Source organism: Trichosurus vulpecula, chromosome 1 (genome assembly GCF_011100635.1).
Source record: "Trichosurus vulpecula isolate mTriVul1 chromosome 1, mTriVul1.pri, whole genome shotgun sequence".
Classification (NCBI taxonomy): Eukaryota; Metazoa; Chordata; class Mammalia; order Diprotodontia; family Phalangeridae; genus Trichosurus; species Trichosurus vulpecula.
Window position 1 is genome coordinate 205,367,395 of NC_050573.1, and position 72,089 is coordinate 205,439,483.

General features: G+C 39.2%; 1 protein-coding gene across 1 annotated transcript; it reads left to right on the plus strand.

Annotated features, from left to right (window-relative positions):
* Positions 1-663: 663 nt before the first annotated feature.
* Positions 664-46,598, plus strand: LOC118844443 (cytochrome b5). Its single transcript, XM_036752335.1, has 5 exons — positions 664-916; positions 34,684-34,812; positions 35,156-35,185; positions 42,667-42,701; positions 45,074-46,598. The coding sequence occupies exons 1-5, from the start codon at positions 788-790 to the stop codon at positions 45,153-45,155; spliced, it is 405 nt and encodes a 134-aa protein (XP_036608230.1). The 5' UTR covers positions 664-787; the 3' UTR covers positions 45,156-46,598.
* Positions 46,599-72,089: the final 25,491 nt, after the last annotated feature.

Below are 72,089 nucleotides of genomic sequence, written 5' to 3' on the forward strand. Positions count from 1 at the left end.
CTTTTGAAGGGGGGCAGGGTAAGCTTCTTTGTATATGGTGGGACGTAGAGGGAGGTCGGGGCGCGGAGCTGGAGGCCAGAACCTGGCCACGGAACAGGCTGGAAGGTGGGGTGAGGGCGGCAGGTTGTATCTTTAAACATATTTGTACCGATAGGTTTTGCTTTAAAAAATATTTTATTGCTATCTTTTTAGAAATAGATTTTACTGATTTTACAAATTCGGCGTCGCTTACATTTCACCCCCGCCCCATGAGTTGTCTATGGGAAGCTCGGGGCTTTCTTTCTTGGGCCTGCCCTCCGCCTCCTTCTCCACCTTCCGGACTCGCCCAATCCGCGTCTCTTCCAGGTCAAGGGTGGCTGAGGACCACTCCAGGTGTAACTCCTACGGACCTTTGACCCTCCCCGCCCGCCCCGCCCGCTACACATCAACCGCTTGCCACCTTCTACACCGCCCCAAGATAAGGCCTGGGCCTGGCCTCTCTATCTCCGATCTCCGCGTTTCCAAGAAGAGCGTCGCTCTCAGCCAATTACCGACCGGCGGGCGGGGCGGCTAAATGCTCATGTGGAGGGGTGGGCGTGCCTCAGTGTCGGCAGGAGACGTGAGTGACAGGCTCTGTGGCCAACTGGAGCCCTGCGTCCTCCTCCGCCGCCACCACCCCACTTTTCGGGGGCCCGCCCCTTCCAGACCGACCTGGGGAGTTGGGAGAATGTCCAGGGTTAGAATTGCCTGAGCCGCTGGCCGCGCCGTTGCTCTCCGGAAACGCTGCAGGATCTCTCCGTGGGCCGAGATGGCAGAGCAGTCGGACGAGAAGGTGAAGTACTACACGCTGGAGGAGATCCAGAAGCACAACCACAGCAAGAGCACCTGGCTCATCCTGCACTACAAAGTCTACGATCTGACCAAATTCCTGGACGAGGTGAGCTGCCCAGGGGGCTCGGAGCCGGACCCGAGCGGTGGGGCCCGCCCGAGGTAGCATCCCTGGTTCGTTTTGCCTGGGGCCGGGAACCCCGACCTGGGGAGAGGCCGGCGGGGGGGGGGGGGGAGGCTCCCTCTCTCGTGACTCTTGCCCTGGCTTCCCATTGTCTGTGAGAGGAAATCGGAGGCGGTGGGAGGCCCTCGGGGATTGCAGAAGAGGTGGTTCTCGGTTCCCGTGAGATTTCCACGCCTGCGATCGCTGATGAAAAGTTTTGAAAGATCGTTTAGGTCCTGGCAAAGATTAGGAGCCACCGGGGGGTGGGGGGCTGTCCACCGCCCCAGGAACTTGCCAAACCTGTCACTGTGCGGGCCGGGTTTTGCACCTTTTCCACTCGAGTTTAATTTGAAAGCGGAAACTCCTCTGGTTTCGCCTTCGTAGGAAAGAGTACGGCAAATGACGGGATACTTAAAAGGGCCCGGTGCCCCTGGCGAGGCGGGCATCAACTCGTCCCGAGAGTTTGCCCTCAGCCGTGCCCGGGACACAGGCTTGTTAGCATCTCCCCGGGGGTGGGGTGGCAGGGTCGTTCTCCAGAGTTTGGAAGGGAGAGAGGCTGGTGAAAAGAGCTTCCCACTTACTCATTGTGAAGATGGCAATGCCTCTTTAAAGTAAGGTAGCGAATTATAATTTTACCTTTTTAACCTAAAGGAAAATTTCTTTTTATGTATAGAAGATAGACTGGAACCTCTAAAAAGACAGCGTTCCTGTCTTAATTTTTGTCTTCTCTACCCAATGTAGTATCTCACATTTAGCATGCTATAAATGAACCAGTTAACGATTAAACTTTGAGGCCTTTTCTGGAAAACAGTAGTAATAATTAGTGTTTATACAGGGCCTTACAGTTTGCAAGGCACTTTACATACGTTGTGCCGTCCATATAACAGCTTTCTTAATCAGGCCTTGTTATTTCCATTTTACAGATGAGGAGATGAGCTGAAAAGGGTTAAAGGGTTTGGTAAGGTCTCAGGCATCCCAGGCAGGATTTGAACTCAGGTCTTCCTGACTCCAAATTTAGCACAGTCCACCAGGCCACCTAGAAAATAACATCTCCTACCTATGGAAGTGTTAATTACTAATGGGAGTTTTTGTCTTGTAATAGAATTCACTTATATTGGCTTATAAATTTTAAATAGCCTATAAATTAAACAGCACTCTGAAACCTTTAATGAGCACGTGCTTGGCGATAGCTATTTATTTGGTTAAACTTACAAAAGTAAATAATCTAACTTTTTATTTTTCATTAATCAATTGGCTTTAATTTATATAAAGAATATTTTGTTTTGTACCCTCATGCTCTATAGTGAGTTTGACATTCAGTGGGGAACCTTTTTTTTTTTCCATAGCATATCTAATTCAGCAACCAATGTAATGATGAGATAAAATAATGTGTTCTGATTTAATTAAAAGTAGTTTACAAGAAGCAATTTAAGTTTAAGATTTCCTCTTCTACGGATATTGAAGAGGAACCATCAGTGTAGTCAAATACTTGGATTCCTTCAATAATATTAACATCTAGCATTTATATAGTGATTCAAGGTTTGAAAAGCATTTTACAAATATTTATTTATTTATTTTCCCTCAGAACAACTTAATGAGGGAGCTGCTGTTGTTGTCCACATTTTACAAATGAGAAAATGAGGAATAAAAAGGTTATAAGAGATTTGCCCAGAATCATACAACTGGGTAAGTGTCTGAGGGAGGATCAGAATTCAGGTCTTCCAGACTCCAGGTTCCACATCTTATCCACTGCCACTTCAAACCATCATAAGAGCAAAGGAATCGTTATTATTCTCAATTAGATTACTATCCGGCCCCAGATACCTATTTGCAATAGCCTATTTTTCTTCTTCTCTAATCATGTATAGTGTTTAGATTTGGATTTTATTTTTCTTCAAAGTTATTTTTCTCTTTTAATTTTGTTAAAAATTATTTCAGGGAATTATGGTTTTTTTTTAAATTTTAGACATGTATTATGTTATTTTTCTGCTGAAGTCCTATTCTTCATTTGTAATAATCATATGTAGCATTAAAGTTTTCAAAGTGCTTTACGTATGTTAATTCATTTGATCCTCACAAAATCCTTGTGGTATTGGTGTTGTCATCCCATTTTATAGATAAGGAAACTAGATTGAAGCAGTTAGAGGCTAAGTTAACTTGTCTAGGGTCACACAGCTAGTGAAAGTGTCTGACTCAGGATCCTCAGGTCATCTGACTCCACTGGACCATCTGGCTACCTCATAGTGACTAGAAGGATAGAGTTAAATTCAGGAGAACCTGGGTACAAATGTTGCCTTTAATATTCGTTATCTGGGTGACTAGGGGCAAGTCACTTAACCTCCCTAAGCTTTTCTGTGAAATGAGGGGCTTGAAGTAGATGGCCTGTGAGTTTCCTTCCAGCTCCAAGTCTATGACTCTAAGAATGTAAATTTTGTAAGGTTTTCACTTAAAAAATCAGTTTACTCAAACAAAGTGAGGTAAAAAGTGTTAATGGATAGCCAGAAAAGTCAGGCCCAAACAGCCAGTTTTCCTTTAATTATCTAAAGGTAATTCTAGGACCTCGGTTCTCTATATAACCTATGTGATTTGTAAAGTGATATTTACTTAAATTCTTCAAGGGTTTGTGATTTGATACATATAAGTTCTCCTGCCACCTATGTAGTTGCAACTCCTGTGTTCACCTGATGATGAGATTGTTTGTCATTGACCAGTATTCAGTCATTCCCCCTAGATCATACCTATCAGATCTTACACTCTGCTAGAATTGCCTTCAAGAGCCTGGGGTTATTTCACTCCACATTGAGATCCCAAATCAGATATTTAGAGCTGAAAGAGAGGTTAGTAACCATGGAGTCCAGTCCTCTAATTTTATACATGAGGAAGAAAGAAAGTGGTTTGACCAAGGTAACAGAGGGTTTGGAATATTTTCACTGACTGTTCCTGGCACCTGGAACTCTCCCTCATGTCCCCCTCCTGGCTTTTGACCTCTTTCAGGTCTCAGCTAAGTCCCTGACTTCTACAGAACCCTTTACCTTTTCTCCTTAACCTTAGTGCCTTCTCTCTTACTTGTTTGCAGTTTCCTTTAGAGCAGGGACTATTTTTTGCCTTTCTTTTGTATTCTGGTTGGTTAGTACAGTGCCTGGCACACACATAGTAGGCTCTTAATAAATTTTTGACGACATGAGTAAAGTCCTTTAGATTCGAAAGCCAGTGTTCTTTCTGTTGCACAATGAATAGATTAAAGGGATTATTTTAAATTCTGTGCCACTGAAATCTCTTGCTGCCATACCAAACTTACCCAATTTTTTTCTCTGAAAACTTTTTAGCATTTCTTTTCAGGGGAAATTACTCAGAGGGAGGTGACAAAGGGAAGAAAACAAAGACCTTCTTTAAATGTCATCACAATCTCTGCAATTCCTCTTTAAAAGGATAGAGAGACAAGGGAATTACACAAAAGTCCTCCGAGGTAGAGAACAAACTGTTTGTTCATTGGAAAGATTAGCTAAAAACAAGTTTTCTTTATTACTACTTTCTCTGCTTACCCCATTAATTTCAGTTCCTTCTATTTGAAAGTATATTGTAGAAAATTCTCAAGCAAATTGAAATACTTTTATTTCATTCTTAAAAGCCTCACTGATATTTGATCATTTAAAAGTAGTGCATGGTATTTCACAATTTATTTCCCCTGATAGAATGCACAATGTTGACTGCTTCCAGGATCTTAATCTGCTTTTGTGTGCTTGCTGTCATTTGTGTTGTTTATATTTTCTTCCTCCCTTGTTAATAATCACGTATTAATTGAACTGGAGCTCAGCCCAAGACAGGCAGCTATAGAAGACAAAGAATTTTCTACCATCGAGGACCTTAAAGTTATAATCCTAAGCTTTACACATACCACAAGAACCACCTGAGCATTAAACTGTGTGAGACTGACTCTAATAAAATAAAAGGCTAAAGAATTAGCTAGTTCTTTGTTGTAATTTTCATGTTTATCAGCATGTCATCCCCTTTCTCATGAAGTTAAACTTGCTTCCAGCAGCCACTATATCAAGTCAAGTCCAACTTTTCCTGTCTTGTCTCCACTTATTTTCTATTAATTTCCAACATGTACCCTTTATTCTAGTAAAGCTGTTCTTAATCACTGTTAACTTTTGAATATCCAACTTATTCTCATCCTGTGCCTTTTGTTTAAGAAAAAAATTAACACCATGCTCTGCAATTTAGGCCAAATGTGCCAGAAACAATTGTTATTAATTTATCATTATCCTAAATTCAAACTTTTTTGCTTGAGAGAGAAATGTTTAAACAGCAGAGTCCCCTCTTGCTCTCAGACATGTCTCTCTAGCACAAGTCAATTTGAAATAACATTTATAGGAATTTTGAACAAGGAAAAGGTCAGAATAGGATGATAGTCTCCACGTAAGAAAACAGTAGTCACTTAATCTCCTAAAACCAGTCAGTTCCTTTTTTTAACTGTTCAAGGCTTCTCCTAAAGTAATCAAAGAGATCCCCTCGTGATCAGTATTCTAATCACTTCAGAATGGAGAATGAGAGCGTGTCTCTTAAATGTGTCATAACTCTCATCCATTCAGGAAATGGAGAAGGCCATGATCTTAACTAGACAAGACTTTTTTCTTTTTTGTTCTAAGTTTGGATACTACCATTAATCCACTTTCAGCTAGGTGGCAGTGGATAGAGTACCAGGCCTGGAAACAGGAATATATGAGCTCAATCCAGCCTTAGACACTAGCTGAATGACCCTGGGCAAGTCATTTAACCCATGTTTGCCTCCCTTTCCTCATCTGTAAAATAAGGATAATGTACTTGCCTCTCAGGGTTGTTATGAGGAACAAATGAGAATAATTGTAAAGGACATAGCATATTGTTAAGTGCTTTATAAATGTTAGCTACATTTTCAGTTGGACTTTAAAAGAGGTTTTTAATTAGCTTCCACACTTTTCTATGCTTTTCTTGTAATGCACTCTCTTACACTGTCCTCTTATCCACATCTTACTCATTTTTCAGGGCCCACCACAAGTGCACACACAAGCTGTTAGAGTTGTGAAGATCATTGAAGGTCATTCAGTCTCGCATCCTCTTGGTACAGATGAGGAAATTGACACCTAAAGAAGCAAACTTAACCAGTTAGTCAAGAGCTAGGGCTGAAAGCCAAGACTTGAACTCTGAGCCCCGTGTATATTGTTCATAAAACTGCCAACTGCCCTAGTCTGTGCCATTGTACGTACCCAGCTTTGGTGTCTATCTCTGTACTGCTTCTGCTGGCCACTTTTGCTTTGAGATAAATAATTTTAAATATTTCCTTTTTGGAGTTCTCTAAGACTAAGCACTTGATCCTTTTGGAATACGGGTGTAGAACTTTTCCCTTGTCGTAGGCGGCAGCAGAGTTTATTGGACATCTCATGTCTGGAAACTGAGTAATGTTAAGTTTGCCCTTGTGTTGGTTGCCAGATAACTGCTGTTTCTTTGGATACTTACTTGCCTTTCTCTTTTTTATCTCTGTTACCATGTACTACTGTCTCTTTCCTTGACAGGTGTTAGCTCCTCATTGGACTCACTTCTCTCTAGCATTGTCTCTGATTTATCCTTTCTGCCACCACTAAAGTTATCTATTCTGTTGCTTTCATCCTGTTACCCAACTCTTTTAAAGCTTGGTGACTACCTGTTGTGTGTACTGTTTAATATTGCAAGATAGCTCCTTAACCTAGTCCTGCCTTTCAAAGCAGCGAGTTAGTCTTGCAAAGATTGACTCTGCTCCTCCAACCCCTACTAACTCACATGGTTTTTTTCTATCCTTTAAAAAGAAATTTTGTCTCCTTCAAGTTTGGAGAAGATTAATGAGAGAAGAGCTGACTGCTTTCTTTGCCCTGCCTGACTGGAACCCCTCTAGGTTTCTCCTCCATTTTTTACCTCAGTTAGGGAGAGAGCTACCCATCCCCAGAACACACTTATATTTGACTTGCATATGACCTGTTCATTTCACGGAGTTATGGAATATTAGAGCTGGAAGAGATCTTTTAGAATATCTGCACCAGTCCCTTTCATTTTGCAGAAGAGCCTTCTGAGATTCAGTGACTTGCCAGATATCACACTTCTAGTATATGGCAGAGCCAGGGCCTGATCCTAGGTCTTACTGTGCTATGTAGTTTTTGTTATTCCATCTTATACATGCCCGTTACTCTGTATGGCTGCTCATGCTAACATGTCCATTTTTAGGTACAAGCTTCAAATTGTTTAGAGCCACAAAAAAATTAGGTGTTCATTTTGTACTTTTGATTAATGATATATGTCCCTCCAGACCATATTGAAAGCGTGAGGTAGTTGGAAAAAAGCCACCTCCTCCCATTAAAGATGCTAACTGTTTATTGGGGGCTCTTTGAGGGACCTCTTCCTTAATGGAATAGTAAGCCAAGGAAAGTGGTCAGAGAGTGGACTAGCAGCCAGAGATCTCCTAGTGAACAAGAATTGGATTGGAAAACAGGAATTGGATGTGTAGCCTTCCATAGGAGTCAGGGGAATGATCAAATCTTGGGGAGTAGTGCATTTCCCCTTCTGTCTTTAAATGTAGGAGTTTTTGCATCAAGTAGATTCAATTGGGCAGCATTTGGAGTTTAATAACACCAAAATAAACATTTAGGAAGATAAAGTTTTGTGTTTTGTTGTGGTGGTTTTATTTTTTCCAAAGAAGAAAAGCAGAAATTTGAGTGAAGCACTGCCCATTCTTAATAACACTTTAAATAGCAGCAAGGTTTTGATTACTCATGGATACTTAATGAACAAGAAGATTATGAGCTTTATTGTCTAAATATTTCATGTTTGAACTCAGGACGTGAAATTGAACCTAGCTTTCTTTATTTTATGCTTGCGAAACTTAGTTTTTTCCTATATCTGATTACATTGTTATCTGAGCTAATACTTGCAGGATTTTGAAGGATAATTACTTGAAATGAAAGCTTGGGTTATTCAGGCCCTAAAAAAATTGATTAGGGTTTAGTTTTTCTCCTCTCTGTAAGTTTGCATAGCAGCATTTATACAATTCTGAGAAGCTTAATTAAAAAGTATTACATAATAATAATAATAGCTACTAATATTTATATAGTGCCTTTAGGTGCCAGGCATTGTGCGAATTGCTTTACAGATATCTCATTAGATTGTGAAAAAGATGGGTACGTTAGCTTTTTACTTTTGGTTCAAATGTTTCCCACCTGTGTGTGACATTGGGCAAATCACTTAACTTTCCTTGACTCACCTGTAAAATGAGGATGTTGGACTAGGTGGTCTCTAAGGACTCTTGCTGTGTAGATCTATGAGCTTCTTGAATTAGGAACAAGATTTTGCCTTTATAGGATGAAAGGCCTATTTTCTCATTTATTTGTAAAAACCAGAAATGCAATTTCTAAAAAAAAAATAATTCCTTTAGGGATAATAGAATGGAGGGTATTTGTTTCTATCCTCAGCTTGTTGGACATTGAACTTTGATCCAGGCTGAGAGCTATATCTGGTGACTTCTCTGGGTGTTGTAAGCAGTATTCTCTCCTCCTCCTCCCCTCTCCTATTGATCTCCCTTCTTTCCACTTTACCTCCTCTTCTTTCTCCTTCCTTCCTGTTCCTCCCTCCTTTGTTTCATAACCTGTCCCCTTCTTTCCCTCCCACCTTCCTTCTTCCTCCTCCATTTCGGTAACAGCTATTTTTACACTTGTGCTCTTGAAGCTTTGCTTTATTTTTTGTGGCTGTTCATATTGTATAGGAACAGAGATCAGACCCCAGTCAAGATTTGTACAGATCACTATATAACTTGCCCCAGGGACATCTGGGAAATTTGAAGCTTTTAGGTTTCAGTTAATATAACAAGCTATCCTTACTTTACATATTTCAAAATAGCTTTGGTCTGTTGTAACTCCTTAGAGTTGGAGCCTGGCTTCCATTTTCTTCTAAAACCACTTTGTCAGAAGTCACATGACTTCTTTTGGGAGTCTGGCATTTGGTTTTTTGGGCCTACCCAGTTGTTGAAATGGACCATCTCTGCTTTTGGGAGTCCCCAAGATCCTTTTAGGGTATTTGCAAGGACAAAACTATTTTCAGAATAATACTAAGAAGTTATTTGCCCGTTAAGATACTCTTCCCTTAAGAAATTAAAGATATCTATAGGCATATGAAAAAATTCTCTAAATCACTATTGATCAGAGAAATGCAAGTCAAAACAACTCTTAGGTACCACATCTCTCCTGTCAGATTGGCTAACATGACAAAACAGGAAAATGATAAATGCTGGAGGGATGTAGGAAAATTGGAATTCCATTGTTACATTGCTGGTGGAGTTGTGAACTGATCCAGCCATTCTGGAGAGCAATTTGGAACTATGCCCAAAGGGCTATAAAAATGTACATAGCCTTTGACCCAGCAATACCATTTCTAGGGCTGTATCCTAAAGAGATCACACAAGGGGAAAGGGAACCGTATGTACAAAAATATTTATAGCAGCTCTTTTTGTGTTAGCAAGGATTGGAAATCAAGGGGATGCCCATCAATTGGGGAATGGCTAAACAAGTTGTGGTGTATGAATGTAATGGAATATTATTGTGCTACAAGAAATGGGGAAGATAAGGAATTCATAATAACCTGGAAAGAACTACATGATGTAATGCTGAGTGAGAGGAGCAGAACCAGTAGAACATCTACACAACCACAGACATATTGATTCTGTGATGACTAACTTTGATAGACTTGGCTCTTCTCAGCAATACAAAGTTCAAAGACAGCCCCAATGGTCTCATGATGGAAAGAGCTGTCTATATCCAGATAAAGAACTATGGAGTATGAGTGCCGATTGAAGGAAACTATTTGCTCTCCCTTTTTTTTTTCTCCTTTTTGGGGGGTTTTGTTTCCTCTTTCTCATGATTCACTCCATTGATCATGGTTCTTCTTTACGACTTGACTGTCGTGTAAATATGTTTAATGCAAAGGTATATGTAGAACGTATATTGGATTCCGTGCCGTCTTGGGGGGGAGGTCTGAGGAGAGGAAGGGGAAGAAAACTTGAAACTCAAAAACCTATGGAACTGAGTGTTGTAAACTAAAAATAAAAAAATTTTTTTTTTAGAAAGGTACTCTTCCCTTTTCCAGCTACATATTTTTATGAGGGTGGATTTTCTTCATATGTTTCAACCAAAACAACATATTGCAATAAATTGAATGCAGAAGTAGACATGTGATCCAACTAGTAAGCCAAAAATTAAAAAGATTTGCAAAAATTTGTACAATACCTTTCTTCTCACTAATTTTGTTTTGTAAATAGTCATTTTTCATGTCATTTTTCTTAACATATTATAGGTTTACTGTTATTTTAAAATGAATTAATACATATTTAAAATTGTCATTTAAATTTCTAATATAGCAAATATTAATATTACATAAAATAAAAGCTCCTTGGATTCCTCAATTTTTAAGACTATAAAAGGGTCCTCATTTATTTTTAAATGAAAAGTGTTAAGTGTCAGAGACCTTGATACCAAAAATCTTGAGAGCTATAATAACCTAACAGGTTAGAGAAGAGGAAAGACTTGATAGCTTATCTTCAAATATCAGAAGGGCTGTATGGTAGAAAAAGCATTAGACTTAGGCCTCAGAGGGTTTAACAAGTTGCAATAGGGTAGAAATTGTAGAGAGGCAGATACACAGAAGGGAAAGACTTGTTAACAATTAGAACTATGTCAGTCCTCAATTTTTGTGGGGATAACATTTCTAGAAAATGATGGGAAAGTCAAAAAGCAAATGTTGATACGTCAAACCTATACAAAATAGGAGGTTTAGTTCCTTTGACCACCAAAAACTGTAATATTTTGCTAGAGATTGATGAAAATATACTACTCCACATACAATTCATCATAACAAAACCTTAATTCTGATAATATACATTTTTTCTAACATAGTAACCATGAAATAACACAAAAAGTGCAGTACATAATACTGGCTAACACGCAAAACATTTTTCCTTACCAGTAATTCCCTAGAATTCTGTGGCCTTTTGTGCTAACTTCTCAATAAAAAAATTAGTTCAGACAATATTCAATTTTCATAACTCATGAAATGTACAGTGCCATAAATACTATACAGCAAATAAAATTCTTAAAAAGAAAACATTTTTTAACCTGAATCTTACCTTTCACTGTGTCAGGTGAGGGAGTTGTATTTGTATAACTAATTGTTGATTCATTAATACTAAATTTGCAGCTGACAAGGGCTGTAGATATTCTTGCACAAAGTTTATGTAACACCTTTATTTTCTCACTAAGCTATATCACTGACTTTGGTTGCTTGGGCTTAGAGTCCAAAGGACTTGCATTAGGCTTTAAGGAACTCCTTACAACAGTAGGATGAACAAGACCAGTGAAGCTCCTAATAGGATACCAGTGGCTTCACAGATGTGCAGATAACTCTCCTCTCAATTTTTTCTCTAATGTGCATAGCCTCAAATGTGTGTAGTCGAAAGTGAAAATGAGGTTACTAATGAAATCATGGGAATACTTGAAGTCGTGAAAGAGGAGGGCAACCAGAATGATGAAGGGCCTTAAAGTCATGCAATATGAGGTTTAATTCAGGGAAATGGACATAAGACTTGATAGCTATCACTTATATATTCAAAGAGCTTTATGTGGAATGAATGACACCGAAAAAGCATTTAAGTGCCGTCTGTATGTCAAGCAACCGCAAATAGCAAAAGCAAATATAGCCCTTGAGCAGTTTATATTCTAATGGTGGAGAGAACATACAACGGAAAGTAATGTTCAGGGAGTAATACTTTTAACTCTAAAAGTTACTGTGATGATGAGTGGGGCCTTAGGAGAATAGATTGACACACCCTGACCAGGTACAATGGTAAAGTCGATTTGAATATGGTACATTGGTCGTGAACTAAGGAGACAATGAGGGAAAAAAATGGTATGGGTGGTCTCACCAAGACAGTCACCAGTCAGGAGAAGGGTGCATCAGGGTAGGAATAGAGATTATACTTTTTCCGCTTGTTCTCAGAGGACAAAATTAGGAGCTATGGGAGCTATGATTGTAGTTGCAAAGAGGCAAATTAAGGGAAAAAAACATTGTAACAATTGGAGTTATCCAATAGTAGAACAAACTGCTTCCTTAGGTACTGTATTCCGCTTTTGAACAAAGGTTGGATGGCAGCTTTTTTTTTTTTTTTTTTGTTAAGGTATGTTGTAGAGTGGGTTTTTGAACTATATGGCTTTGAGGTCCCTTTCAGCTCTCATATTCTTTAATTCTACACCATAATGTGGATGTTCCTTGTTGGCACAACTATTTCTACTCAATCTTGACATTCTCATTCCATTCTTAAACTTTAGTGATTACCTTTATGCAGATTACTTCTAAGTCTTCATCTCCTGTGCTGACTTTTCTCTCAGCACTGGATCTAAACCTCCAGCTGCTTACAGGCTATCTTCACTTGGATATCCATGTGGCATCTCAAACTCAACACATTTCTGAAACATGGCTTACTATCTTTTTTCTTAAAACTTGCTCCTCTTGACCTTATGCCTTGACTTTATAGTCACCTATGTTTGAAACCTCTATTTCATACTTCTCTTACTGTTGACAAATTCTGGTAATTCTCTCTCTGAAACATCTATCGTATCTATCCCTCTCTTCTCTATTTCTCCTGCTACTATCCTGGCGTTGCTACCATCTATCATTATAATCCATCTGGACAACAGGTGTAGCCTCTAAACAGGAATTCTTGACCCCGTGTTACCTTTCTTCCAGATTTACAAGCATTTATTAAGCCACAGCTGACTGTGCGCCAAGCACTATGCTAGATATTGGGGTATGGAGACAAAACTGAAACAAACAGCCTATCCTTCATTCCTATCTGTGCCACACTTAGTTTCCTCATGCATAAATCTGATCATGCCTTTCATCTGCTCACAACATCGTAATAGATCTTTGCCAAATAAAGTTCAAACTCCTTAGCTTGACTTTCCAGCATTAACTTATACTCTACATACCTTTCACATATCTCTCAATTGATTTGATCTTCACTTTACCCTTTGAAGTGGTTGCATTTATTATCCCCGTTTTATGGATAAGGAAACTGAGCCTGAGAGGAGTTAAGTGACTTGCCCAGGGTAACACAATTAATAAGTATCTGAGCAGGACTTGAACTCGTATCTTCTTGATTCCAAGTCCAACACTTTATTCACTATGGACAGGTAGGCTTTTCCAAATGATACTCTGTTTTCTCACATACACAATTGACTGCAAATGACAGATAAAACAAACTCACATTGCGATTATTGCTATAAAAATTTGAGTTGCTAGAGCAAAATGCTTCCTTAAAGACTCCTTTTCAAAAATGCTTGTCAGCATTATACAAGATTCTCTAAAAAATAGATCAGAGAACACAGAATAAAACTTCTTATTAATATCAAGTGAATGATAAACAATTGGGTGTCTACTGTGTGCCAAGAACTATGTTAGTGGCTGGGGATACAAAGACAAAAGTGAAATAGTTCCTGCCCTCATGGAGATATATTAAGCAAATACATTTGTCACAGTAATGGAGGTCAGCTAAAGCAAATCAAAGAACATAGCTCTTTAGATGGTGGAATTCTCTAGATGTTCTTCTTTGTGAATGACACACTTTGCATCAAGCTCCAGAACACTGCCTAACATTGTCATTGAGATTTCATAATCACTTAAAAGAGTTTGGCTTAACTATCTACATAGGAAAAACAACCTGGATGAAAAATGCCTACTCCCTGTACTAGGGAAAGGGATAAAGATTGGACCTGTGATTTCATTAGTATAAGAAACTCCCTCTACTAGTGTAGGTCATTATCTTCTCTTCAACTTTATAGTTGTTAATGGTTGCTTAGGACAGAGAGGATAGGTGACTTGCCAAGGGTCATACAGCCAATGTATGTGAGACTGAAGCTAGCTCTTTGTCCACAATTGCACCTTGGCTGTCATTGCTTAAACTGTATTAAGCAATTAGATGGATAACCCATACAGCTGATTTATTAAAATTTTCATCTTGGGTAGATACTACAAATAGACAATGAGCTAGACCCAAAATTTATCAGAAATAGTAGAGTGAGTAGGTTGCCTTTAGGAAACTCTACAATGTTTAAGTGACTCCAACTTCATTGTTGAAACAAAAGCCCTTTTCCACAATATTAATCTTCCAGTTGTATTGTATGACTGAAAGTTAGGAATGTCACAGTCTCTAGAGAATGAAAGCTGAAGGAAATAGAGAAATGCATGATGGATATGAATAGGCTGCAGCACATTAAGTAATGAAGAGTGCTATGAAAAATGTTATCAGAGTTATAGTACCAGAAAAGATGTAATACAGTGAGAGCAAAGAATAATGGATAGATAGTTTAAACGGTCCATTGCTACTTATACACCATCAAGAGGTCAAGAAAAAGACATCCATCACCTTTGATGGACATCCTAAAGAGTATTTATAGTAGGGAATCAACTGGAGTTACAGAGAATATGGGGGAACTGCAGTCTTCCAATTTATTGGAGGAAGTGGCTACATCAGTTTTATTGCAGATCTACCAAAATACTGAAGGGGCAAAATTTATCGACTCATAGACTTTAAAAGCTGAAAAGGACTACAGAAATCATCTAATTCAGCTTCTACTTTATGTAGAGAAGCGACCTGACTCAGCCCAAGATCACAGTGCGAAAGTAGTGGGAGTTGATCAGGTACTATGGGCTTCCTGAATTTACTACCACTTATGCCTCTATATCCTATTTGTTCAATGGGGATGAATCTCTGGAATCATGAAGTCAGTGGGAAAATATGATACAATATACATTTGTTGTGCTTTGTTATATTGTCAGTCAATATTTCTGTAAGCCAAACTAAGTCAAACACCTATCATTCAGTGGATAAATGAGTATTTATTGAGTGCCTATACTATATGCCCGTGCTAGGCTCTGGGAATACAAAGACTAATGAAAGATCTTTCAGGAAGTTTTTACTGTATTGGGAAAGACATTGTATACATACATAAACATACAGAGGATATGCAAAATAAATATAATATGAGTGCCAGTTAGTTGGGGAGGGCAGGCATCAGCAGGTGCAGAAATCAGGAAAGGCTTTATGTAGAATGTTTTACTTGACCTGAATGTTGAAGGAAGTAATTCTGTGAGATGAAGGAGATCTAGTGCTAAGTCTATACATTGGAAATGGAGTGAATTGGAAATGCACGAAGTGCAGAGAAGGCCAGTTTGACTTCACTGTAGAGTTTGGGAAGGAGAGTAATGTCTAATGAGGTTGAAATAGTAGGTTGGGGTCAAGTTGTGAAGGAGGGCTTTAAGAATCAAATAGAAGTTTAGATTTTTTTTTTCCCTCAAGGCAAATGAGATACCACTGTGGTTTATTGAGGAGGAAAGTGATGTGGTTTGACATACATGTAAGGAAAATCACTTTAGCAGCTGTATGGAGAATGGAGTAAGGCAGGGAAATCAAATTGGAGCCCATTGAATTAGTCTAGATGATTAGAACTCAAACTAAATTGGGGATTATGAGCGGAGAGAAGGGACTACATGCAAGAAATGTTGTGGATTTAGAAAAGACAAGATTTGTCAGTTGGTTGGGTATGTGGAGTGACTGGTTCAGGATAACACTACTTCTCAGCCATCCAAGTGACATACTGCCTGTATTATAGCCTTTGTCTCTGGTCAGTAAGCTCCCATTATGAGTATTCACTTTATCGCAGAACTACCACATCACTTTCTGGTTATCACTATACCATGCAGTGAAGCTCCATATTATTTCCTCTTCTCCCCACTCCCCCCTTCCAACTCTAGCTTTAAGAACAGTGATCACTGTCATTCATTTGCCCTGTGATTCCAGTCACCGTTTCTTTTGATTTTCCTGTCCAAAACAACCGTTTCTCTCCACATGTGCTTTCTCCTATTAGAATGAAAGCTTCTTGAGGGCAGGGACTGTGTTACTTGTCTTTATATCTTTAGTACTCTTAGCACCGTGCCTGGCACTAATAAGTACTTAATAAATAGTTTGTTTATTCATTCATAACACTGCTGTGATGAACCTGGGAGACAGAAAGATTCATGGTACCCTTCGTTGTAACAGGGAAGTTTGATAGAGGGGAGCTTTTTTTTGAGGAAAGATGCTGAGTTCAATGAATATTTGAGATATTTATAGGACATCTAGTTTCAGAATACCATAGGCAGTAATGTAAGATGGGATCTCAAGAAAGAGCCTAGATCTGGATATTTAGCTTTTGCAGTCATCTGCCTAGAAATAGTCATTAAAACCATAGGAGTCGATGAGGTTAGCAAGTGAGAGAACATGACAGAAAAGAGGACCCAAGTCAGATCCTTGGGGCATACTCCCATTTAGGGAATCTGATTTGACTGATGATGATCTGGAAAAGTAAACTGAGGAGGAGTGGTCAGACAGGCAGAAGGAGAACCAGGAGAGAATGATGTCTCCACAACCTAGGGAGGAGAGAATATCCAAGAGAGGGTGGTCAACAGTGTCAAATACGGCAGGGAGGACAGTCTATGAACAGGGATTTTATTAGGTTCTATCAAACAACTACTAAGACCTGGAAATACAAATAAAAGCAAAAAGAAAGACAGTTCCTGCCCTCAAGGAATTTGCATATTCTAATAGGGAAATCCTATTAAAGGAACCTGGGGGAAGGGAGGGAAGGGCGTGGTGGAGAGGTACTGAAGAGTGCAGCCTGGTGGGAATGAAGAGGTGGCTGTCCTGGATACCCTCCTTAAATCAAGATTCTGGGAGGAGCCTTCCTGTTGGAGGGAGGGTCTCCAGGGGCAGAGGGAACTTCTGAGGTGGGTGTTGCAGAGCTAAAGTGATGAAGAGGTTTCTGGGGCGTGGTGAAAGTCTCAGGTTGATTTTTTGCAGGGGGAAAATGCAGTGTAATTCTGCAGAATTCAGTTTGCCATTAGTTGATGCTTGATTTCTCTAAGGAAGGGAAAAAGCTGTTAAGAGTATAGTAATTTAAGAAATAGATTACTGTTTTCAAAGTAACAATCCCCAGAGTTTATAAATTAATTATGAAATAAATTACAAGACCTTTGCACCTTTAATGCTTCAAGCTTCATTTGCCATATTCCTTGACAGTGAACTTGTGGGTGAACTGAAACTTTAGAACAACATAGGGAAGCCAAGGTTAAAGGATAGAGGAAATGTCAACATAATATATCAAGAAAAGGGTTCAGAAAGAAAACCAGGGAGCTAGAAATAACAAGCATTAAATTCCTACTACATGCTATGCACTGTGCTACTCACTGCAAGTAAAAATGCAAAGAATAACGATCCTTATTCTTAAGAAGCTTCTGTTAATTGGCTAAAATCTCTACTAGTTTTAGAAAAGTTTGACACTTGAAAACAAAACCAGATTGGGACAGTTCTTGCTCCCAAAGAGCTTCCATTCTACCTTGGGGAGAGATTCTTTCAATAGCTTGCCATGTATTCTGAACTTTGTAGAAGCCAGGAGCTATGAAGCATTAGTGTTGAATGCATACCCTATTCATGGGACATATGAAAACTCCAGTAAAAGACTCTTCAGGTCAATCTCATGTTATGGGTCATCCAGAAAATATTGATGGCCAAAGTCTGAGCACCAAGGATATTGGGATGAAGGTGTTATTGTTGCACATTATGGATGCTGTGTGTCAGGTTTCAGGAGTTCCCCAAAAAAGTGTCCCAGTCTATACTGCATTACTCAAAGTATGCTAATGAAAAAATATTCTTTCACATGTTAATTAATGACTGTAGGGAAGGGGATTGGAGCTGCACTTGTGATTTTATTGGTGTAGGTGTCTCTGGGAGGAAACTCCCTTTAACAGCAGGTCTGTGACTTCTCTGCAGCTTATTAAACGACTTGTCCAGGGTCACACAGCCAGTATGCGTCAAACTGGGAAACTTCAACCTTGAACATCCTGTTCTTGAGGCTGTCTCTTTATCCAGTATCCTATGCTGCCTCTTGTTAATTAGTAACTTGGATAAGATATTGGGATGAAGTGAATCTTTAATATCCTTCATTAATACAGTACTATGCCAAGGGACAGAAGTAGAAAGTTTGGATGTTAACCTTGTTCAATACAATTAAAAAACTTAACTTATAATTGCTAGTAGTTGCTTATAAGTGCTAGCTTTGCTAGATGAACTAAGGGAACATGGAAATTTGACTTTAGACAGGTGCTGAGATTTTTTTTTCAATGCCCAGAAGTGAAGATAAATAAATGGAAAAGTATTTATTAAGAACTTAACTATCTTCCAAGCACTGTGCTAAGCACTGAGAATACAAATAGAAAAAGCAAGATTACATCTTTCAGGGAACTCACACTGTAATTGGAGGAGATACATATAAAAGAAAATTCAGCTTCAAAATAAGTGAGAAGGTCTAAAAGTCCTAGGGATATAGTGGGGGTGGGTGTGCACATGTCAAGCCCAGTAGTCCTTAGTTTACGTCAGGAAGTCAGATGACAGTGCCTGAGGTCAGATGACAGTGCCTGAGGTCTAGAGGGCATAGAGGTAGGACAGATTAATGGGAAAGCCTGAAGGACTTTAGGAAGAAATTGCTGGGCAGATGGAAAGGCCCATCTATCTTCTATTTCCTCACAAGGCATAGAGTCAGTGAGTCCTATCTCATCTAAACTGTGTAAGCAATCAAGCATATTGTTTCAGTTCTGGGCAACTCAGAGCAGGGGAAGGGGTGGGATTAGGGGAAGAGTGTAAAGTAGGGAAATGAAAAGTCTGTGGTTTGTATTAAGTAGAATCTACCAAATGATTAGGATTGGTTCACATAGGTGCAGAAAAGTGCAACTTAGATGTTTGAGTCCCAGCAGAGCTTACGTGGTTGCATCATCTATATGGTACCCCCTATCTTTAAGTATGTTGCCAGGTTCAATGTGAGGTCCTTTTACCATCTTTCTTTTTGTTCTCATATGGTCATCTCGTTAACTCCCATGTGTTTAATTTTCATTTGATGATGGTGATTATTAGATCTGTATACCCTACCCCAGTCTGTCCCCTGAGCTTCAGGTCTGTATTACCTATCGGACATTTCAGATTGGATGTTCTAGAGGCTTCTCATGCTCAAAAGGTCCTAAATGGAACTCATTCTGTATTCCAGTCCCCCCCAAACTTCCGTATTTCAGACTTTGCTGTATCTGTCTTAAGATACCACCATCCTTTTAGTGTCTTAGGTTTGTAATTTCAATGTTATCTTCAACTTCTTACTCTACCTATCATGTCCAAATAGTTGTCAAAACTTGCTGTCTCTATATCTCTTGCATCCAACCCATTCCTTCCACTCACACAGTTAGCCCCTTAGTTCATACCTTTATCACCTCTTTCCAAGGTTATTGGAACAGCCTCTTGATTATTCTCTCTTCATTAAGTCTCACTACTCCAGTTTAGCCTAAGCTGCCGAAGTAGTTTTTCTTAAGTGTAGATCTGATCCATGTTGCTCCTATACAGTTAGTTCTATTGTATCTCTACACTTTGCTGTTTCAAAGCCCTTCACAACCTGGCCCCAGTCTATCTTTTCAGCCTCATTGCACATCTCTCTTGCTCGCATGCTCTGTGATCCAGCTAAACTGGCTCTTCTCTTTCTGTTCCTCACAAACGATACTCCATTTCCCTTTTCCTTGCATTTGTGCTGTCTTTCCTCCTTCACCTCACAGAATCCCTCTTTTCTCAAGATGCAGCTCACACACCACTTTCTACATCAATCTCTTCCTGATCTCCCCAACTGCTAGTGCTAGTGTTCCCAAACTATTTTGTTAGGTACTTTGTATTTATTCTCTTTTCCTTTATACATTTGTTGTTTCCCCCATTAGAATGTAAGTTCTTTCTGAATAATTATTTCATTCATTGTATTTGCATATACAGTACTTGGCTCATAGCATGAGCTTAATAAATGCTTTTTGATCAGTTTGGGTTCCAGGTTGATCTTTACCTGGAGAACCACCAGTCTTTTCCTTCATCTTATCTGAGCCCTCTTTTCTGACTCCCTTCAGGTGCCCTCATCAACCAGAACTTCTGACCGTTAGGCATAATAATGTCATTTGCAGAACTCCAGTTGGTTTTTTCAAGGAGAAAAACATTTCCAGACCACAAATGCCAAAGAACCCTTAAGCTAGGCTGACGAATGGTCCACCTCTTTGTATCATTTAGCCAGTGGCCACATAGCTTGTTATGAAAGGTGCCCGCTTTCCAGTCTCATCAAATTTTTTTTAATGCTCCAATTTTTAATAATTGAGTCACGTCATTTAAAACTTACTGTCTTATCTGATGATGTAAGATGTCAGCCTAAATCTAAATTCTGCCAAAATGTTTTCCAGTTTCCTATTTATTTATATTCTTGTTTTTATTATTTACAAATGTGCTGTGAATTCATTTGAGTTTTGATTACTTGCTATTCTTTTGATTTACTTCCATTTTTAAAAATTGATACCAAATCAGTTTTGATTAATTTTTATAATATGGTTTGAAATGTGCCTTTAGTGCAAATAGAAATAATTTTGCCTATGCTTCCTCTTTCAATTTTTTTCTTGTTAAAAATTTGCTTCTATGATGCTATTGGGAAAAGTTTTTATGTTTTTCTGTTGAAAGTATTGTTAACTCCTGGTTTAAAATAGATAACTTTTATTCTATTATGGAAATGTTCATTTATTCAAACATTTTAAACATAAATAATTGCTTATTCTGTCAAAAGCCTTTCTGCATCTATTGACATTATCATGTGATTTTTGTTTTCAATATTAATATACTCTATTATGATTATAATTTTCCTAATGTTGAATTCTTTTAAGTGCCATAGCCTGTGCTAGATAATGCCCTTAAATTGCTTTTGGAAAGAATTCTCTTTCTCCATTTGAAACTCTGTAATTGCTAAACTGTGTCTTTGCTACAACAGTATATTTACACTTCCCTCTAACAACTTTTGAAAGCTGGTATTTTGTATTTTGGTAACTATTATTTCCAAATAGATTTCTTTCTTCCAACCAGTGAGCCATCCCTGTTAACAGAGAAGGAAAAAAAGGCAGTTCAGAAAAGCTTACTAATTATTTCACACAATCAGGGAGCATAAGACATCTATACTAACAAGGTAGAGAGGGGGAGTAGTAGCTGACACTTGTTTGTATAGATGTCTACTTGTGCTCTCTGATTGTGTGAAATAATTTTTCCCTACCTCCTTCTCCCCCCCCCCCCCCCCCCCCCCCCGTATTCGTTCCTCTTCCATCCAACGGAACCATCCCAAGTCTTGTTTAATTATAGACTCCTTCTATGATCCTTGATAGAGTTCAGAGGGGCTATGTGCATCATCTCTCCTTATTAGAATGGAAGCAGTTTATCTTTATTTAGTCCTTTATCCTTTGTTCATGCTTGCTTACCTTTTTATGTTTCTCTTAACATTGCAATGTTAAGATTGTATTTCCTCCTTTGTCATGAGGATTCATTGTTTTGTATTCAATCTGCTTTTTCTCTTGCTTTATATGGAATTGTTTCTGTTTGTTGAGTTAAGAATGACTAAAAATCAACATTTAATAAACACACAAAAAAGATTAGATTCCATCCTTAGGATGAACATCTTTCATGGTTGTGATTGCTAAATTGTTTTGATTCTGACTGTGCCTCCTTAGTACTTGAATTCTGGCTTTGTGGTTGCTTGTAGTATTTTTTGTTTGACCTAGATGCTCTGGATTTTGGTTATAGTGTTCATGGAAGTTTGCATTTGGGGATTTCTTCTATGAGGCAGCTTGGTATTTTTTCTGTTTCTTCTTCACCCTCTGATTCTTAAGGGACCTGAGTAGTTTTTTTTTTTTTAAGATTTCTTAAAATGCAAAGTCTTGTTTTGGTTGGGTGTTCAGGGAGTCTGATGGGTCTTATAATTTTTAAAGATTTTTTTCCTTTATTTCTTCCAGGGTTTCTTGGTAAATTTGTGCTCATGGTGTGTTTGTCTTGGAAGCTTTGCTTGTCGATATTTGGAGTCATTCTTTTCTCTGGGTTTGTGTCTTGAACATCCCAGTCACCATAATAGCTCTTCTTTTCTTTGTTTATTCTTCTAGCCTAATTTCTGACTTCAGACCTGATGTTAGAACTGGGCTCTGCAGCACTTCTGGAGGGATGGTTCTGTTGCAGCTTTCTTGGGGTATGTTATTTAGTGCTTTTAGAGTGGTCTGATCCAGACTTCTCCAAGTTCCTGACCTGAGTTGGGTCCGAGCAACACTAGACTGCTGTCAGCTTCAGTCTCTTTCAGCCAACTGAGAAACTTGAGCGGTTCAGCATAACAGGACTTGCAGGCTCCCCTTTGTCTAGGATTCCTGCCCCGGTTCTTTCTCTGCAGGGTTGGGCTTGGTCTAGGGCTAGAAGAAGGAACTGAGATCCTGCTCTGCTCCTGGGATCTGAGCCACATACCCACTGCTACTTCTGAACTCACTCCTCTCTTGGTGTAGCCCAGGACCTGCTCTGGGGGAGGGAGGTTTGCCTCCTCAGTATGTTCTGGATATGTGACCCTGGAACAGAATAGTGGATGACAGTTTCCAGTTGACCCCTGTCACTGTAGAGGTGCTTAATATGGATGTGATGGTGCCCTTCTGTGGATCTGGGACCCTTCACTTGCCCTGGGACACAGCCTCCCTTTATGGTGGAATGCTCAGTGCACAGCTCTGCTCCCCAGATCCTGTCCTGAGTGTCCACAGACATCTTTGTCTCCTTATGCTTACCTGGGCTGGAAAAATGATTCACTGTGACTTTTTCTTGGATTTTCCCACCAATCTGGTATATTTTCTAGACCTATTTGGAGGAGTTGGGGGAGGGGAGAGCTTTCTGTACTGCTTCCTAATATTCCCCATCTTAGCTTCAACTCCTCAATGTAGACTTAATGTAAAAGGAGAATTTCCTGTGATTAGAGCTGACCAAAAACCCAATAGTCTTTCTAGACTAGAGGTCTTCAAGCATTTGTCAGGCAGTCAACAAGCATTTTATTAAGTGCTAGCCACTGCCAAGCTCTGGTTTTACTAAGAAAGACAAAAGACAATCCCTGTTCTCAGAGAACCCACAGTCTAATGGGGAGACGGCATGCAAATCTCAAGCTGTAGACAGCTGTCAAAACAAGATACATACAAGGCAATCAACAGAAGGAAGGCACTAACAATATTAAGGGAGATCAGGAAAGGGTTTCATAGAAGATAGGATTTTACTTGGTACTTTAAAGAGGTGGAGATGAGGGAGGGAGTATTCCAGGTGTAGGGTCAGGCAGAGAAAATGTCCAGTCTAGAGATATAATGCCTTGTGTGAGCGACAGTACGGAGGCCAATGTCACCAGGTGGAGTAGAGGGAGGGGAGGGGGTAAGAAAGAGGAGGCCAGGTTGTGAACGGCTTTGAATGCCAAAGAGGATCTTATATTTGATGGTGATAGCCACTGGAGTTGATGGGGGGGTGGGCGGGTGTGTGACATGGTCAAACCTACAATTCAGAAAGATGAATTTGACAGCTGAGTGAAGGGTGGACTAGATCAGGAAGTGCCCAGAGTCAGAGAGACCACCTAGCAGGTGGTAGTGTGTAGTAGTGAGGTGATCAGGGTCTGCATTGTGGTGCCAGTGTCAGAGGAGAAAAAGGGACGTCATAATAGGATATAAGCTTCTTGAGGGCCAGAAGAGTTGGTTTTGTCTTTGTTTGACTACCATTTAGTACCTAGCCTGGCACTAGTAGATGTTTAATTGATGTTTGTTGATTGGGTAATCAGTCATCTATCTAGCCTTTGAATTCCTCCAGTGAAAGGGAGTTCACTACCCCTAAGGCAACCATTTTTTTCCCTTGATATCAGTCTATTTGCATCTTTATGCCTTCTGCCCATTTTTCTTAGGGGCCAAACAGAAGTCACTCATTGGAGAAAGAGCTTCCTCCTCTTTGGCCTGCTTAAATATAGAGCAAAGGTAATTCAAAGTACGTGACAGAAGGCTTTGTGAAGTACATAGTAAAATTTCTAACTTTGTTGGATAATGAAATGTAGAGTTTATGGGAATGGACTTGTAGGAAAATCATATAGATCCAAGTTTGTGAGTAGTAAAATGGCAAATTCCAGACCAGCCAAATTAATATAAAATGAGAGAGAATACAAATTATGATTTTAAGATAATGGTATCTGAGCTAGGAAGGGGGTATGCTATGACTCACTGTCGAGTAACTGTTACCTTAAGATAACAGCCCAGCACACAAGTCAAAAGATATTGAAAACAATCTCTTAATGTTGGCAGAAAGGGTATTGGCAATAATACAAAAAGCAGTTTAAAAAAATTTAAAACTGTGTTTTAAAACCACTAAACTATGTTTTGTCTGGGATCATTCAAACAACAAGCATTTAAATGCCTCCCATGAGTGAAGCACTGTGGTGGGTGCTGGCGGTGCAAATACAAGGTAAGGGCATATATAAGTAAATACAGAATAAACATAAAGATAAATAAACACATGTGAGCCAGTTAGGGAGGACAGTCATCTAGGAGTTGAGATTAGAAAAGACTTTGTAGAAAGTGGTGTTTCAGCTGTTGTCTTGAAAGAAGGGAGAGATTCAGTGAGACAAAAGTGAGGAAAGAGTGTATTCTAGGTGTGGACAGTCAGTGCAACTGACATGTTTGCTTGAGGAAAGTGAAGGTTATAGGACTTGGGATCATACTGTTACCTCTGCAATACCCATTCCATTCCTCTTGCCCTCCCCACCATTGGATTTCAGTGGGAGGCAGAATTGGAAGAACTGGGTAATATTGTCATCCACTGGTCAGACCACATCTGGAATATTTAGCCCCACATTTTTTAAGAGACATTTGCACACTGAAGTCAGACACCCAGAGAAGGGGGACCAAGGTGATTATGAGGTCTCAAAATCATGACATTTGAGAGGCAGTTCAAGGATAAGGTTGAGACTCCATGTTTAGCCTAGATAAGAGCAAACTAGTGAAGGTGTCTTTATATATTTTAAGTACTGTCATGTAGAAGAAGGTGTTGATTTGCTCAGTCAACTAGGATCGGTGAATGAAAATTACAAGGAGACATTTTGGCTTAATATCTAACACACACGCGTGCACCCTCACGCACACAATAAAACGGGCTGCCTTGACAAGGACTCAAGCTGAGGGCTTGTTAATGTAGGAGCTATTTTAAGCTGACTAAAAACTGGAAGGAAGCATTAGATGTAGAGGGCCAGGGAACTCTGCCTCTGAAATGGTGAAGGAAAGGTGATAAGACCACCAGTGATTTATGACATAGACATTGTTCCCAAGTTTTGTGGGGGCCACATCACCCTTCAAGATGTTGGAGTTTATTCTGAAGAAGGGAGGACAGTATCTTCTGTTTTCTAGTGAACCTGTTTGCCCAAGACTTGTGGTTTGCCCTCTTTGATAAAGTCATCATAATTGATGGACTTAAAAGGAACAATTGATTTGAACAGCCTTTTTTTCAGTATGGCTTGCACAATCTGTGCCCTTTATGAACTCCTTTAACCTTCATTTTTGGCTCAGCCTTAAAGGGATTAGGTAAACTCTACTTAAAAATTGTTTTTGCTTTTGTTGGTTTTTTGCTTAGTCATTATGTACGCTTTGGTAACTCTTTTTCCATTTATCAAAAGGGTTGCTTTTTCTTTATTTTGGAATGCTAGGTATTCAGGCTGAATATACATTTTCAAGAATATACATTTAGTGGACTTCTGTTTCATGTTAAGTTGGATTTAGGTGGAAATGGCCTACTTGTTTTCTTTAGCTGTTTTATTGAGACTGAACTTTAACTGGTTTAAAACTGTGTGGTGTGTTCCAGGTGATTCTGTCCTGCCAAGCATTTATAACCTGGAAACACAGATATGAAGGCTGTCATGTTTCTTTTCATGAATGCCTGCTTCAGGTCAAGTAATTACTCAGTGAGCTCCTGGAGGGCATGGAGAGAAATCTGAAATTTTTGGGAAATTTGAGGAGGTGGGAGGTGAAAAATGGAACTAAATTTTTGGCATGCTTTTCAGATGAAAGGTCCCTTCCTTCATGCATATAAAAATAGATTCTGCATAATTTTGTTTCCTCATGTAATAAAAGCCCTGGACTGAGTGTCAGCAACTTGGGTTGTGTGACTAGCCCACTCTGTACCCTTGGACAAACACTTAACCTCCCCAGGTCCTCAGTTTCAATGTCTGTAAAATTAGGGGAGTAGACTCCGATCCTTAAGGTTCCTTTCAACTCTTAAAAAAATCTGATTCTGTCTTTGATGTTCTGGGAAATATTTTCCTTCTGTGTTCTTTTTTTATTCCCAGGTGTTTTAAGGGAGAGAAGTTCTTTCAAAAAATAGTTTTCTCCTCCAAAACAATCTTCTCCAGACTGTCTTATTTTTAAAAAGGGACCAAGTTTTCCATTTGTTTTAGTCCCCCAAACACCCGTTTAAATGGTATTCCAAGGATCCCTCTTCCAATATACCCACCAGATCTCTATCCTCATTTATTCACGTCACTCAGGCACCTTAGACTTCCTCTAGCTGTGTCTCCCTTCTCATCTAAGACTTTAATAGTAAGTCCTTAACTCTCCTGTATCCTATATTCCTTTGGCCTTCTTAGCCTCCAATTAAGGAAGGGCCTAGGGCAGTTGTGTTTACTCCTTCATGCCTCTCCAGGCATGCGCACGCGCACACACACAGTCATGCCTTTCCCCATTGGAATGTAAACTCCTTGGGGGAAGGGATCTTCTTTTGGCTTCTGTTTGTATTCCCAATGCCTAGCACCTTGCCTATAAAACACACTGTATACTACTGTAATAGCTGCTAGTTCAAAGTTCCAGCCTCAATGGAATAACTAAAGAAAGGAAATGCTATAGACCATTTCTAACTCAATCCAACTTAACATGACTAGAGGTCCATTGAGTACATATTCTTAAAGGTGCTATTTCACCATGCAGCTTGAATATCTAGCATTGCAAAAAAAAAAAGTCAAACAAAACCCAACCATTTTTGCAAGTGAGAGAGATTCATTATATAGTAAGCACCTAATAAATGCTTGTTGACTTGTTGTTACCTTGACCTAACCCTGGATCCACTCCTACTTTTTGTGCTTTTTGCTCTAAGCTGATGGGTGCAGCCAGAACAAGGTACAAGTGAACTGATTTGATCCATTGCAGGGTAGACCATAGTCCAAGTGAACTGACTTGATTCATTGCAGCTTTTTTGTTACCAAATTCAAACCAACTTTCACTTCTTCTCAGCAATCGTTTTGACTCCTATCTAACATTTCTCTAGTCTAGACCCTCTCTAACAAGGGCTTTGACTCTTAACTCCCTAACATTCTCCCTCTGGCAGTTATTTATCATCTTTGACCATCTGGCAGAAATGCTTAGCAGGAGGTGGATGGTAACATGGTATGGGTGAATGTGAAACTAAAGCGTGGTCTGGTGTCTAGAGTTAGCCAGTAGAGAGTGGTATAGGCTCAGCCAGGGATTGTTTGTACACAGTCAGGTACCAATCAACTAGGTTGGGCCAATGGGTGGGAACCCCCAAAAAGAATGCACTGAAGGCATGGATGCTGAAAGGGCCTACATGCGGAGCTCTAGGTTTAATAGCTGTAGTACTTACTTCAGAGGATTGTCATAAGGCTCAAATGACTAATATTCTTTTGCTGACTTTGAGCACTGTATAAAAATGTCCATTGTTATTATTAATAGAAACTTGAGAGTATATCTTTTTTTGAGAGAAATATGGAAGGAAATGACCTGCTTTGGCCCAAGTTTACATAGAGGAGATTCACATTAGAGGTGATATAATTATGAAGGCATTGAGCTACCCAATATAAAAGGTATCTGGAGGGGAAGATATTGGTGGCATGGAAAAAACCTTAGGCCTTCTTAATACTAAAAAAAAGCAATTGAGAAAACATCAAAAGGTAGGGGGGAGGGAAAAAATTTACATGATAACTTTTATATATTTAAAAGGAATATAAGTTGTACATAATAGATTTGCAGTTTTGTGTGCAATCATCTTTTTTATTATACTGTTAATAGAAATGCTTGTTTTCTCTATAAATTAAAAATAAAATAAAATTTTTTAAAATGTTCCTGACCTCTATATCTAGTCTCTCATCTCCATAAAATCTTTGAGTTGATGTGTGTGTATGTGCATGTTTATGTATATACATGCACACCCACACATATGAATTAAGGACATCATCTACTAAAGTATTAGTAGGGAATAATTATATCTTCACAAGCAAGATCCAACCATGGACCCCATCTTTATCTTTCACAACTAACTGAAAGACTATTACAAAAGAGTATTCAATAGGCTTCTTTACAAGATAGATCTGGTCTATACATCAAAACTCATTCAAGATTCTTTGGAAGATATAGCAACAGAAATGACCTTGGTTAGTAGCCATCTTATAATGAACATCAGATGAGGCATAAAAAAGGGATCTTTATGGTCAACAAAGGTAGAAGGTCACTTCTGCTATGATGCTTGTTTCAGAAACAAAAAAGTTTGTTCCATTGTAATTGATGTACTAAGGAACGTTTTGAACATAATTTGAACATTAGGTTTATTTTTACATAATTTTTTTCTTTGAAAAGTAGTGAGAATGCCAAAAATAGCATAACTTCATAATAATTCACAAGCTACAGCCTTTCCTATGCCCACTTCCATAAGCAAATTTCAGGGTTTTGTCAAGATAAAGTGCCGTATTTATTATATGTCTTTTGGTACAGTAGGAACTGTGGGTTCTAGACCACCCCTCATACTGGTCTAAACCTACCCTCATCCCTGTTCTGCCATGGTCTCCAGCTGCAGTTCAAGACTTTGCTAGCCTATCCTTAAGGGAATTAGGGTATATACCGAGCAGCAGGCTAAGATTGTGGATGTTACCAATATTTATTGTAGTATTGATTGACGAGCTTATTAATACATAGAATTTTATACTTGGAGTGGACCTTAAAAATTAAAATGAATGAATGAATGAAAACATTTATTAAGCACTTATATACCAAGCACTGTGCTAAGCTGGGGCTATAAACACAAAAATGAAGATCCTCCCTTCTCTTTCTAATGGGGTGGTATCTAGGGAAGGGCACTTTGATTGGTAAATTATGGGGATGGTACTTTGGACCATTAGTGGCAGATTGTGGATGGGATCACAGTTCATGGTTAATCATTTTAGATTTGAAAATGCTTAGGCCTGTAGAAGGCCAGTGCTTGCCCAAGGCCACATAGCTAGACTAGTTAGTGAAAAGCTGGACCTAGAGGCCAGGTTCCTTGACTTTTCAGCCCTGCACACTTTCCACTCTTTCCACAATTATATGCTGTGTCATAGATGTACTAACCGTAGTAATTTTTTTTCCTGCATGTATATGAAATGACAGGAGTTAATTCATTGCTTTTTAACCTGTTAGCTTTCTTTGGTAAAGGTAGTAAATGAGTGGGCATTTGGTTGCCAAACAATCCTCAATAAAAACCAGACCTTTTCCTGCCTCAAAAGAAAATCTTAGCTTTTTCAAGTGAGCATGAAAAACAGCATTTATTATTAGGCAATACTAGCCGTAGTCTCTAGGATATAAAATGAAAGGATTAGAGTTTTTTGCGACCTGTGTATCTGCTTGGGAGTTGCTGGACTGATAAGAAAATTTTTATTTGGGCATGTCACGCTTTACCTCAAAGTACTACTGCTTCTCATTGTAACATGGGTCAAGTCAAGGTCAAGATACCTGGCAGTACCTTTCTCTCTCTTTCCCACAGCTTCAGCAGTCAAATTGGCTCTTTCCCATCTAAAAATGTCCTCCTTTCCAAGAAACTGGCCACAAAGTTTCTGATCCCAGTGTTCTTTTTGCCCCACTTTTTCTCTTTCCTCTTAAAAGCCCTTTATTTAGTTCCTATTGGGATGTAAATAGTTCTTGACCATAGGTGTTTATGTCTGGCTTCAATCTTAAGCTATTAGAGGGAGGACCCAAGTTCATTCACTGTCTGTTTAATACACTTTGTTCCTTATTGTCCCAAGGTGATAGTGAGAGGTGGAACTCATTCATATAAAGAACCAGGATAATCCTCATCTTAGAGCAGGGTTGTTAGAACTTAGAATTAGACCACTGAATCTCTTCCCCCAAATTGATGCTATTCAAAAATGTAATTTTTTTTCATTATCCTGCTGCCAGTTTTTTTAAGTGCAAAAAAACCCAGACCCTGTTAAAAAAAAATTGTGTGTAGGCTAAGGAATTGAAACATGACATTGAAAGGAGGAAAATTTACTTTTCCCCATCTATTTCTCAATGATATTTTGAGCAGGGAGCAAGCATAGTAGAATAAACTCAAAACTTTAATATTGTCTGGGGAATTTAATATTAGTAAGTTCTGCTAAAGGGAGGAAATTTTGATTGTGAATCTTTACCTCTACTACCAGTTACTGTTTTGTTTGATTCCTTGTTATTCTTTAATGAGACAGTTTTACATGTTGTCTCATGAAGGAACAGTGACGAGGAGTCACATAGCAACTAATGGCAGAGTTAAGTGTTTTCATCATAATTTTAGATGTTTTTTTCCACCATAGACTGTAAGTTCCTTGAGGGTAGGGACTGATTGATTTTTGATTTTGTGTCCCCAGTACCTGGAACGTAGTGCAGCACTTCTTAAATGCTAGGTTTTTTTATTTGTGAGGGGAGGTGAGAATCTCAGAAACTGATTGAGGTTGGCAAAGATGGCAGTAGACCAGGGCACAGACTTTGTTCAGTTTGTTTCTTTTTGCACTGCCACTTCAGAGCACTGTTGTGGGGAAGAGACTTGACAGTTTTAAAAGAACTACAGAAGTAGGAGTGCTTGCTGGCATTTCTGTGGAAGGTATGAGTTGCTAGACACTGAAAAAAGTGTTTAAGTAGAGGCTTGATTGGGTGACCACTTGTCATGAATGTTATGGAAGAGAATCCTGCACTGGGAAGGTGGTTTGACATGGTCACCCCCTGAGTAACACAACTAGGGCTCAGACTTCAACAAGCCAGGAAATGTTCTGTTTTTTGGTTTTGGGGGGGGGGCAGGGCAATTGGGGTTAAGTGACCTGCCCAAGGTCACACAGCTAGTACCTGTGTCAAGTGTCTGAGGCTGGATTTGAACTCAGGTCTTCCTGACACCAGAGCCAGGGCTCTACTCACTGTGCTGCCTAGCTGCCCCCAGGAAATGCTGACTTTATGGACAGGCATACAATGTAATGTGTGTGATGCTTTGAATAATTTTTTTATCTTCTTTCTCTACTTGAACTCCTCTGTTGCTGATACCTCCCAATTACCTTGTATTAATTTTTCGTATACTTCTATGTATATGTTGTTAATATAACTTGCTAATGTCAGTTAATGTGGCTTCTTAATTTAAACTCCTTGAGGGGAGAAACTTTGATTTCTCTTTTTCATATTCCTAGACAGTAGCACAATTTCTAGAATATAGTAGATGCATAATAAATACTGATTGATCCACAGTATCCCTGTGCCCGAGGATTTAGTAGGTGCTCAATAAATAAGAATAAAGATGATAGTTCATGAGGGAAATCAGTGTCTTTTAATTAGAGGAAAAAGCACAGACTTAAATATATAATCCTTAAGAAAAGAATTGACCACAAAACTTTTTTTTTAATTTAATATATTTAGTTTTCAGCAGTGATTTTCACAAGAGTTTGAATTACAAATTTTCTACTCATTTCTACCCTCCCCTCCACTCCAAGATGGCATATATTCTGGTTGCCCTGTTCCCCAGTCAGCCCTCCCTTCTGTCACCGCACTCCCCTCCCATCCCCTTTTCCCTTCCTTTCTTGTAGGGCAAGATAAATTTCTACGCCCCATTGCCTGTGTATCTTATTTTCTAGTTGCATGCAAACACTTTTTTTTTTTTTGTTTTTGAACATCTGTTTTTAAAACTTTGAGTTCCAAATTCTCTTGCCTCTTCCCTTCCCACCCACCCTCCCTAAGAAGTCAAGCAATTCAACATAGGCCATATGTGTATCATTGTGTATAACCCTTCCACAATACTCATGTTGTGAAAGACTCACTCTATTTTGCTCCTTCCTAACCTATCCCCCTTTATTGAATTTTCTCCCTTGACCCTGTCCCCTTTCGAAAGTGTTTGTTTTTGATTACCTCCACCCCCATCTGCCCTCCCTTCTATCATCCCCCCTTTTTTTTTATCTTCTTCCTCCTTTTTTCCTGTGGGGTAAGATGCCCAATTGAGTATGTATGGTATTCCCTCCTCAGGTCAAATCTGATGAGAGCAAGATTCACTCATTCCCTCTCACCTGACTTCTCTTCCTATAGAACTGCTTTTTCTGCGAGATAATTTACCCCATTCTATCTCTCCCTATGTCCCTCTCTCAACATATTCTTCTCTCATCCCTTAATTTGATTTTCTTTCTTTTAGATATCTTCCCTTCATCTTCAACTCACCCTGTGCCTGCTCTCTCTCTCTCTCTATATATACACACACATACATATATACATATATACACACTCACGTATACATATATATACATAAACATATATATGTATATATATGTGTGTGTATATATGTGTGTGTGTATATATATATATATATATATATATATGCATATTCCCTTAAGCTACCCTAATACTGAGGTCTCATGAATCATACATGTCATCTTTCCATGTAGGAATGTAAACAAAACAGTTCAACTTTAGTAAGTCCTTGCAATTTCTGTTTCTTGTTCTTTCTCTTGATTACCTTTTCATGCTTCTCTTGATTCTTGTGTTTGAAAGTGAAATTTTCTATTCAGCTCTGGTCTTTTCACTGAGAAAGCTTGAAAGTCCTCTATTTTATTGAAACTCCATATTTTGCCTTGGAGCATGATACTCAGTTTTGCTGGGTAGGTGATTCTTGGTTTTAATCCTAGCTGCGTTGCCCTCCGGAATATTGTATTCCAAGCTCTTCAATCTCTTAATGTAGAAGCTGCTAGATCTTGGGTTATTCTGATTGTGTTTGCACAATACTCAAATTGTTTCTTTTTGGCTGCTTGTGGTATTTTCTCCTTGATCTGGGAGCTCTGGAATTTGGCGACAATATTCCTAGGAGATTTCTTTTTGGGATCTATTTGAGGAGGCGATCTGTGGATTCTTTCAATTTCTATTTTGCCCTGTGGCTCTAGAATATCAGGGCAGTTCTCCTTGATAATTTCTTGAAAGGTGATATCTAGGCTCTTTTTTTGATCTTGTCTTTCAGGTAGTCCAATAATTTTTAAATTCTCTCTCCTGGATCTATTTTCCAGGTCAGTGGTTTTTCCAATGAGATATTTGACATTGTCTTCCATTTTTTCATTCCTTTGGTTCTGCTTTATAATATCTTGATTTCTCATCAAGTCACTAGCTTCCACTTGCTCCAATCTAATTTTTAAGGTCGTATTTTCTTCAGTGTTCTTTTGGATCTCCTTTTCCATTTGGTTAATTCTGCCTTTCAAGGCATTCTTCTCCTCATTGGCTTTTTGGAGCTCTTTTGCCATTTGAGTTAGTCTATTTTTTAAGGTGTTGTTTTCTTCAGTGTATTTTTCAGTATTTTTTTGGGTCTCCTTTAGCAAGTCATTGACTTGTTTTTCATGGTTTTCTCGCATCCTTCTCATTTCTCTTCCCAATTTTTCCTCTACTTCTCTAACTTGCTTTTCCAAATCCTTTTTGAGCTCTTCCATGGCCTGAGACCAGTTCATGTTTTTCTTGGAGGCTTTTGTTGTAGACTCTTTGACTTTGTTGACTTCTTCTGTCTGTATGTTTTGGTTTTCTTTGTCACCAATGAAAGATTCCAAAGTCTGAGACTGAATCTGGGTGTGTTTTCGCTGCCTGGCCATGTTTCCAGCCAACTAACTTGACCCTTGAGTTTTTCGTGGGGTATGACTGCTTGTAGAGTTAAGAGAGCTATGTTCCAAGCTTGGGGGGATGTGCCAGCTCTGCCACACCAGCACTCCTCCTTCCCCAAGAACCCCCAACCCAGACGGGACTTAGATCTTCAGCAGGCTCTTCACTCCTGCTCTGATCTGTCACTTAATTCCTCCCACCAGGTGGGCCTAGGGCCGGAAGCAACTGCAGCTGTAGCTCTGTAGCTGCCCCACCTCCTCTTCCCGCCCCCCCCCCCCACCCAGGGCGGTAGCCTAATGGCGAACTCCTTCCACTCCCGCAGCTTTTCCCACTAACCTTCTCTGTTGTTTTTGGTGTTTGTGGGTTGAGAAGTCTGGTAACTGCTGCAGCTCACTGATTCAGGGCGCTAGGGCATGCTCCCCTCCGGCTCCTGGTCTGATTGGTCTGCGCAGCCCACGCTGGGCTCTGCTTCGCTCCCAGCTCCATGCGGGATAGACCTCACCCAGAGGCCATCCAGGCTCTCCTGGGCTAGAGCCCTGCCTCGCTCCGCTATTTTGTGGGTTCTGCAGTTCTAGAATTGGTTCAGAGCCATTTTTTATAGGTTTTTGGAGGGACTCGGCGGGGAGCTCACGCTAGTCCCTGCTTTCCAGCTGCTGTCTTGGCTCCGCCCCCTCCCCCCATCACAAAACTTTTAAAAGATTGATTTTAATATGAGTTACATTTCTCTATTTTTCATCTCTTGATTCTCTTCTTAAGCCTCTGGAGTATTCTGTATTGTTGATGCTTCCCTATAATGATGCCTTTTTTTTCTCCCTTTAAATAAACAGCATCCTGGTGGAGAAGAAGTTCTGAGGGAGCAAGCTGGAGGTGATGCAACTGAAAACTTTGAGGATATTGGGCATTCCACAGATGCCCGAGAATTATCCAAGACATTTATCATTGGGGAACTTCATCCAGTGAGTATATTCTCAGAAGCCTCCTGTCCTAATTCTCAGGTTTTCTGTCCCATGGGTTACATATATAAACAACAAGGGTCCCTGCCCCCAAAAAAGATAAGACAAAATAATTGACTTTATAAGACATAGGTCCCTTGTATTACACCGCCCCCCCCCCCCCCCACACACACACTTTCCTTCCATCCCCCTCAGGAAATAATGCCCTATGCTTATTTTTGTATCCTGGTCAGATACCTAAGTTATTGTCATTAAGATCTCAAAATAAAGACTGAACATTTTAGAAATAGTGCTTTATAGTCCTCACTTTTATCCTAACGGTGCTGAATTCTTTTTTATCTTGCAGGATGACAGATACAAAATAAAGAAACCTACAGTAAGTGCCAAACTGTTCTGCAAACTTTGTCCTGTTGGAAACTCATTGTTAAGTGTGTGTGTGTTGCATGTTTCAAAATGGAAACATTACTTTCTTAGTATCAAGCCAGTTGTTTCAATTGTTTAATTTAGACCAGTCAGCGAACCAGATACTTTTTCCTTTTAAAATGAAATTACACATTTGTCAGGCAGATTAGGATTTAAATGCGTAAGAAATACAGTGTTTCTAAGTGTCTAGGAGAGCTTTCTGCACTCTTGACAAGGGTGACTTCACATTTCAGACAGGACTTGTGATTATACTGATAGGAAGAAAATCCTTTAACCAGGTCAGCTCTGTACCTACTCTGCAGCTTAAGCATCTTACCAGTTCACATGCTTTTATCATGATCATTAACACCTGTTCATTCAACACTGTGCCCATCTCTGAGGTATTGGAAGTGAGCTAAGCCGTGACACTCCCTGTTAACTAGTTAAATCAAGTTCTTTACTCAGTGAAAGGATACGAAGTAGGAACCGCAGCTCACATTTGTCATATGGGTACTGCTGAGTCAGTGATACCAGCATGGATGTCATCAGAGCTTCATCAACTAGTAACTGGCCAGGTACCACTTAAGAGGCGATTGCGTGAGCTGTGTAGGAGTCAACAGAAACCATCCACTCAGCACCTAGTGAGAATCAGGCCCTGTGGTGTGACCAACTGTAGGCAAGTATTAAGGCCACAACAGAGAAATTGAGCCAGGTAGCTCAGTGGATAGAACATCAAACCCGAAGTCAGGAAGACCTGAGTTCAAAATCTGCCTCACTTAGCTAGGTAGGTCACTTTGTTTGCCTTTGGTTCCTCATCTGTAGAATGAAGATAATAATAATAGCAGCTGCGGTCTGGGGTTGTCATGAGGATCAAATGAGATGATAATTATCAAACACTTGGCACGATGCCTTGCCCATCATTGTTATTATCTAATTAAAGTTGAATGGAGGAATACCCGAGTTGTGTACATATAGGAAGAAAACTTTCAGGAACTAGGTGGGATAAGGTGTAAAAACAATTTAATCATGAAATAAGGACAACTTGTTGAAAGCAGATTCTTTGGTATCCCATGCTACCTGTGGTTTGGACCACCAGTCAGTGAATGGTGTAGACAGTGATAGGAAGGGCCACTTTTGTGTATTGTGACCAGGAAAAGCTTCCAGAATGAAGTAGGAATTCAGGTAGATCTTGAATAACAAGTGGGACCCAAAGGCCTGAAGAGGAGGTGGGCATCACAGGTTAGGGAAACAGGGAGAGGAAGGGTTGTGCTTACATTTACATCACAGGACTTCAGAGTTGGAAGGAAGAGGCCTTGGAAGTTATTGAGTCCAATCCATATGTGAGAAAGCATCTCCTTTGCAAGGCATTGGATGCATCACCCTCCACCCTTTATTCAGATACCTCTGGTGACAAGAAACCCACTCCCTCCCAAGGCAGCCCTTTCTACTTTCCGATAACTCTAACATCAAATTTAAATTTGCTTCTTTGTAGTGTCCACCCACTATTTCTGGTTCTGACTTCTTGGGCCAAACAGAAGAGATTTGTTCCCTTTTCCACATAAAAACCTTTCAAATGCTGGAAGCCAGCTGGCATGTCTTCTTGAGCTTTAAAACCTGTAGGACTCTGCATTCCCAGGGCCTTCATCCAGTCTTCATGGCATGGACCCAAGATCTTTTGCTTTGCCTCCTGGATGCTCCCCAGATTGTCAGTGTCTTTCACAAAATGGGGTGACCAGGATTGCAGCTCCTTGGCCCTTTCCTTTCTGAGCCTACTTCCTGTTCCTATGCAGGACCTTTCTTTCTTTAGGCTCCCCAGGTCTGTGACTTCATAGTACCTCAAATTTCTCATGAATGGCACAAGATCACTTCACTTTATATGAGAAGAATGGTAGCCCTCCTCCTAGGAACAACCTGCCACACTTTTCTCTGTTCCCCTATCCTCTATATCAGTGTAAAGAGCACCTTAGATGGACCAGTCTATTTTGGTAAATAATCTGGACCTATTCAAGTCAGAAAGTGCCAGCTTTTGAAATCCAGTCTTATTCCTGACTACTTTGCCAAATAACTGCCCTTCTCTCCAACCAAGGGAGAAGGAAAAAGTATGAAAGTCAAGAAATTCAAATACAGATAAGGAATTTCTTTTTCGTTTCTCCTTAAATACATAAACACAAACTTCACAAGCTTTCATTTTTTTCTGGAACGTGATTTGGTTTCCCCTGTAGAATTTGTTTAAACAGACAATTCACTGAGGAAATACTGGCCAAAAAAACATAGTTTTTTTAATATAGGAAAGCATTGTCTAGTCACAAGTAAAGACTATCCTGGATAGAAAAATTATATTAGGCAATGTGCACCTGACATTTTGTTCTAAAATATGCCATTGTGCTAGAAGAAAAAAAAATTTAATATTGAAAATTTTTCATTTGTAAACTTCTAGCTCATTTGGCAGCCTGATGCCTTCAAATTCACACTAATATTTTAAAATAATGGGGAGGATTTGGTAAAAACAGTCAGTGTGTAATCAGCTATAATAACAGCTATTCAGAGAAGATACAAGTAAGAAAAATGCTTCCTTTTCTTTAGTTAGACTCCAAGGGTCTGAGGGGCCCCAGGGTGGTATTTGCACCCCTATAGAAGGAGGTTTTTTATTTTTCTTTTCATTAGATCATAGTTCATGTCCTTGGTTTTCTTAAAGTAACATCACTGTAGTGGGTTACTGTTTTAAGGACTTGTGTTAAGAACCTTCATTAAACTATTAACAGAATTGAGACAGTTATCCTAATAACTCTGGACAAAACAAAACATACTAATGCGAACTACAGAAGGTAGATGAAATGTCAACACCACAAAACCCTGGAGCTTCATTGTTCATTACAAAGCAGATTCAGTTGTGAAAAGTTATGTTCCCTGAAGCATTCCGTAGGTATAGGGGGGTAAGGACTTGTCCATAGAGAATCACAACTTCATGAAACTTATGTGAAAACTAGGTTTATTACAAGAGAAATGAACATGTGTATGGAACCTGAAGACGTCACAATCCATACAGAAGTGTGCATATTCATAACAGTAGGACAGAGGAAGGAAGAGAAAACAAATCTCCACCTAAAGAAGGGTGGCAGGAGAGGGAGGAAAGGTGAACTAAAGGTGGGAAAAAAGACAAAACCCCATCTGAAGGGGAGGAGCAAGGTAAAGGCAAAAGCCATATTCTTTACCCTTGGGAACTGCTAGACTGTGAAGATGGGGTGGTCTGCTTAGCTACAAGGGTTCCAGCTGTGAAAGCAATTTCCCATTCTAGTGCAGGCTGGTACCTTTCTTGACACATAAGGAGTCCAGATTGGTATACAAACAACAGATTATGTCAGCTGGGGTGGGGGTGGGGGGTGGAATGGACTTTGTCCTTTACACATTCAGGACCTCCTGCATAGTCCGAGTCCTGTGTTTCTAGAAAATACAGCAATTTAAAAAGACAAGTTCGGGGGACTCCTTAACATTCCTTAACAGACTGAACCTGTGATTTCTTTGGTATAGGGTGAGGAAACTCCTTCCATTGATGCAAGTTGGCGTCTTTTCTGCAACTTACAGTCAGAGAGAGCTGCTTAGGGCGCTGGGGTTAATTGGTTTGTCAAGGGTTACATGACCACTTTGTGTTAGAGGCAGGACTTGAACCCAGTCTTCTTGAAGGCTGGAAAGAAACAAGTGTTTTATTACGTGCCTAACCTACTCTATGCCGTGCATTGTGTCAACAGAGATCTCATTTGACCTTCACAACACCCTCGTGAGATAGGTGTTGTTATTGTCCCCATTTTACAGTTGAGGAAGATCAGGCAGACAGAAATTAAGTGACTTGCCCAGCATCACACAGCTAGTGAGTGTCTTAGGCTGAATTTGAACTCGAGTCTTCCTGACTCCAGGCGATTTACACACTGCAGCACTGAGCTCCTAGGCCATCTCTTGTCCTACTATGCCATGCTGCCTCTCATAGATATACATAAACTATATACATAAAATGTCTGATCATATCATAAACCAGGAACCTATAAATCAGTATTTTGGGGAAACTACAGTCGCATTTAATTTTCACCACCACCCCCCCTTTTTTTTTTTTTTGAGATGCAAAGATGATGAGATTTTGAGTTTGTCTGACATGTGAGGAGGATAACTTGGTAATATTTTCATGTTAGTGGCCTTACGTACACAACAAGAAAGGAAAACAATTGACTTTTTATTGGTATTTTTTTTTAATTTTTTTATTGGTATTTTTATTATCTAAAAGACAAGAGTGGTCTATTACTAGCTAAAAAAAAAAAGAAAGAAATTCATTAATACTAATGAGCTTCTGAAAGCGGCTTGCTTAAGATATCAAGATGAGCTGTGAAATTAGGTGAACCTGGATATGCTAGAAGATTAGTCTGAACCTGCTGTAATGAGTGAGTACACGAGGAGAAATGACCACATCATGATATTATGTTTTCTTACCTTAACCGGGATTTGAATTTTATTTATAATTCCTGATAGACACTTCAAAAACCCTATGTAGTTGGTAGAATATTATCTCTCTCTCTTTTTTTTTTTTTTTACAAGTGAATAAACAAAATTAGAGAGACTTGTCTGGAGGTGCACAGCTAGTCCTTGTGGAAGCCAGATTCCAATCTGGGTCTTCCGGCCCCCGACATAGCTGCTTTTTTTTTAAAGCTATAACACAGATCCTCTTATTGCTGCTAAATAAACATGAAGACATAAAAGTTTTGCCTATGTAGATAGGCAGATGGTAGCATCATGTATTTTTAATAGTGCTTTATAGTTTTCAAAGCATTTTCACTTTCCCTGTCTTTTAATTTTCAGCAGTCACTCTGTGGGGTAGACAGGGCAAGTATTCATGACCCCATTTGATAGATGAAGAAGATGAATCTGAAGAGAGACTTATTTGTTTAAGGCAACATGGCTCATAAGTGATAGGGTGAGATTGTGAATCCAGACACTTCTGGCTCCCAGCCCAGGGCAGTTTCCACCATAACATGCTACCCTTGTTGACTTGTGTGGGCAGTTATCATAGGGTTGAAAGTCATCTAATCCAAACTTCTCATCTAGAGGAAGAAATGGAGTTCCAGAGAGGTGACAGTCTTGCCTGAGAATTAATGGCAAAGACAGCATTAGGTTCCAGCTTCTCTGAATCCAGATTCAGAGCTCTCTCCACTGGACAGCAATATGTCTGCCAGTATGAGTCAAAAGGTGGAAACGAGCCAACTACAGGTCTGTTTCTGATAAGGTCAAGTAGGATGGGCCATAGTATGGATTGGAACAACTGTGTGGACTTTGCACTTCTTTCTTTTTATGTTCTTCTGTGGGTTAATATAATTTTTTCAACCTCCTCATAGATACGGAAATTGTTTTAAGCAAACTAGTTGAGGTTGCATAGTGAGCTGGTGGCAGATCTTGCAATAGATATCATTTCCTTGACCTTTTCTGCCACCATTTTTCAGTCCTAAATCCTAGGTTTTAAGCAATGGTTGTGAAATGTATGTGAAAAAGGCTTTTGATCTTGAGCTCATCGAGATGCCTATCACAATGCTTCTGAATGAACCTTTAATAATGATTCATTGATTGATTTTGAAATTGGGCTAGAATGTTCTTAGAAAAATATGTTAGCAAATTTTAGTAATTGCCTGTATGGAAAGTCAGGAAAATTCTGTTTGATTGCACAAACAAGACAGTGTGCTATGCCGTGGAGAGTCAAAGACAAAAGTAAGTCAGTTCTTGACCCCAAGGAGCTTATGTACACTGGATGGGTGGGAGCTTAGTTTCCCAAATGAATCATCAGCATGTTTTTGTATAAGTGTGTTCGTATGGTGTGATATCATAAACCTCACTAATTCTTTTGGAGAACATCTTGACTTGAAGCAGAACTGATTAACAAGAATGTCAAATGTGTAACGTATGTTCTGTTTTTGCCGCCCTTTAGTTACTAGTTTAGAGCACAACTTCCTAATGTCATGCTCGCCTGTATTGTCCTAATCATAGTCTCTGCTCAGCAATTTCAAGTTTCACAGTGAACAAGACCAAGGCTAAAGAACATGGAGCCCTTGGGGATAGAGGGGGTAGGAGGGGAGAGCAACCAAACGAGTTAAAATAAGTCACCAACCTGTCCTCCCTTTCCACCCCTCACCCCCATTCCCATACAATACAAATGTTATTAAGGTTGCAGGTGTCTAAGTCTAGGCACATCAACCCTGGAAGTCTCTACTGTTTCTGTTAACTCTTTTTTTAATACCTTTTGTTCAGATACAATTACATGATCAAGGTAGAAGTCTTAATGTGAAGCTTTCTTTAAAATTGCCTTATTTGTTTTCACTGTGTCAGGAGTCTTAAAGGAGCTCTTTCAAGGTTGGTGGGACTAACCTGCTTGGCTTGCTCCTCCTGGAAAAGTTTCTTTTTACTTTTCCTTTGTAAGAAAAGTTTCTTTTTACTTTTCCTTTGCACTTCCACTGCAGAGTGTAGCTTCGTTACGTCTAACAGTCGATTATTAAGCCAGCGTCCTGTGCTTTGGGTTGTGGCATTGCAGAGAAAATGGACATTGAAGCCATTGAAGCTTTGCTTTATCTCAGTTCCTATTTGAAGGCACTACTAATACTTGTGTTTGTGTGAGCTATCTGCTGCTATTTGGCCAGTTGCTAATTGTTGGAGTGATTTATGCTTAAACTTGTAGTGCTGTTACCTGTGTTTTCTCTTTGTGGCTATTATGAGCTCTTTTCACTAATTTTTAACATTTGGAACCAGATTAAAATGTCTACATCATACTGGTTTGAAGATTTCCTTTGGAATATTCTTATTGGGACATTATAGAAAGTAACTGGGTTGTGAAATAAACCACTTTATATAACCAGCTAATATTTGACTCTTATGGTTAAGCATGAAGGTAAGTCTTAGAGTGATAGAGGTTTGAAAAAAGTATTAAGTTGTAATCACTTTTCCAGACTAGAATGACTTTTGATGAAATTTGGGTGGACTATTTTTTGATGATTGCAGCCTTTACCATTATTTTGCCAGTTGAGAGGTGTGTATCAAATACTTTGCTTATACTTTTAGGGAATATTCTTGTTTGTACTTAAGATCATTGCTAAAAGTCATTGTCTATGTTCAGTTGTTGTAGAGGGAAGTTGAAGATATTATTTTAATTTAGAACATTTTTCATGTTTTCTTTCAAATTGTTTGATATAAGCATAGGTAGGTATAAATGACATTAAATACATTGTCCACAGATAACATGTAGCCTATTTTTATAGGGCATGATAATCATAAGTGAATAGGGATGTAATATTTTTGTATGAAAAGAAGTTATAGCTGAAATTGTGTATTTTATTGATCTCTTGAAGAACTGAGTAAAATGTTCTTTAAATACTATGGATTGTATAATGTTTGTATTTTCTTTTTAACTCTGCTTTTATCTTTGTTTTTTAGGATACTTACATTACTACCACTGATAATAACAGCAGGTATGAAATAAATTTTCTTTTAAAGTCTATCATTGGCCTGGAAGGGCGCTTGAAAGGTTTTGTAGTCCACACCCCAGCCTTTTAAGCAATACTACACCTAACATGTACCCTAACATGAGCATTTAACTAAATAAGCAACTACAGAAATCCCAGCAAACTCCACCCAAAGGAAAAGTATACCAGTAATCCTCTTGATTATTATAGTGTGACTGCCAAGTTTTATTTTAGGGGTGACATGATGTGTAAAGAATGTTGCTGTATATAATTTTCTTTGACATGAAAATATATGCATGTAAGAACTTTTGTTAGGTTTTTAAAAAAATTTACATTCAAGTTCTTATTTGTCCCAGCACATGTGGCTTAGGCACAAAATCACAATAAATATGTGACCTTCATATATCCCAGGTCTAGCACTCATTTATCTGTGATCCTGTGTTACTTAGTCTAAATTTGAAACTAAGCACTACATGGTTTGGGGATTTTTGTGTGTTTTAGCTACACAGGCTGAAGAGATGATCTGGATATGGTGTTACCTGGATAGTATGTCCAAGTGAAGATGTATGCTTAGAAAATTTATAAAACTCTCTACTGAGTAGATGTTGTAAATGTATAATTTATAGATTCATGGAGTGTTTAAATTGAAGAAGTACTTAATAAGTACTTAATGTGTGCATGGGATTGGTTTGGGATTCAGGGACAGAAAGACAAAAGAAAAAGAGAACTTCTTGCTTTCAAGGAACTTCAGTTTGGTGAGGTGGGATACTAGATAAGTATCGATATGAGATAATTTGAAAAGGAGGAGACTGCTATCAACCCAGGTAAAAGGCTTCTTATATGGAGTAGCATGTGGCCTGAGCCTCAAGGGAGCTAAGTATTTTTAGAGGAGGTAAAAGTAGTAGAGAATGAATTCAAGGCCTGTGCAATCACTGGGAGCCAGCCAGGAAAGATAATTTTTTAGGGTGGGGGTGAGGAAAGCAAGTAGGTAAGTTTAACTGAAACGTATGGAGTCCATGAAGGGTAATAGTGTGCAGTAAGCCTTAAAAGATAAGCTGGAGCCAAATGCCAAGCTGGAGGGAATAGGATCTTCTTAAGCAGCCTCTTGTAGTAGTACAATTGAGAGGTGATGAGGACCTGAACTAAGCTGGTGACTCTGTAAGTGGAGAGGAAGGGCCAGTTGTGAGAAAAGTGGACACAGAATTGGTAAGACTTAGCAGCTAGTGAGTTTATAGGGGGTGAAGGAGAATGAAGACTCAAAGGATAGCTCCTCAGATTTCAAACCTGGGTGACTGAGGGGATGGAAGTTCAGAGGAAAATCAAGTTTAGAGGAGGGAAGATAATAAAATCTGTTTTGGGCATATTGACTTTGTGATGCCTTCAGGACATCTCTGTGAAGTCCAGCAAGCTGTTGGCAATATAGGGCTGGAACTCAAGAGAGAGATTGTGGTTGACTATATAGATTTTGGAGTTGTCTTCATAGAAATGATTGAACACATAGGAATTCATTGAGAGAAGGTATACTGAGAAAATAGGGCCCAGAACAGTAGCATGAGAGATACTCATAGTTAGGGGCCAGGAGAAAATAACCTAAGATAATGGTCAAAGAAAGGAGTCTGAGGAAGGAAGGATAGACAGATAGGTGAACCAGTAGGTAGCAGGGTTGTGAAAGCAGAAGGGGAGGAGGGGCACTTGTCAGCAGGATCAGAAGCTATAGAGAGTCTATATAACATAAGGACTTGAGAAAACAGAAATTGAATTTAACAGCACTGGCTACTTCAAAGAGAAAAGCTTTGTTTGATGGTGGGGATCCATCTAGGCCAGTCCACTTATCTTTATTTTTCATTTGAAGAAACTGAAGGCCAGAGGTCAGAGAAGTGATCTTTGTCCAAGATTACACAGATAGTTAGTGATGAAGTTGGAACTCACTACTTGAGCCTCCTAACTCTACTCAAGTGCTCTGTGTCCATGTTCAGGCCAAGTAAAAGATTTAATGACCATTGACTGTTGCTGTTGTATGGTGTTTTTCCCAGGGTTCATAATCTGTCATTACCTAAAAATTATATTTTTAAAATGTAGCAAGGAAGTTCATAAGTAACATTGATAAGCCCTTATTATAAAGTGTATGTAAATGCCAGTGGTGTCTTTTGTGACTTATCAGGCTAGTGGGATGTAGCTCTTTTTTGGGGTGGGAGGCAGAGCATTAATGCTGGTCCCAGCTCTTCATGTACTCTTTTTTGTAGCTGGTGTCTTAGACTCAGACAGAGAGAAAAAAGATGTTCTAGTGAATTATGGTTAGCTGGAACAAATCATTTTTATTTACATGTATCTGACATCATGCAATATATTTGAAACATTTTCTCACTGTTTCCTTCTAGTTGGTGGACCAGTTGGGTGATCCCAGCAATCTCTGCACTTGTTGTGGCCTTGATGTATCGATTCTACATGTCAGAGTACTAATCACATTTTTTAAAAAGCCAATAAAAGAAGAGACTGACTTAAACCAGGATATAAAGAAGCCAGTTGTCACTGTCCACTTTGCCTGACAGAAACCAACTTCATTTGCAAAGAGAACTTTAAAGTGTCCCTTTCCCACCCCTCCACCTCCTGACATCCAAAAAGTGAATTATCCTTCTGTACACTTTTCTATAGGGTGTGCCTTTTTATTCAAATTATTTTTAAAGTTTAGTTTCTCTTTTTGATTTTCTATCACCACTCTATTCTTTATATAACGAAAACAGCTGCTATAATTATTGTATAATCTTTACAATTTTCTGCATCTATTTGTGTGTTTGTATAAATCAATCTTTGATGCTCAGAAGCCTTTAAAATAAGCCCTTCAGCAGACTATTTAGACCCAAGCAATCAATGATGATGCTTGGCTCTAAGGAGGCTTTTGGCTTCTGTCTATTATGACATTATCTTCAATAGAATTACCCATTGTGGCACTTTTTTCAAATCAGTTTCCTTTTCAGGAAGTCAAGAAGCCCAATGGTCATAATTTGAATGCTTCTAAAAACTGTTCTGGTATAGATAATAATGGTAAGAAGGGGAAATGTCCAGAAAAAAACTGACATTGATCAAGGAACAAATAACATCTACCCATAAAATGAAACCTGTCCCTCTTTCCCCAATTCTTAGTCAAGAATTAACACTCTGGTTCCTGGAGGCAGGGAGTGAGAAGGAATCTTCTTTCCGGGATTGCTGTTTGGAAGACAAAAACCTTGTTGGCACTCACTCCTTTTAGGAGGGCTACTGTCTCTCAAATTTTTATTTAAAGGGACTGAAAGGCATCCTTCGTGATGTTTAGATACTTTTTTGTTTTAATGAACTCACTGCCAACTAATGAATGACAAATTATGTTCATGCATGTGGGTCCATTTCCTTCCCCCCTCCCCCTTCCCCATATGGGAACCCTTTTGACTTCTTCCATTATGTCTGTAATTCTCTGGCCTTCACCTTCCTCTGGGAAAGGTTAGTTGTTTGATGACATGTTGGGAGAGCGAATGTTTAAAATGTAAGCTGTCATAATGAACTGTGATCATGCATTTTCCCCTTGATACATTAATCAAGCAGCATGTACATGAAAAACCACTAATACACATTAAAAAGGCTGATTTTTTTTCTCAAAAAAATTCTGTTGATATCAATTGTATAATCATTGTTATGTTCACCATCCTGCCTCTCTCAATTCAAACGTACACACACACACACCCACAGTGCATAATCAGGGCCTAAGGTTAAGGAGAAAGGCCTACTGTTTTATCTGTAACTGAAAATGACATTTAGGATGAAAGTGGGTAGGGAGAGGTGGGAAATGGCAAACTATGGTGCCATTGCCATTACCTGGCAGAATACTTTTTTGTTAAACTTCTGAATAAACATGAGCCTGGAACAAAATGATGCATTGTTACAGTGGATTTTAAATGGGGTGCTTTGGTAAATGACATGTATGGTTTTTGTGAATGCAGAGCTGTTAAGAATCAGTGAGGTTCTGAACCAGAAATTTGGATTCTGAACTAAAAGTTCATTTTCTAAACTTAATATTTAAGTTAATGATTGTCACCAGCTATTTTTAAACCTTGTTTCTTGAGGTCTTCAGTTTTCTGCAGGCAATTCTTAACTTTTTAGTGTATCCTGGATCTCTTTGGGGGGAAACCTATGGACTCCTCAGAATCATGTTTATACATGCAAAAAATACATGACATTACAAAGAAAACCAATTACATTGAATTATAATTATAAAGATATTTTTGAAAAAGTCTAAAGACCTCTGGTTAAAAACTGCTTTAGTGAGATTTTATTTCAGAGTTTTGCTAAAGACAGTTATACATCTGTTCTTTGAGGCATGTATCTCTGAGGCAATGCCCATTCAGTGATTAAGGCTAGGTAAGAAAAAAAATTACTCTCAAATTGTTTTCTTCTAGCTCTGACCTTCCTTCCCCTCTCCAGACCCACTTAGAAGACTGCCTACTGGATTTCACCTAAATGCCCCACCCCCATTTTTTAAACCAATAAAACAATTCATCCTAATGCCTGTATGTTATTGAGATCATTCTTGTAGTCACACAAGTTAACTTTGGAGCATCCCACGAATGACCTGTTAGCAATACACATTTTCCCCAGAAGAATACATTTTTGTCTTCATATGCTCATCTTCTCCCTAATAAGTTCTGATACTGATAAGATGTTGCTAGACTATCAATAAACATGTATAATTAGTCTTTCTTTACAGTATTTCACGTAAATATTTTTTCCATTCGTACTTTGCTACTTATTAATGTTTCTCAGTAAGACTTTTACAAAAGTCTTTTCTCCACCCCCATCCATCACAGTAGAGCTACTGGAGCAATGTTTTTGCTGTATAGCTTTGCTCAGGGCATTTTCTTACTCAAAATCCAGGGCTTCCTCTTAAACTCACAGAATAATGTTCAAACTCCCATCTACAAAAGTCATGCTGTAGCCACACTAGACCATTTACCACGCTGTCCCTCACTCTGTGTTCTGGTTTACTCCTTGAACCTGTAATATCATCTCCACCCTAACTTCTATCTCAAATGAAATTCAACAAAAGTAGACTGGAGCACATATTATCAGTTTATTAGCAGGGCATGGGCTTGATAATAAAATGGATCTAATGACTGCCTCAGTGAGCCAAAAGACCCTGAGCAAAAGGACAGCTTCCCTTTCATAGTTTCGGGGAGTACAGAGCAAAGAACAGGACTTTGTAGGTGTGGAAAGAATATAATTGGTTATAGGGTTGGCATCACAGGGGTGAGGACAACATGACTAGTTATAGAGTTGAAGCATGAGGGACAATAGGATTGATTTGAGACTGGGAATGAGGATTTAGCAACCACCCCCTCTCATGACTTAAGAAGAGTTCATTGTATGAAGTTTAGAGATAGTGGGCCAAGGTCTTTGGATAGCAAACCAGACATCCTTGAAGGATAGCTTGTGGTGTAATGATACTGGGCCAGACTCCCTGCTCTCCCTTCACACCCCTCAAGGATAGCAGATATCCTTGAGGCAAGAATAGAACAGTGATCAACAAGAGGACTGGAACTCATCACAGGCCAGCTGAATTTCTGAACTAAGTTCAGAGACAGAGGCCCATGACTTAAGCAGTTACAGAACAGGATCAATTAATTGTAAATAGGATCAATAAAAAATGATACAGAATCAATTTAACCTTCTCACCTTAACATAATTTGTGGAAATCCTATCTGAGTTCCAATTCTGCTCTCAGAATGAACTCCTTAGATCTCTTTATATCCACAGTGTTCTTGTGCATAATGTTGCTTATACCTTTCTTAGGGTGCTTACCATGTTTTATCCATTGGTATTACAATAACACACACATCACACCCCTTATCTCCTAAGGTTATGAGTTCCATAAAAATACAGAATGAATGTTCATCTTCTTTGTGTTCTCCACAAGCACCTAGCACAGTGACATCCCACTAGGTTCTAAATAAATGTTGAAGTTGAATTGGAATGATTATGGCAAACAAATCTTGCAAGAAGCAAAGACAAAATGCTTAGACACATTAAATATATTTTGTGAGTGAAACTATTTGCCATTTACAACTATGCTGTATCATTTGTGTTTTATGCTTAGTTCTATAATTTATTTAGGCACATTCAGGTAAAATTTTACTTGTGAACGGTTTAGTTCTGTTATCAAAGCGCCAGTCTCAGAGTTAAAAGGGATTTCAAAGGCTCCCTTGTCTCATCCATACTTAAAAGGGAGACCTTTCAAACATTTCTGATGTTTACTTTATTTTTAAAATTGAGACATTTACTCTTCTATATCAACTACTATGTTCTCACATCTTCTGAAGATGACTGTTATCAGCTCAGCAATCAACATCCAACATGTAATTGGTATGTAGTTTATCAGCATCTGGTAATTTGAGAAAAGTGGGTACATTTCTATCTTTCCCTGTCTGCATACTGTCTTTGGCAAGAAAAAAAAAGTACAGTCATTCTACCTTCTCTATTATCTTCTTGTTCATCCTGAACAGAGATATTTACACTTTTGGGTCCATTGTTAAGTAGGCAAAAGACACAAATTGTCAAGTCCTGTAATTTCTACTTTTGTAACATCTCTTGTATATTCCCCCTTCCCTACTCAGTCACTGCCACCGCACTGGAGGCGTCCCCTCACCTCTGGACTATTGTAATAACCTGCTGGTAGGTTTTGCTGCATCAAACCTTTTCCCTGATCTAATCCATCCTGCACTCAACTTCATCTTCCTAAAGTTTAGGCCTGATCAGGTCACCCTCCCCCCTATTTAATAAACTCCAGTGGCCCAGTATCACCTCCACGATCAAATATAACATCCTCTTTGCCATTCAGAGCTCTTTATCATCTGGCCCCCTGCCTTTCCAGTATTCTTACATACTTTCCCCCCACCTCTGCAATCAAGTGACACTAGCTCCCTTGCTATTCCTTACACAAGACATTCCATCTCCCCAGGCATTTTCTCTCGCAGTTGGTGCCCATGCCTACAATTCTCTCCCTCCTCATCTCTGGCACCTGCCTTCCTTTAAGTCTCAAAGTCAGATTTTCTACAACAAGCATTTCCCAGACTTCCATAATCTTAGGAACCTCCCTCTAAGATTATTTCCAATTCAGCATGTATAGCTATTATTGGGGCATAGTTGTTTGCAATTATACTGTTGTGTCTCCCATTTATTGAGTTTGAGAATGGGGACTGTTTTTTGCCCTTCTATTCCAAGTGCTTAGCAAATAGTAGGCACTTAATAAGTGCTGTTGACTAAACAAAATGCAAATAAGAACAACAGGTTTCACCTGTCTCCCTTCATTGCAGAGGTAGCGGACTCCAGGTATGAGATATTTCATGTATTGTCAGACGTAAGTGATGTTTTGGTTCGTTTTGATTGTTTTCCCTTGTATTAAAGGGTAGGGAAGGAGGGAAGAAAGATTCAGAAATAAATGTAAAAGCAAAAGGTGCTAATTAAAGTAAGATTTAAATACACACACACACACACACACATATATAGGAAGGAGGGGAGAAAGATTCAGAAATAAATGTAAAAGCAAAGGGTGCTAATTAAAGTAAGATTTACACACACACACGTATGTGTGTATGTATGTATATAAGGCCCGTGCACTGCTGTGGCTCTATTTCTAGAACCTTTTGAAATCTACTAAAATCTAGGATGTGTATCAGGTCATGTCTGCCATTCTTCTCTCGGTTCTAAAATGTAATGAATGTTCACTTCTCCCAGCTAACTTTCTTTAAAAAATGGAGACACTTCCTTTATTTCCCTTCTTGCTTCCTCTACATCATGAAGTATACATTTATTGTTAAAGCAAGTTAAGAATTTACCTACTGCCCTGCTTTTGGGGGGTGGGGTAGGGGCAGAGTGCTTCATCAGATGTCCTTTATCACTATTATTTTTCCAGATCAATGTTGTTATAAATAGTAGTTATAGTCCCAGGTTATTCAACAAAAACTTATTTAAACAAAAGAACCACATCTGGGTCTCAGAACAGGGGCCATATGGTACAGAAAGGAAAAGAAGAGAGGTTCCATTTCCTTGGGCACTGGATTGGCCCTAGGTAAAAACCTTCATATACACAATCTTTTACATTGGTTCTCTTCTTTCCTTTCTATACTTTCAGGCCTAAGTTGCCCAGTGCTCTCATGAGACCCTAAACCATGCCCCATCCTATCAACCCACTTGCCCTCCATGTATGCAGTTTGATATTCAACCTTTCTCTGCTCCATGGTCCAAAATTATTTCTTCTTCTTCCTCCTACCCTCATCAAACTCCTACCACTTCAGTTTTAGCTAGGTATTAGGAGAAAGAAAATCTGATTGCAATATTCACACTAATATGTCATAAACCCTTAGCCCTTATGGAGACATTTGAACTTTAAAAAGGAAATGCTTATTAACTAAAATGAACTCTGACTGTCAGAATTTGAGATGATATAACAAAATGAAATGAAAATATTCCGTTGGCTGGGAAAAGATGTATTTAGGCTTTTAGGATCTGGAAACGACCTCAGTGATCAAGTCTAATCCTCATGCTTTAAAATTGAAGAAACTGAGGCTCAGAGGGGTTAAGTGAGAGGTCACACAGATTCAAGATTTGAAGCCAGGTCTTCTGACTTCAAGTCCCATTCTCTTTATGCTCTGGGGTCCATCATATCCTTTTTCTTCTGGATCAAGTCCCATAAGATGTTGCTGTTTTTTATAGATCTTTTCTTCCTTCATTTTAAAACCTATACTTTCTCTAAAAGCTCCATTTTCTTCACCACAGTTCTAGCATAACTAGAAATATGACTTGATTTCAGTTTCTGCAAGGATTTTTGTTTTAAGATATTTAAATAGTATAACAAGTTTTTTTTTTAAAGACAAAAAAATTCACAATTCCTTTGACTCCCCTTAAAGCAACTATGGGAGAATATTCTATACTTTGTACTTTACGCCCAAACTTGCCAAAAAGTTTTTATTTATTTAGATTTAACTAATTCTGCTTAAGGAGATACAAAGATGGACAGCGTTTTAAAGGCATGCCTTTGAAAATTTCTCTCACACAAACCATTTTGGAATAACAGTTTATAATATTCTCAAACAATAGACAAAATCCCACAGCCAAGTTTGAGCAAGAGTTCATAGTTTAGGTTAATAGTCTCTAAACTTGAAATGACAGCCCACAGCTAGAAAATAATTTCCTAAAACCATTCAGTCCCTCTTTGGTTACTCCCTCTAAGGATTTTTCTTTCTTTCTGGTCAGAGGTGAACTCAAAAGATACTTCCATTAGTTGGAGTAGTCAAAGACTTCTTCCTTCTTGTTACTCTAGTTGTTAATCACTTCTTGGAGGTGACTTTCCCAGGCTGATTAGAATAGTGAGGCCTAAGGATGGTTTAGAGACTGGTTAGGCTATTGATAAGAATGATGTAAAAAAAAAATCTCAGTGTAGGACAGTGTTTTATAAATGATTGTTAAAGGCTACTAAAATTTCTCCTCCAGATTAGTCCAAAGACTTCTGACTAGGTCACTGGGAAAAATATTTTCTTAGTATTTCTAAAAGGGGGGGTGGGATCCTTAGTGTGCTTCCATTCAGTCTTATGGGCCTTTTGGTTAAAGCAGTGTTTCTTCCTAACACCTCTACTCTGCTCTTTTCTGGAGACTTCGGTACTCTATCCTTACATTCTATATTTGCTTCAGCTAGGCCTCCTCCAATCAAACCTAGTCCTAGCAAGCCTCCCCCAGTGTCTTTCTTGCTTATGACATCTGAGTTGGGAAACCAAACAGATGCACCTGAAAGAGAATTTACCCCTTCCTATGAAAATCTATGACTTTCTAACTTCAATGAGTTGCCCAGTGTGATTGCAAATCATTCATCCTACATTGGCTAAGAGAGGGCCTGGTAGAGTAGCTAACCCTCTGCCTGTTACACATCTCATAGTTTCTTCAGAGCTAATAATCCAGTTATGTAAATAATTATCCAAACAAGGGAGGGGAGAAAACACTATAAACTTATTCAAACAGGGGAGAGGGACAAAAAAAGTGTCAACTAGAGCTGTTCAGTGCTGGAATAGGCTGCTTTAGGAGGTAATAGGTTCACCGCCATCAAAGTTACCAACTGTTTCTTTGGTCAAGTATTATAGCACTTTTGGGATAAAATGTTTGTTTTTGTTGCTCATTCATGTCCAACTCTTTGTGCTCCTGTGGACCAGACTGTCTATGGGGTTTTCTTAGCAAAGGTACAAGAGTGCTTTGTCATTTCCTTTTCCAGTGGATTAAGGCAAACAGAGGTTAAGTGACTTGCCCAGGATCACACTGCTAATGTGTCTGTGGCTGTATTTGAACTCGGCTCTTCCTGACTCCAGCCCAGTGCACTTTCCATGGAGTCACCTAGCTGCAAAGATAGCTGCCTCCCAGCTACTTATTACAATTACAGCCAGGCCCGTGGCACTAATGGTCTGCCATGTAAAAGGGCCCCCTAAGCAGCTGTGAAAGCCTTTTGACTTACCTGTTCATTTCAACAAATTGTCCCATCATTCTGAGATGAATGGGGGCAATTCGATTCTATTCATCCTTCCCTGCCTCAGTGTGCCTCTTTATTGCCATCATGGTCAGTTCCTCCCATATAGGTTTTTGAATCTAGGCAAAAACACTTGTACTTACCTTTCATCTTTCCCACTCTTCCCATCTTTCCCTCCCAGATTTCTCCTTTATACCAGGGCTTCTTAAACTTTTTCCATGCTTGACCCCTTCAGTGTTTCTTAAATTGTGAGTCACAACCCCATATGGATATGGTTGGTCTATACCCCCAACTAACATTGAAGTTTGGAGAATGCTCAAGAAACAGTGAAGGAGGAGGAACAAGGCTAGTAGATACTGGTTATGGTCCTACATGTTGTATGTATCCTTCACTGGAATTTAATCTCCTTTTTTTTTTGGTTTTATTTCCTCAACATCTTATACAGTATCATGCACCATTAGACTGTGAGCTCCTTGAGAATAAGCACTAAAAGCCTTTTCGAATACCCAGTGCTTACCACAGTTCCTGGCATGTAGTAGGTGCTTAGTAAATACTTATTGACTGACTGGCCAACATAGCTATTATTATCACTTAATATGTATTTATTAAATTGAAATATTATGCTTTCTGCAATTTGTTCAAATAGATTATTAAGTTTTACATAGTTCTAGCCCATTAGATTCAATTGAGGCATGAATGTTACTGATTGAAAGCTACTGAACAACAGGGACTATATACTTCTTTGTATCTCCCCTCCTCTGACCTCTCAGTCCCTTGTACTTAGCAGATGCTAAAAACACATTTGTTGAATAAATGTAAATACTCAAACTATTTAATTTGCTGTATTAAGCATTTTTACATATTGGGACATAACTCTTTCATGTGTGACACTAGCAATTTCACTTAGGATGGCCAGAGGGAAAGAAGGCTGCCAGAATTTTAGGGGAAGTGATCCTAGGCTGTTAGCATCAATATATCTTCGTGGCTTCTGAAGCCTTGGGTTGGTCTGACCACATCTGTGGCTTATCCTGTAGCCTGCCTAGAGAACTCCAGCAATAAGAAGCTTATCTATAGTAAACAGAAGAGGGGGCAGGGTGACTTACTTGTCCAGAAGGTTAGCAAAGTTCTGTGTACTTGGATTCAAATAAGTTTTATAACCTTGATAACTGGCATTTTCTTTATCTTTGTTGGGCTGTAATATTGCATAATTTCAGTAAGGCTGTTTTTTATCCTTGAGTTTGTTCATATGCTACATTAAAAGATGTGTACCTTTATGACCCTGAATCAGACAAAGTTTCTGAAATCTTTAACTCAGAGCCTACTGAAATCAAAATAACCCATACTATATTTTTCCTATAGAAGGTAAGTTCCGTAATGACAAAAAACTTTCATTTTTGTCTTTATAGCCTTAGCATCTTGAATGTAGCAGATGCTTAACAAAGGCTTACAGGTTGATTGATTTCCCTAGGATGAATGAATTCAACCAGGATGAATGATTCCCTCAGCACATATTCAGTCCACAAACATTTAAGTGCTCACTGTGTGCCAGACACTGTGCCAAACTGTGGGAATACAAATATAGTAAAAGAATGAAGTCCCTCCCGCCCTCAAGGACCTTACTTTCTAACCCGGAAGACAACACATAAAAGGAAGCTGAAAAAGGTCGGGGAGGACTGATGGAGAAGTCTAGAGGAACATAGCCTGGTGAAAAATGAAGAGATGGTGGACCTGAACACCCTCCTTAAATGGATGTTCTGGGAGAGTCCTCTACCCTCCATTTAGAGGGAGAAATCCCAGGACTAGAGCACTTCCAAGGTGTGAGTTCCAGGGCTGAAGTGATCTTCCAGGATGAGGAGGTTTCAGGGGCATGATGGAAAATCCAGAGGAATGCAACCTGGTGGGAAAACCACAACTTTCCAAAATTTGGAGGAAAAAAAAAACATTTCTTCCTCGGTCATGTTAACGGGTGCTTGGTAAAAGTCTCTGATTTGCAATTAGAAAGCTAGTTGAGTAATTCGTTCCTTTTATTTTCTAATGAAGTTGGGGGAGGCTTCTTGGAAGAAATGGGGATGGAGGGGCTTTGAATGCAGACAGTAGATGTGGCTTTAATGGGTGGGAGAAAGGCCAGTGTAGTGAAAGAGCTGCTTTTAGCGTAATAGGACTTGCATTTGAATCCTAGTTCTGCTAGCTATTACTATATATATGACTCTAGGAAAATCACTTTACATTTCTGGATCTTAGATTTCTCATTTGTAAAATGAGGGAATCAGACTGATGACCTCGGGTTCCTTTGAGCTCTGAATCTATATCCTTAGTATGTTCTTTTAAAGATACATTATATATCAAAGGGTTAGCCCAACAGGGGACTCTGAAGTTACATAACCAAACAAAAGTAATTTCTTTTCCCAACTTATTCTCATCTTTCTCTTCTCTAAGCTCCTATTATATTATGGTTGTTGGCCTTCGTTTTCAGAGAGGACCAAAATGACATCACTAGGCTAGAGTCAAGTTACAGTGTGTCTAACTAGCTGATCAGACCAATATGAGCTCAGAATGGTCTATCACAGGATGGACACAAATAGTCCCTGTGAACATTTGGGGTAGATTCTTTAAATCTGCGCATCTCACGTTTCTTTTGAGCTACTTCAACTTTGCTTTCCTCATAGGGCACAGAACCTTCTCTGATGAGGGCACACCATGCTGAGGGGTCCTGTGCCAGTGTCTCCCATGTCACACAATCAATTCAAAGTTCTTAAGAGAGATCTTGAGAGTGTCCTTGTATCACTTCTTCTGACCACCATGTGAACACTTACCCCGTGTGAGTTCTCCATAAAATAGTCTTTTTGGCAAGGGTACATTTTGCATTCAAACATGACCAGTCCATTGGAGTTGCACTCTCTGAAGCAGAGTTTGAACACTTGGCAGTTTAGTTTGAGAAATGACCTCAGTGTCTGGTATCTTATCCATCCAGGGGATCTTTGGAATCTTCCTAAGACAATTCAAAAGGAAGTGATTCAGTTTCCTGGCATGGCACTGGCATACTGTCCAGGTTTCACAGGCGTACAACAATGAGGTCAGCACAAGGGCTCAGTAGACCTTAAGTCTGGTAGTCAGTCTAATACCTCTTCTCTCCCACACTTTCCTTTGAGCCTCCCAAACACTGAACTTGCTCTGGCAATGCATGCGTCAACCTCATTATCAATATTACAATCAGCCAGCCAATAAACATGTATTAAGCACCTGCTGTGTGCCAAGCACTATGTATAAGTCAGTCTGTTTTAGTTTAGTACTTAATTATTCTCTAGTCATTCTACATGTGTAAGTTAGTCTTCTTAACTTCCTTAGTTCCTTAATGGCAGGGACCAAGTCCCATCTTATTTTGAATTCCTCATGGCAATGTGCTGGGATTACAGTGGACTTTGAACAAATACTCATTGATTCATGAAAAGATGCTTAGAATCTTTAACAGTCAGGTAACTAAGAGCAAGACTGATAGGTCGTATTTATGTAGTGCCTTAAGGTTTGCAAAGTGTGTCATATGTTGCATCCATCCTCTAGAATGGCAAAAAAATATAAAATAAAATTATGATGGGTCTGTGTGAATTAATGTTATGGTTAGTGGGCTGGAGGCTGAAACAAACGTTTGGTAGAGCAGTATGGCAACATTAAAAGAGTCATCAAACTGATCATAACAACCTAACAATTCTGTGGCCAGGCTTAAACACACACACACACACACACACACACACACACACACACACACACACGGAAAGGGAAGGACCTAGATGTAACAAAAATAGTCATGATTGCATTATTTGTAATAGCAAAAAAAAATTTGGAAACTATTGGAAAAAATGGGAGAATCACTGAATAAATTATGATATACTGATGTAATGAAGTTTTGTTTTAGAGTAGATCTGATAAAATCTGCTAACATTGGTCAACACTCACTCTGCTATGGATTCTTTAGTGAATTCTCTGGGGCACTGAGGCATTTAAATGACTTTCCAAGAGTCTTAAAGTCAGGGTATATCAGAGGTAGGACTAGAACCTAGGTCTTCCTGAAAGCAGGGTTCCCATTCTGGCCACTCTGCCATGCCATGCGGGCTTTTAATGAAATGCCACGGTACTGAACTGATAATGTGAAGTTTTTGAGAACACATAGAAACACACAAAGCAATTCAAACTAAATAAGCAGAGACAGAACTTTATACACATTGATTCCAACCCTATATGAAAAAAGAAAGCAAATAGAGGTAGAGGAACTATAGACAGACCCAGAGTGATATAGTCTCCCCCCTCAAAAAAAACCGACACCAAAACAAAACATTTTTGGCTTGCTTGCAATTTACTATTTAATTTGTTATTGAAAAGTCAAGTGTGGTGTAGTGCATAGAAAGCTGGCCTCAAAGTCAAGAAAATCTGAGTTCTAATTCTACCTCTCAGACTAAGTTGTGGAGAAAATGTTGACCTGCGTTAGCAGAATTAGTTTCCTTTCTTGGGAGTTCCATATACTAATGAAATCACTAGTCTAGTCCTTATCTCTATCTATATTATTAAATAATAATGGCTGCAAGCAAGATTTTATTTTTTATTTTGTATGTTTTTTGATTCTTTGTATTTATGGTTAAGTTTATGATGATTTTGAAAAATCACTTGCTGGTTGAGAGAACTCAGAGCAGTTCAATCATAGATGAATGCATCTGTTCTCTTATTCTAAGGCCTGGGGGGATGGCTATATGGAATTTGGCTGTCACCAGTGGTAAAGGTGGGTGCAGTAAAGTTTTTGGACTGAAGAAACATTTTCTGACCTTGAGGATCATCATTCTGTCTTTTTGGCCCTTGGGGATCAACTGGTTTCTAGTCGGGACTTCACTTGATGACTGAGGCAGAAGGCTGGCTCAGAAACGGTGGTGACTAGCCAACTGATCAGGTTTCAGCAGGTTACTCATATTTGCATATTTTTCTGGGACAGGAATGAAAAAGACTAGAATGAAAATTTGTGGTACACGTGTTACATCACCCAGTTGTTTCACTGTTTTCTGAAGTACCTGGGCCCTCTCTTCCTGGGTTCTTCCTCTTCTGGCAGGAAGAGATTCTGAAATGTATTGGATCAGAGTATTTTGAACTGGGAAGGACCTCAGAGATCATCTGTTCTGGTTCAATTCTCTCATTTTACAGATGAAAAAACTGAGACCCAGAAAAGTGAGTGACCTGTTTAAAAGAATATGGTAGGTACTATGTAGCAGAGGCAGCCTTCAAATTCAGGCCCTTTCCTGCAGGACCCTGTCCTCTGAAGTTTGGGAAATAGTTAGACAAATCTGGACTCCCATCAGGACAGTGACTGGTATTCAGATGAGAACAGAATTAACTATAATCCTTTCTCAGCAGTCCTCATATGTCTCCAGCAATGAACTTGGTTCATTTGCCTCTGTAAAGACATTTTTAAAGCATGTAGTATATGCCAGGGACTGTACTAAGCATTAGAAATACAAATATAAGCAAGCAAGACTGTTGTTGCTTGTCCTTCATTCTAGAAGAGGACCAATGACATCAGGAAGGTGGTATCTTGACTTGAAAGTGGATTGGATTTAAAAGAGGCAGGGCTGTGCAAAGCCTCCAGCCTCACTCTCTCCTCCAGAGCCATCTGGGTCCGGTGGCAAGATATAGATCAGGATGACTGGAGATGGCCCCAGATGCAATGGGAGACCTTGGCCTTTTGAAGGTAAGGTCTTTCCCAGGTCTCAGCCAGCAAGACTATCTATACCCTCAAGGACTTCTATTCTAACAGGGAAGGACAATACATAAAGGGGAGCTGTAAAGGGAGTGTGTTCTGGGGGAGGTCAAGATGATGGTCTGAGCAGAAGCAGCATGGTGTGGAGTTGACTTGAGGTGTAGTAGAAGGATAGGCTCTGTCAAGATAAGGCAAAATCTCAGTTATCAGAGCTAGTGACCAAGGAGGTGGAGACTACTCTCTGTCTTCTAGTGGTAAGCCCATGGCGATGATGGTCCAAATGGAGAAAGTATGATGTGGAGATATCTGGGAAGTAGGGTGGGGTTTTAAGTGTCAAATCTTGCCAGCCTCCCAGCTCCTGGTAAAACAGCACTCTTTAATGTAATCCTAAGGGTCCTAAGGTACTTGTTTAGTTGTTAGCAAGCATTGCTGGTTGCCTAGCTGCACTCCAGTTCCTGGGGACATTTCCTGTCAGTGGAGAGTATGGCCACATAAGGTGTTAGAGCAGGCCTACACAACTTGGCAGTAGGTAGGGGCCAAAATTAAAATAGTCTAAACTTCTTTGGGCTGCAGATAGTCTATCACTAGAGACAGATTCATGATGGTTGGTTGACACAGGTCACATGACAAACAGGAGAGAGTCCACAGTAGCAATCCACCTGCCAAGTTACATGAATGGCACAATAGTGACTAATGGAAGGCAAGTTAATTGGGGCATGGACAAAGCACTTGTTACATCTTTACTTTCTTTTACATACTCTATATTTTTCACCAGCCACCTGAAATCCTTTGGCAGGCCATAAGCAGTCTACGGGCCATGTGTTATACAGGCCTGTGTTAAAGGCATGCTCTAACATGGCTCCCTGGCCCTTCTGTCTTTGGGGTGGGAGTGAGAGAGTACCCTCATTAAAACAAGATGACTGTACAATTCAGGAGCGTTTCTGCCATTGGGAGGATTATCAGTCAGCCATTCTAGCAAGATATTGGGAAGGTAAAGCAAAGAACATTTGGGTAACAGCTATAATATTAGGGATTTTTTCATGCAGCATGAAAGTATACATGCATTTTAGGATTTGAAAAGTAGGATAATTTGGGATTTAATATATCTATGTTGAGTGGAATCTCAATCTGTATTTATCTACGTGTACTTCCAAGGACAAAGGCAAGGAGAACTACTTTTGGACTCAGATAATAAGTTGCAATAGTTTACAACCTTAGAATGTTAAGACTAATTTGTTGTTGGTATAAAGTTCAATTTCTTTATGTATATGCTTATGTATGTATTTCAGAGCTTAGTAAAATAGATGTTAGAGGAAACAAGTTTTGTTTTTACCTTCTTTCTCTCTCTTTTAACAAATAGGGTAAAGAGATTCTTATTTGCAATTCCTAGAGAACAAATGTGCCAGGTTTTGTAACAGGTTGGACCATGTAAATCATAGTCCTAAAGGTATTCAAATTTAAAACCTCACTAATTCAGGAAGAAAGGAGGTTTGAGGATCCTTTTAGGCATTTGGCCTAAAATGTGCCCCACATGTAGCCATACAGACCAAGGGCAGATTGTTCTTTCCCCTTAAGCCTTGTGAGTAGTATAAACCCTAGTTCTTATGGCAGCTCACCAGGAGAGATGAGTCAGCATTTCATTGGTTGGATACCATTTCTAGAAGGTCTGAGGTGACTGGTTGAAAGTTCAGCAATGTATGCTCTTCAAAAATTTTCTCCTTGAGAAATGTAGCTGTGGGCTAATGAGAGCCTTATGATTCCCAGAAAAGAGGTGAATTATACCAGACTAGATTTAGTTTAAATTTGTTTCTGTGGGATTTTCTCTCAGTTTAATGGATGAAACTACCTAACTTTAAAATTTTTTACTGAAATTGTCCCAAGATGGTCCCAAGGTTGTAACGTCTGAGAACTTTTTTCATTTTCTGCTTTTTTTGAAAACTAGTCAAGTATTCTCAGTTTTCTGCTCAATTCTAAGAAGTACAGATGCTTCTTTTGCTTCAAAGAATTATTTGTGACATCTTTTCTCTGACCTCAGGTGTTGACCAAATGATAATGACATTGCTATAGCTGGTATGTCAGTGTGGCCATGTCTGTTGTGTCCTACTGGAGCAGGAGGTCATACAGGCAGAGTGGAAGCATCCCCTTCTGCTGTTGAGATTTCGTACTTCCCAGAGTCAAACTAAATTGGAGAAGTAGAGAAGCAACTGATTTGGTAAATGTGAAAGGTTAGATAGGTGTCCTAAATAGAGCTTTGTATTTACTTTATTTCCTTTTTTTCTACCAGTTTCTCATGGGTATGGTTGCTTTTCATTAATTAAATCATAGTTCTGTCATGGTAGCTGAGACTGTTGATGCACTTGCTAGCCTTGAGCTTCTTTTAACTGAAGATCATTTACAGAATATCTAGTCCAATCTCCTCTATTCTCTCCTCCCCCTCCCCCATTTTCTCTTTTTATTGTGAACTTAATAATCATTAACCAACATAAATATTCCAATATATTTTTAAATAGAGAAAAGAGGCTTGTATGAGAAACTGTCAACCCCTGTTACATAGTTTGTTTATAAGGAAGTGGTTTTTTTATTGAATACAATGGGGGTAGTAATGTAAACTGACTATTTGTGTCCATTTCTACACCTTTCTTTTGTGTATTAGTAACTCTTGCCCTCTCCATCTCTGTCCCTTTTCCTCTTTCTTTCTCCCTTTCTCTTGCTTGTTTAATTATTGCTCCCTAAGTGATCACCCCAACTCCCTAAGTTGAAGTCCTGACATAATAAACGTGTAGTTCAGGAAAACAAATTCATGTCTGAAAACACATCTCTCATTCAGCTTGCTGAATCTGTTACCGCTCTGTCAAGCGGTGGGAGGCATGTTTCATCGTCAGGCTTTTGAAGCTACTGTTTTTTGCTGCTTTGATCAGAGTTTTAAGGCCTTTTAAAGCTGTTTTCTTCATATTGTTGTTGTGGTCATCATCACTGTTGGTCTTCCTCAGTTCACTGTGCATCAGTTTGTATAAGTTTTCCCATGTTTCTTTGAATCTATTGAATTTGCCATTTTCTATGATGGTTCCCTCATTTTACAAATGAAGACACAAAGACTCAGGGAAGTGAAATGGCTTGCCCAAATTCAAATAAGGATGACACAGCAGAACCAGGACTTGAACCTGAATCCTTTGGATCTAAAATCAGTGCCATTTAAAATATTTCCAGTAAAGAATACTGTATTACAATCTTTTTCTTACAACTATATGGGGTATATATCTTGAATGTTATTAACCCAATTTTACAGATAAGGAACTGAGGTTTATAGGGTTTGTAACTTGTTCAAAGTCACTGGACTATTAAACATGTTATAAAGTCAGCTTAGAAGGTGTCACTTCACTGCTGTAATATCTAAATCAGGACTGATGTAATACATTTAGCCCAGGGGTGAGGATCCTGTGGCCTGGGGGCTACAAGTGACCTTCTGGGTCTTTGGGTGTGGCCTTTTGACTGAGTCTGAGTTTCACAGAACAAATCTTTTTATTAAGGGGATTCAATAAACAAATTTGTTCTGTGAAACTCAGACTCAGTCAAAAGGCCACACCCAAGGACCTAGAGGCCACTTGTGGCCTCAAGGCCACAGGATCCTCACCCCTGGTTTAGCCCATTCCACCTTCCCAATATTCCATGAATCTCTTCTCCTCTTCTCCACTCAAAAGGCCCCCACTTTAGTTGAGGACTTCCTCAGATTTCACTTGGATTGCTACAATAGCCTCCTAATTGATAGCCCTGTCTCAAGTCACTCTCTCCACCATTCTGTCCTCCACACATCTGTCAAATTGATATTTCTGAAGCACAGAACTTATCAAGAAGCTCCCTTACTCTAAACCTTTAGGGATTCTCTATTGCCATAAAATACAAACTCTTTTGCTTGGCAAGAAAAGCCCTTTATATCCTGGCCCCAACCTGTCATCTTTCTTGACTTACTTTGTATCACTCACACTGGAGCCAAAACATCCTGCTTGCCATCTCTGTATGTGTCCCCACATCTATCTCTGTGTCTTTGCACAGGCTGTCCCTGATTATCTGAAAGGCCTTCACTCTGCACTTCTGCCTCTTGTTGCCTCTACCTCCATCCAAAGCTCCGCGCAAGTACCACTTCCTACAAGAATCCTTTCTTGACTCCCCCCACCCCAGTTGTTAGTGATTCACCTGTGCCCTCCAAATTACTTTGTGCATATTTTGTATTTACTGATCTATTAAAAATTTATTTGCCCCTAGTAACAATAGTTATTATGGTTTATATAGGGCAGCTAAGTGGTGCAGTGGATAGAGTACCAAGCCTGAAGCCAGGAAGGCTCATCTTCTTGAATTCAAACTTGGCCTCAGATACTTATTGGCTGTGCGAACCTGGGCAAGTCACTTAACCCTGCTTGCCTCAGTTTCCAAATCTGTAAAATGAGCTGGAGAAGGAAATGGCAAAACACTCCTGTATCTTTGCTAAGAACACCCCAAAATGGAATTACAAAGAGTCCGACACAACTGAAATGACTAAACAACAAAAACCATTTATATAGTGCCTGCTATGTTCCAGGAACCATGCTAAGTGCTTTACAAATATTATCTCAGTAGAATATAAACTTTTGGAAAGCAGGAAATATTTTCCTGTCTTTGTATCCCCAATGCCTAGTATAGTCCCTGGCACCTAGTAAGCACATAATAAGTAAATGGTCCTTGAATTGAATGGAAAGAAAACCCAGTGAAGCCAATTTTTGCCTCCCTTGGTAAAGAATACAAAACAATATTGAAATACACTCATACTTTTTATAGTTTACGTTGACTTCTTATTCATTTCTGTGTTTCTTTGATAAAGTCATATGTAGCTTTTAGGAGTCTTTCTGTCCATAGGAATATGTACTGCACCTGTGCTTTCATGGCTGTAGACAACTCCAGCGTGAGGAATCTCCCTTTATCAATTCAGGTTTCCATCTTCTCTGTAATTTACAACCTAAGAGAACTGCTTGTAGCACTAAGAGATTGTGACTTGATGGAGGTCCCATGGCAGGGTTTAAGCTCAGGACTTCCTGGTTCCAATCTATCTGCTATGTCATACTGCCTCTCATTTCTCTCTATGAGCTTATAAAATCAGGCTGATATTACAATTAATGATCATTTTTTGGCCTATTATGAATCTACCTTTTAATTTTTTTAATTTATTTTTAATTTATGGAATAAAACAATCATTTCTATAACAGTACAATAAAAAGATGATGGTGCATAATAATGAAACTGCAAATCTACTTTGTACAACTTGCTATTCCTTTAAATATACAACAAAACTATCATGTAAATTTCTTTTTTTCCCCCTTTTTTCTCTTCCCTCCCCCCACCACTGTCCTAGAGATGACTACCATTAGACACAAATGTATATGTATATAAAATTATTCTACACATACTTCTATTTATCAGTTTTTCTCTGGATATAGATAGCATCTTTCTTCATATGTCTTTTATAGTTAATTTGGGTATTTACAATAGACAAAATAACTTATTCTCTCAAAGTCATTCTTAAAACAATATTACTGTAACTACACATAGTGTTCTTTTGGTTCTGTTATTTCACTCTTGATTATTTCATGCAAGGCTTTCAAAAGACGTGCAAAACTTTGGCAGTTTTTCTAAGATCATTGAGCTCATCATTTCTTATAGCACAGTAGTATTCCATCGCAATAACATACCACAACTTGTTCAGCCATTCCCCAATTGATGGGCATCCCTGCAATTTCCAGTTCTTTGCCACCACAGAGAGAGCTACTATAAACATTTTAGAATATATAGGTTCTTTTCCTTTTTCTTTAATCGTCTTTGGAAGTAGACCAAGTGGTGGTATTGCTGGGTCAAAGGATATATGCATTGTTTAATAACTCTTTGGGCGTAATTCCAGATTGCTCTCCAAAGTGGTTGGAAAAGTTCACAATTCCACCAACAATGAATTAATACCCCAATTTTTACACATCTTCTCCAATATTTGTCACTTTCGCCTTTAATCATTTTAGACAATGTGGTAGGCATAAAATGATTTATCTGCATTTCTCTAATCAATAATGTTTTAGAGCATTTTTATATGACTATAAATTGTTTTTATTCTTTCATTGGAAAACTGTTCTAATTCTTTGACCATTTTATCAGTTGAGGAATGACTTGTATTCTTATAGATTTGACAAAGTTCTTTATATATTTTAGATATGAGACCTTTATCTGATAAATTGTCTATAGAAATTTTTTTCCCAATTTTCTGCTTTCTTTCTGATCTTGGCTGTATTTGTTTTGTTTGTACAAGAACTTTCTAATTTAATGTTAGTGAAATTGTCCATTTTATACCTAATTTTTCTCTCTATCGCTTGTTTATTCATAAATTGTTAGCCTATCTGTAAGTCTGATATGTAATATATTCTATGTTCTTTTGATTTTCTTGTAACATCTCTCTTTATATCTAGATCACTTATCCATTTTGACCTTATCTTGGTAAATGGTGTGAGATATTGGTCCATGCCCAGTTTCTGCCATACTGCTTTCCAGTTTTCCCAACAATATTTTTTAATAAGTAATGAATTTTTATCCCAAAATCTTACACTTGTCAAATATTGTCAAAATGAATCCATCTTTGACCTTCTCTAAGATAATTAATATTTGTTGGAGGCACTAGCATAGCACTTATAATATTCAAAGCACTTCCACACACATTGTATTCAATTCTTTTATATCTGTCTGTAACCTCAGTGTTAGATTTTGGAGGGACAGGGTTTATGGACTATCTATAAGGTTATAAGTAAGTTCTCAACTTCGTAGCAACAGTTACTTCCCTACTCTAAGGACAAAAATTCTCCAAGAGACCTTGCTTGCTAATGTACACATGGTTCCCTTGGGGCTGAGTTACAACCTTAGCGTTAGCATTTATTGGTAGGAGAGCTTTTAAAATGTTAATTTGCCTATAATTTTTTTCTTTTAATATGTAGACTTTTTCATGCAGTGGGACAAAATCTGCCCATCATGACATGCAATAAGCCCATGTCTGTCTGTTTAAAAACTATGTTTCCTATGTGGCCCCAGGCCCCAAGAGTTGGGCTTGTTGGCAGATTGCTGAAAGTATAAGTTCTCTTGGGACACTGTGCCAGTATCAAAGGAATATCATCAGGGCAATGGGTTGGGAGGCAAGGAGAAGGAAGAGGAAGTGCAACCACACTGGGGATGACAAGGAGTCTAGAGTCGTAGGTCCAATCAGCCACTGAGCTGAGACGTGACTAGACAAGTAGACCAAGTAGGCCAAGCAATGAAGAAGGAGTTAGATGAGTTATCGAAACATGTAGGGTTTGCCAAGTAGTCAGTGTCTTTTTTTTCCTGCTCACCAAGTGGAGGAAGGTATATTTCAGTCTTAAAATCATGGCTGACTAAGGTCTTTCAGTGTTGTTTTTCCTTATATGATTGTTATGTTCGTTATGTAAATTGTCTTACTAGCTCTGCTCACTTTATCTCATAGAAATCTCTTTATACTTTTCTGACTCTGTCATATTAGGTCTGCTATATTCTCTTTTCCCCCAGATTTCTCTCTCATTCTAGTCTGCATCAAAACCAATTCTAAAGCCTCCAACAAACTGATTCACCAGGAACTCTGAATGATTGAGCATCTGAAAGGCAGAATTCCTCAAACAAAAGGAGCAAAATAATGAAGAGCTAGGTGTGGAATTTTGACCCTTGGCAATTGGGTTGGGGAAGCATTTTTTTCAGACAGAGAAGCTGATCCACCTAGCTGAAGGGATGCATATCCATCACAAATTCTCTGGAAATCAAAGGCATCAGGGGCCCTGTCCTTTCTGTGATTAGGAGATTGAGAGCTGAGTACTTCTGTCATGTGCCCCAGTGTCTTTGGCATGTCATCCCCCACCATTGTGGAAGGATGCTGGTGTTACGTCAGTCAACATGCATTTATTCAACTTGAATTCATCTTGACCCTCAGGATCCCCATCACCACATAAGTTACCTGCTGCATGGGGTATCACAACTGTAACAGACATGGGCCTTGTAATGGTAATCAGGGTGGGACTTTTTTACTGTTTTCTCTTTTGGAATGCTGAGGTAATCAAGTACTTTTGATGAATCTTGCCTTTCAAATGTAATGGCAAACAAAGTGGACTTTTTGCTGCTTTTTGTTTGAGTGCTTCTCAGCACTGAGGTAATCAAGTCCCTTTGATGAGTCTTGCCTTTGTTTCTTTGATTGAATCAAGAGCTTTTGACGATCTGCTTAAGAAACAAGAAAGTCTAGTTCACTTGGGTTTGAGTATCATGGTTGTGATTCCCTCTGACCCTGAAGAAGCGTATATATACTTGGAAGTTAGCTTTTTGCTTTTGGGGGTACACTCATTGGAAGAGTGTTGGTGTGGAGACCCTGGGTAGCCATCAAGGAGTCCCCCTTCTCCCCCTGCTGGCTTCGAAAACCCAGATGTTGGTGCTTCTCTTTCTGGTAACTATGTATGTAATGTCTTGATCAGACAAAAGGCTATATATTGATCTGTTAGATTTTCTGTTTGTATTTGCTCTGAAGTTCAGGGTGCTGACTTTTTCCCCTGAACTAAGTGAATGATATATGTATGTTTAATTGAAGTGAGATTGTTAACCCCTTGAAGTTGCTTTCCTCAGAAAAGCAGATCAAAGAACCTGTGCCAGCAGCCCTCCTGTGTGCTGGTGTTATTGGCCTTATACAGCCGTAGTAACAGCAAGCAGCATTATTGTTACAAGCCTGAGGACACCAAAGGTATAAAGGGGTCAGTGCTTCTGGAGATCAGAGTTTGGGAGTGAAAGTCTTACTCCATGTGTGTGGTATCTTCTAAGTCTGACTCATTCCCCACAATCTTGGAATGTGGTCAGGTATGTGTTCAGTTCCAGTGAAAACCTGGAATTCTCAGGCAGATGGACAGGGCTCTTTGCCACTTTCACCCATCTTGACCCCTCTAGCTCCCCAGTGTTTGAATTAAGCAGTCATTAAATCTGGCAGCACTGCCCCACACTGATTTCATTCTCTGTCATCTTGGTTATCTGTTTTTCCCTCCTGCTGTAGCAGACAAATCTCTGTCACGCAACACCCCCAATCCATGTCATTCAATCTATGTCTCCTAAGGTAAAATTCTGTCTCCTCTCTGTTCTGATCGGTACTGACCTCAGCCCCTTTTGAGTACATAACCTCCTCTGTCCTCGAGTTCTGCTGTGGCCTTTGGAACCTCTGCTGTGCTGTCAATAAATTTCACTTTGTCCTAGATAGATAGCTTTATCTCACCCTCTTTCCAACTTTTGCTGCTGAAGGAACTTGGCTGTCTCCAAAAGCCACTGCACCTTAGGCCACCCGCTTTAGTACTACAGGTTCCTTTTCTCAGTCTTTCTGAAGCACTGGATCAGGAAGAGGAATAGGTATATTCCTGGCTCACATGATGTGCCAGATGACAACAGATAACCAGGGCCCAGGTTTTCACTGAAGCTGAACACATACCTGACTGCAGCCCCATAATTTCATCCCAAGATTGTGGGGGATGAGTCAGACTCAGAAGATACCACACATAGAGCAAGACTTTCACTCCCAAACTCTGATCTCCCAGAAGCACCGGCCTGTTTATATCTTTGGTGTCCTCAGGCCCAGGTATCTCACAGTTGTGATACCCCATGTAGCAGGTGATTTATGTGGTGATGAGGATGCTGTGGGTCAAAGTGAATTCAAGTTGAATAAATGCTTGATGACTGACTTAACACCAGCATCCTTCCACGATGGTCGGGGATGGCATGCCAAAGACACTGGGCAAGTGGGAGAGGTGCTCAGCTCTCAGTCTCCTAATCTCAGAAAGGACAGGCCCCCAATGCCTTTGATTTCCAGAGAAGTTGTGATGGATTTGCAGCCCTTCAGCTAAGTGGATCAATGGAGAGGCTGCTGGGTTTGGCCTCAAGGAATCCTGTACCTGGCTCACAGTCTTCCTCTCCCAGTTCAATCTGTATGCTCATATTCAGGTATTGCAACATACATGTCATGTCATCAAATACCCTGGTCTTCCAGTTCATCTACCTCCTTAACTTTAATAACCTTTAGCTTTACTCCGCTTTATCAGAGAAAAGGTTACATACTATCACCCATAATAATTACAACCTTCATGACCCCAAGCTTTAAAAACCTATTTTATAATATCATCTTATAATGTCTTTAATAATATATTTCTATGTTCCTGGACAACTCCACACCATGCTGTCCATACACCAGCCATCATCCTCATCTCTCTACCCCTACCAAAACCTTGGATTCTTCCCCTGAGTCCCATGGCTCTGATAGGTGAGCTTTGGCAGCAAGTCAGGCCTCCATGCTCCTTCCATATATCTCCATACTGTGCTGCTTCATGTACCTGCCTTTTATGTACTGCCTTCCCCCATTAGAATGTGGGTTCCTTGAGGCCAAAGACTCTCTTGCTTGTTTATATTTGCATTCTAAGTACATAGCCCAGTGCCTGGCACATAATAAGCACTTAGTAAATGTTCTATCTATCTATCATCGCTTTGCCTCACTCCTCCCAAAGCTATCCTTTATCCTTACCATGACTTTTATTCCTTCTGATTTTTCCTTTTCTCCCACTTCGTCACCCAGGCTTTAACCTCATTTTTCATGTTTCACAGTTTTGAATCTATGGTTAATTATCCCCTACACTTGAATACTTCGTCCACTCTTGCTCTTGTCCCTGATGCTGACCTCCGTTATCAGCTGTCTTCCATCTCACCTGAACGCTGCTGAATGCTGCTAGAGAAAGCCATGCAACTTTTCCCACAGTGCCCAATGGGCAGTGGGCATAGTAGTAAACATATTGCTATCACTGTTGTTATAGCTGCCAGAAGCCTATACAAATTAATATTCCTATTCTATAGGTCGGAAAATGTTACTCCCTTAGTGGTAAACCTTCACTGTCTTTTTATTGCCTTGAGGGTAAAATATGAACTCCTCAATCTGACAGTTACAGCTTGCATACCTTTCCAGACTCATTTCATAATTCTTCCCTTCATGTTTGGCTTGGAGTCAGGAAGAAATGGGCTCAAACCCTGCCTTAGACACTTGAGCTATTTGAAAGGGCAGCTAGGTGGCTCAATGCATAGAGATCTGGATTTAGGAAGATTCACCTCCCAGAGTTCAAATAGGGCCTCATACTTACTAGCTGTGTGACCCTGGGCAAGTCACTTAACCTTCTTTGACTCCGTCTCCTCAGCTTTAAAATGAATCAGAGAAGGAAATGTCAAACCACTCCAGGATCTTTGCCAAGAAAACCACAAACGGAATCATGAAGAGTCAGACGCAACTGAAAAACGACTGAACAACAAGCTATCTGATCCTGGGGAAGCAACTTAGCCTTTCTGTGTCTCTGTTTTCTCATCTTAGAAATGAAGTTGAACTTGACATCTAAGGTCCCTTCCTGCTATAAGTCTATAATCTTATACTTTCTATGTTCTAGCCAAACTGGACTATGAGCTGTTTCCCCAATATAACATGCCATCCCCTGGTCATGTGCCTTTGCACAAAGTGTCTCTCAAGCCTTCAATGCTCTCCCTCTTCACCTCTGACTTTTAGTACACGTTGCTTCCTTCAAGTCTCAGCTCAAGTACTAGCTCTTAGGAGAAACTTTTCTTGATCACTCTGGTTGCCACTGGTCTCTCTTTCTCTCCTTAAACTACTTTGTATTTACTTATCTGTGTTCATAGAATTATAGGATCATAGCTTTAGAGCAACAAGAGACCTGAGAGGTTGTTGAGTCCAATGCCCTTGTTTTACTGACGAGAAAACTGAGGAAATTGAAGTCCATAGAGATTAAGTGACCTGCCTTGGGTCACGCAGGAAGATGGCTAAGGTGGGATTCAAGCCCAGATTTTCCTGACTTCAAGTCCAGAATTCTATGTACTGTAACAATTGCAAAGAGCAGGAAAAATGGGATTTGTCTGAACAGATTGATGTGAATTTAAAGGAAACTCATCAATCAACTTAGAATTTAAAAAGAAATATACAGATGATAGAATCAAGACTATATAATAGAGAATAAATGGGAGTGTGGCATAGTCTTGTAAAGATGTCATCTGTAGTGTCAAGGACCTCAACAGAAATTTGTGGCTATCTTGGGAGAAAAAGGAGGATCAAAGGAAGGATAAAACATTTGATTGAGGTGAATGGGATGGTAACAGACACCAGAGAGAAGGTAGAGTAGTTCAATTTTTATTTTGCTTCTGTTTCATTTGTTTGTTTTTGGCCAAGGAGAATGACATTTGCATTGGGAATGGCAGAACAAAAAATGACTCTTAGGAAGCTGATACTCATGGTAAGTCAGGAGATTATAGGAGAGCACATAGTTGCCTTGATAAATTCAAGTCATTTGGAACAGATGAACTATTTTCTCTGGTACTGAATTAGTAAGTGTGATTGCAATCATCAGTAATGTTGGAAAGATCATGGAAAGTAGGAAAGGTTTCCCCAAACTGGAGAAGGGCAAATGTTGTCCTAGTTTTCCAGAAAAAGAAAGAAAACAGTTTGTAAATAAGTCTATGACCTTGACTTCAATTGCTGGAAAAATTCTAGAATTGATCATTAAAGAGATGATTGATATAAATTTAGAAAGGAAAGTGGTGATTACAAATAACTGTCACAACTTTCTCAAGGACAAGTCATGCCAGAAGAATCTTAATCCTTTTTTGACAGGATTTTAAAACTAGTCGATGAAGGGAATACTGTAGGTATAGCTTACTTAGATTTTAGCAAAACTTGGTTTTAAAAAGTCTCTCATACTATTCTTGTGAATGATTTTACAATAATATAGTCAAATAGATTCAGAGTCAATAAGTAGTTGTTAATAATAGCTCAATGTCAATATGGCAGGAGGTCTCTAGTAGAATCTCTTAAGGATCTGTGCTTGGTCCCGATTGCTGTTTGATGTTTTTTGTCAATGACTTAGACAGATGCGTAGATGGCATACTCATCAAATTTTTAGGTGATACAATGACAGATTTGGTAGCTAAGATCCTAGATGACAAAGTTAGTATCCCAAAAGATCTTGGCAGGCTGAAATATAATTAAAGTAATAAATTTAGAGCT

Excerpts from the sequence above, each read along its gene's own strand:
- LOC118844443 (XM_036752335.1), top strand. The coding sequence starts at position 788 with ATGGCAGAGCAGTCGGACGAGAAGGTGAAGTACTACACGCTGGAGGAG. Across the intron at positions 917-34,683 it reads TGACCAAATTCCTGGACGAG|CATCCTGGTGGAGAAGAAGT; the intron begins GTGAGCTGCCCA and ends TTAAATAAACAG. Across the intron at positions 42,702-45,073 it reads ACCACTGATAATAACAGCAG|TTGGTGGACCAGTTGGGTGA; the intron begins GTATGAAATAAA and ends GTTTCCTTCTAG.